At 39.2% G+C, this 72089-nt stretch overlaps 2 protein-coding genes across 2 annotated transcripts; both read right to left on the minus strand.

Moving 5' to 3' along the window:
• Positions 1 to 30513: 30513 nt before the first annotated feature.
• LOC311502608 (ubiquitin-associated and SH3 domain-containing protein B-like) lies at positions 30514 to 50614 on the minus strand. Its single transcript, XM_084564919.1, has 14 exons — positions 49684 to 50614; positions 37378 to 37431; positions 36967 to 37153; positions 35594 to 35792; positions 34743 to 34912; positions 34436 to 34644; positions 34190 to 34322; positions 33658 to 33778; positions 33445 to 33567; positions 33198 to 33290; positions 32613 to 32757; positions 32413 to 32519; positions 31931 to 32040; positions 30514 to 31845 (listed from the first exon to the last, which is right to left on the minus strand). The coding sequence occupies exons 1-14, from the start codon at positions 49809 to 49811 to the stop codon at positions 31708 to 31710; spliced, it is 1917 nt and encodes a 638-aa protein (XP_084421045.1). The 5' UTR covers positions 49812 to 50614; the 3' UTR covers positions 30514 to 31707.
• A 763-nt stretch (positions 50615 to 51377) lies between these two features.
• On the minus strand, positions 51378 to 58687 carry f11r.1 (F11 receptor, tandem duplicate 1). Its single transcript, XM_084564455.1, has 9 exons — positions 57986 to 58687; positions 55176 to 55235; positions 54972 to 55088; positions 54493 to 54639; positions 54136 to 54338; positions 53941 to 54043; positions 53689 to 53800; positions 52606 to 52669; positions 51378 to 52468 (listed from the first exon to the last, which is right to left on the minus strand). Exons 1-9 carry the CDS (start codon positions 58035 to 58037, stop codon positions 52433 to 52435), a joined length of 894 nt encoding a protein of 297 aa, XP_084420581.1. The 5' UTR covers positions 58038 to 58687; the 3' UTR covers positions 51378 to 52432.
• Between the last annotated feature and the right edge of the window lie 13402 nt (positions 58688 to 72089).

Genomic DNA, 72089 nt, shown 5'->3' on the forward strand with positions numbered 1-72089 from the left:
TTTCCTGCAGCAGAAAAACTACAGATAAATTAAAACCCTGATGGCCACAATTACTGTCACTGTTAATAAACTTTGTACAAACTTTACATCGCACAGCGGTCTGTTCCAAACCTGACACTGCAAACTCCAACCATTTTCATATCAGTAATAGTTATTCCAGCTTATTGTGAACTGGCAAAACCCAGACGTACCGAAAAACTCCAATGAAACTGCAGCAGCCTACATCTCTGGCTGATGTATCACAAAAGCTGTATCACAAAAGTGACAATTCTGGTCCTCCAAACACTATAAAAACGGATCCTCCAGTGGACTGTTTAAAAACCATCTTTGTGAGGGTGTGGACATGGTATTGTGTTGGAGTGAAACTCAAGCTGTAGTGGTTAACATGAGGCTGTTAGTCTTACCTTTGTGCTAGAGCAGTGACCTTGGTGTTTTTTTTTTTCCTATTACAACCTCTAACAGTTTGGTAATTTCATGGCTCAGAGACATTATTTGTGTGGAAATGGATGGAGGAACTCCACTGGAAAGGAATCCTAACAAATAAGGTGCACTGACCATTTCCGCCGAATACGTGAAGCCTGTGCCTTTAGTTATTTAGACCAGTTTTCACATTGCGATCTACTTTCACGGCTTTAGTTGGCAAACATTCACACACACCCATTCCAAAGCTACTTGAAATCTACTACATGAAATGCTACTACCTTTACTTTACTTTCCCACTAATTCTTAATTGATTAAGCAGAACATAAATTGCAAAAATGACATAAACTAAAATATATGTATGCATGGAAATGTAATATACTGTACAGTTAGCAGCAGTATCTGCAAATACTGTGTGACTCATTGCATTCCACTGTGAAACAATGATATCATATCATTACTTAAATCTTAACTTCAAATGAAGCATCATCAGTCTTGCATCAGTTTCTTGGCTGCTGCACACTTATAACTCTACACCTTCAAGACAAGGTCATTATTTCATATGAGCAGGTGTCAACCATTCATTCATTCACCTCAACACAAAGAAGTACTCCACATTAAGGAGCAGAGTACGTACAGTCCCATACGAGATAAGAGAGCATGGGAATGTATCTTGATGAAAAGTCCAAAATGTTAAGATTTAAATGAATGCATGATTTCCTCGGTTTCTCTACAAAATCTGACTTCATATTTAATTCATCTCTCAACGTTTTTAAATGTGTAAATTCAATACAACACTGACATAGTGATGCAAAAGGTACTTAAAGGAAACCTTCAACATTCTGAAGATTTTCGAGGTCAAAGTGAAGATTTCCAAAAAGTTACACAAATGCTTTCAGAATTCTGTACTTCAAAACATTTTGCAAAACTTTGTAAAATATCATGAACAGATGCCATATACATAAAGAATATGAGCCTGTATCTTTAGGATACACCGTCTATCTTTGATTTGTCTGTAACTATTTTAAATGCTTTCTATCTATTGTTGTACACATGCTTAATATCCATCATACATATGGCGTATGTCCATGCACATTCTGTAGAATACAATAATACTGTATTTGATGACCGTAAAAATAACAACACACCAAAGCTAGTTATCAACAAGGAAAAGTCAGTATGGAGGCTTTACAGTGCGAGCGTGTCTCTTCAAAAACTAAGGATCAGAGATGGGCCTCCCCACTTTGGGGCCCCTTTCCTGTACATGCACACGGGTTGTTTAAGGACACAGTGAACCAGGCTACCCGATCTAGGGAAGGGGCCAGGCAGGGGGAACAGTGACAGGACGGCCAAGTGGAATAAACTCTCATGGAATCCTTAGAGCTCAAGCTGCTGGCTTAATGCTAGAGGGAGTAGAGAGGGCTGGAAGAAAGACAGGATTGGCTGATGTTAAAAGAGGAGGTGGAGCTCGTTCCAGTGGAGGAGAGGATAGATTTATGTACTCTGCCGGCAGTAAGGCAAAAAAAAAACAAAAAAAACAAAACAAAGGTGCCGATGAGTGCATGGTGAGCAAGTGTCTTCTAAAGTAAAGTTACAGCACAGATGAGAGGCACTAAAATAGTATCTGCTAGATCCGTGACAAAGTCTGGTATTTGTCAAACAACATTCAGAAAGATGAGTTCAGATTATCTAAAGTAAATAAATAAATAAAAATAAAAAACTCCAGATTATGATACAGAACAGAGCAGGTTTGGGTTGGTCCATAGAGTACAGCCCATCACACCTGCATTCTTGGGAGAAAAGGAGCTGCCATACAGACATTCTCCCACTGGCCCCTCCCGCCACTTCTCCATTTTCTCTCCCCTTGTTACCTTGTCTCCCTCTGTCCTGCGTTCCTCTCCTTATGTTCCTCCCCTTTCTGTGTGAGTCTGTCTGGGTCCTGCTGGAGAGGCTTTGTCTCTGAACACTGGAGCCCGGACTGGCCCACGGGGGCCCGATCCATGAATACCCACACTGTGAGAGCAGCTCTTTCACTTCACACCACTTTCTCTACTGGAATGCCTGAGCAGTGAGGTAAGAAACACATGCACGAGCTGTCATGTGCACACACACATCAGCAAACAGTAAAAGCACACACACACATTTTCTCACTTTCTCTGCCTTATGCACACGCTCACGCATCTACACATACACCATACTTTACACACAAACTGAGTGAGTCATGCAGTGATGAAAAGCCAGTGTTTTGTGAGTGAACCCTCTCACCCTGGACCAACATCCTGAGAGCCTTTCTCCTCCATCAGTCCCTGCCAAGCTCTCCCTCTAATTAAAGACCATTGGGTCCAATAGCACTGGCCCTGCTTCCCCCAGACCATGGCCCTTCCCCAGCTCATAGAGGTCCTGAGCAGAGCAGAGTCTATGTGGAATGTGAATGACTGTGGTGATTAACAACTTCTCAGGATTTCTAATTCCCCACTTAATGGTGTACTTGGCCGCAAGACTCATGCCAGCTTTACATAGGGGCTGGTCTAATAGACAGACTTCATCAGACAAGAGATAGTCTGCAAAAGCATCTTTTAAAGACATTTAAGTTGTTTTGTTTATTTGTTTTGCAATTTGCATCATTGCTGCAGAGAATTATCCCATTTTGTCCAGAAAAAACTATGAAAATAATCAATTTTGGCCAATTATATTTCTACCGTTAAATCCACGTCATGTTATTACTACATAAATATATTGACATGATGCCTGCACCTGAAAGAGGTGCTGTGTATGTAATACGTGATATTCAGCTGCACATTTTGTTAACTGTCAGCTCTGCCAGCTATCAAAACACAAGAAATATTTTTCTACAGTGCTGGTCATTCCAAACATTGTGCAGTTTGCTCCATTTGGCAGCAATTATTGCTGCAGGACCTGGACAAGCAAAGCTGCCAACTAGCCAAGCATGTGAGGGAGAGACCATTCCATCTGTGTGCAAAGTATGTTGTGACTGAATCTCAGTTGGTCTATTCAAGTACTATTTTGGGGGGCATAGTTGTGCCACAACTTGATTTACATTCAAAAGTCTCAGCGAACCATCCAGAAATCTTGTGCAACTGAGCAGTAAACATTAGGGGTGAGTACTAAACATAACAATTACAAAATATGGAGGTCAGCTGAAATTGAAGTCAAAACTGAAAACTTTTGTTGTTCCAAATACAATGTTGTGAAATGACATTATCCAAAAAAATGATAAAACAATCACGAGACAAAAATTCAGGATTATAGGTAAAAAGCTCAATCAGCAGTCATTTCTGAGGACTGCCTAAGTCAATGTAAAACCGCATTAAGCTGCAACCTTTCAAATGACCACTCAAACTTTCAAGAAGACTCAAATTTTTCTTAGGACACACAGAAGCTAAACTATCTATCATAAAATATCTGAATGGCTAAATAAAGGCTGATCCATTTCTGATCATGACGACTGTTCAACGTGTCTGTTTATGTTAAAGGCTGAAGGTTGAATGAATGCAGTCTAAACCATCCTATCACAACAGACCCAAACTACCTCCACAAACATTATCCCATAAAATATCTGAATTAGACATTATTTAATGTATAAGAAAATATCAAATGTTGTGTTTTCTTACAGCAGATATATTAAACTGTCAGTTATATTTAAATCTGATCATAGTTACTGTACTTTATAATGCATGCTGTATATACACCTATCTCAATGATTCAATACTGGACTGGATTGTGTCTGTAACATGTGCTCAGTATTAAAAGAATCAGGAGATAATGATCAAGGGATCCCTTGTTTGAGTGTCTTTGCTGACAGACAGGGTTCTCAGCCTCTCACAGAAAGCCATGAAAAGTAAGTCTGCTCGTCACAGCAGGCTCCCTCCTCTTTGCCCAAATTTGGATCTGCAAACCCAGATCCTGGCTTTCAGAATGATGTGGCTGATGTCACAGACACTGCATCCTGGTAGCGTCTACAGCTTGTGGTCACGCCTTTCACCTCTAACAAGTTACTCTTTTTCATTTTGGACATCACCCACTGGAAGCTGCGTCACTGAGTCACTTTAATAAACAACTAGAAGACAACTCTGGTTTGGAAAATGCCAAACATTACACAGACATTACCAGACTGTTACACATGTCTGCTGTGGAGAACGAATAAAACAGCCCATGATCTGAATCAGTGAGACAGTAGTAGGTCAGAAAGAACGCGTCAAAGTAAGATGGCAAACAAATAGTTATTAACATACTTAACAAGCCCTTCCCAGACAGTAACAATACATTTACTGCATGCAAAAAATACAAAAAAGATTTATATCTCATCTATCAATCTGTCATTAGCACATTCTAAATCATCCCTCAATATCTTTATCTAATAAACGTGAGTGCTACATGCCCTACAAGTCTGTCAAGTTACAATTATTCTACATCTATGCAGACTCCTATAATCTCTGTAGCGATGACTTTAAAGGAATTTAATGTGTGGTTTTGCAGAACATCATGATGTCACAGTGAGTTTTTTAAATATATCTATACCTATATTTGATCATCTAGGGCTGCAACAAATCATTATTTTTATTTATCTAATTTTTATTAGTTGATTAATCAACTATTTTCTGAGTAGTCCATTAATCTTTTGGTTCCTCTTCCTCTATTAAACCTTTGTTCAAACATAATTATGACATATTTTAGTATGACATCTTTGAATGAAGAAAAAACTTATACCTAATGATACTATTCAGCAAAATTTCCAATTTATTCAGTGTAAACCTAATTAGTAAATGTGTTGTTGACTATATTCTGTATCAGTAGCATACGTAGTGTTGAGTATGACTTAACTGTAATGTGAAATACAGTGTTATTTATCTACTAAAGGTTTCTTATATGCACTTAGAGCATAACATTAATGAAACTCTACACGGTTTAATTTTATATGTCCAAGATGTACATAAATAAATTGCTTACAAAGACACTGAAAAGCGATGTTGCCATACTAGCTATTAAAATGTGCTCTACAGAGTCTTTGTTGAGTTCTCGTCTGAAACCCCACAGATGAGGTCATAAAGCTGGTGAATCTCAGTTGAGGTGCCATAAATATTGTGAAGCGTCAACATATTTGACACAAATTGGCATATTTATGTATTCAGCATCATGGAGTACTTGCAGCCCTAATGTAATCACAACTTCATTTCAGCCTGTTAGACTTCTAGTAAAATCTTGTCCTACTTAGAGCATGATTTGTTGTGACCTCACTTGTTTTTTGACTTTTGGCCACCAAAAATAAATCTTTTCATGAGCCCAAGTCAAGGTTTGTGCCAAATATGAAGACAAATGACTGATGAACCTGAAAATGTTACCACCACTGAAGGATAAAAAGAAAAATAATCAACTGTTAAAACATAAATTATACTTTAATTCATTGGGATTCATGTTCACCATATGCACTGTATACTGGTTAGCTGGACATTTTGAGGATAGGAAACACATTTGACCTAAGGTGCTATTTAGCCAAGGACAAGAGTCCTCATCTCTTGCATTAGGGAAACATGATATACAGTAACATAAATCTATGTGGAATCTGTGCAGTTTACATATCAGTTGCATGCTCACAGTCATTCCTGTCAGGCTTCTGGAAGTGGTCAAATCGTTTTCTGAGCAGTTTTTATTTTTTGAGCTCATCATCCATGACAGCCGTAATTCTTGGCTGTCTGACAGATTTTCCTCTCCGTTTCACTTCAACAGTAAAGACATCAGGAGAAGCTACGAACTCCCTTTCATTCATTATAAATTTATTTCAGGGGAGCAAAACACATGACACCTGCGGGTCAAACTGTGAAAAACCAAACACTTTCAAGGCTGACTGACTGTGACACTAGCTAGCTTAGCAACATTAAGGCTACAACAACACTCACCTTTTCAAACATAATTGCCAGTAAAAATGTTTTCTTATAACAAGCTATTACTGTAATACAAATTCACCGTATTCTACTGTAATCAGCTTCCATTAGATACACATATTCATAGCTAACCCTACTAAAGGACCACTGTAGTGTAACTGGACTCTTCTTCAACTGTAGGTCAGTAGTTCAGAGGAATGACTCAACACTGTTTGTGTCTCTTAACAGAACAACTGTGTTTGTTATAAAAGCAATAAACCAGACAAATTCAATGGGTGTGTCTTTTCCAATACCACTGGAGACATGATTCAGAACAATGGAAAGACATTATGATCAAGCAAAAGTCCACAAATCAAGTAAATCAAGTGTGTGTGTGTGTGTGTGTATGCATACAGCACAAGGGTGTGTAGACACCACTGTGGTTTCCTGCACCATTGTGTCTGTGTTAGTCTGATGACTCAGTTGCACTTTCACGTGACCACATGAAATGAACTGGTCATTCAGCCACATTTCCAGCCCCCAAAATCAGCCTGAATCACTTCCTCCGCACACACACATACGTATTACAATCAGGAATAATCCATCTTTTTAATACAGAGCTTGTGCGGTAGTGAGGGTGTGAGGCGAGAATCCACCCAAGTTCACACTGTCCTGGATCCTATCCAGCCTTTCCAGTCGACATAGACACACCAATGCACAAACAAAAAAAACAAAAAAAACAACACATATTACTTAGGAGTCACGAACAATAGTTGTGAGGCTGGGTGGGACACAGGGAGGGAACACGTCCAGACAGAGAGTAGAGCTACTATGGTTGCAGCTCCAACAGAATTCAACACCAACCTGCATGGTGACACAGATTCTGGACAAAGAATGTGAAATACTTTAACAAAACCAAGAACTATCTTAATTTCTTTACCACTTCCTCAGTACTGACGTGTTTTCATAAACTACTCGATGATTCAAAGTCATTACATAAAAAAAAAAAAAAAATAAATAAATCCCAAATTTAAGCAACATTGTAACTCAGATCATCATGACAACATAAATCCTATATGACACAGCATTATGACATTCTTTTGATGTCTCTCCTCGGTTCAATTTCAGCTGAGTTGCTGCTAGTATCTGTAACTATTTTAATGACTGAAAGAGGGAAGTGAAACATAATGGCAGCTGAATATGGTTACAGTATCTGGTAGTGACCTTCCTGTTTAACTGTGGTGAAAGGGAGTGTGTGGTTGGTTTTCTTCTTTGTCTCTCTCGGGTACTCATGAGTTGAGGTAATGAGATGAGAATTCTTTTTATGTCAGTAAAAAAAAAAAAGAAAAAAGAAAGAATCTCAGTTATGTGGTCTCCATGCCAGCAGGAATTTGAACGATACATTACAGCATCACGATGCGCATTTCAAAAGCTGAAGGTTATTATAACCAGCTAATACATGAAACAAATATGGAGGGGGATTGTAGATTGTTACACCTCTGACCATAAAAAAGTATGTTATTATTACTGTTATGAAACACTTGTTTTTGTAAGTTTAGGGGGGATTTAACATTAAGATTTAAGATTACACAAGATATCAAAACTTATTTGAATTATATTGGAGTTCTCTACAGAACGAACAATTTGGTTGGTCCCTGTTTTAAACATAAATGAAGTGACAGAATTTGAGTTATTAGATTTAATTACACGTTATATTTTTCTACTATGTTCTACCACGAATGATGATTTTCCCTGGTTCTGAAGAAAATTACACATAAACTCACTGAGCAGGTTGATTATTATTTAATTTATTAGAGTAGCTTCTTTTGTTCTGAACAGAAAAGGCAATTTTGCAGCAATGTGGCCTTATTTTTTGACATCCAGCAAGTAGAAACATTAAAAGTGCTAGACATCATCATCATGGATTGTTGACAGAGCTCTAAAAGGGAGCACGTATCTGCCAAGTCAGAACAATAACATGAAATGCTCAGACTGTTTCATCAAGCCTAGTAGTCAATGAGGAAGTAACAACCATTGTTTGTTTGTTATTTTTAAATTACATTGCCCAGTTAAAAAAATCATTAAAAATATTCCTTGACCTGCATCCTGATCCAGGACCATACCAAAAACCTATTAGATTAGATTGGATTAGATAGATACTTTATTTATCCCGTGGGAAAGTCAGTGTCCAGTAGCTTCATCACATGGAAACAGATACAAAGATATTTAAGTTATATAATAATATGAACATATAATGCTATGTAAAAAATATACAGTCTTGGCAGCAATGACCAAAGTCCAGTTGTTTCCTCACAGGGAGGTGTTGTATAGTCTTATTGCTTACCATGATGTTTGTGGTAGTACTGTATTGTACTATCGTCACTGTAATTTAAAATCTTAAAAATTCTTTATTTTCTCATTTATGCGCATATTCGTCAAAAAACTCTAGAATGTAATCATTAGTTCAGATTACATTGCATATTTCTTAATACTGAATGCTTGTTTATGAGCATTACATTTATAAAAATATGTCTGCCCACAGCCCAACATCACAGAGAATACTGTCACTCGTTGGGAACAAAGCAACAAAGGGAATGGTGAGACGTACAATGAAGTGCACACTAATACAGAGGTGCTCTGATATCTGGCATGTGTCTGCAGCCGTTAAGACAGCACTGCCACGCAGTGTCAGACGAGGCAACTGGCTTTCAGTCTGTTGTGAATGACTTGATGGAAACTAAAAGTCACGAGCGATAACCTAGTTGGACTCTGGAGGCTGAGTTTGGAGTGCAGTACAGTATCAACAACAAAGTGAGGATATAATGTGTACCTAGTGGGATATAAGGATGTTTATGGCTCTATTGTGTGAGCAGGACAAGATGTACCCCGTTCACAAGGCCCAGACAGAACTCCATACTTCTTCTCTTCAACAAAATGCACAGATTGCTGCTACACTGACCTTGTATCAATGAATGACTGTCATTTTTATTTATTATGCGAGACAATTATATGATTGTGTTTTAGATAAAGGTGAGTTGAGGGGCAATCCAGGCTGAAATTCAAAGAATAAAACGAATGAGTGAAGGATAAAATGACTGCTATTCAGATAGAGACCAAACAGCCCCTCTTGTATTTGTCTCCCTTTGTCTATTCTCAGCAGTAAAGAGAAGAATATGTAATTTAAAGGCAACAGGGTCAGACATCCCATAGACCACTATTGTCACGTGTGATCAGAAGGTAATTGTGAGGTCTTGATGACTAAACGTACAAAATCAGTTTGCAGTTTTGGAAGAACTATACAGAACAAATAGTGAGAACACTTGCAGATATCACGTCAATGTGGCATTAATCATTAATAATGACAAGTAATAATATCATCATGAGTAAAAGACAATCAAGTTTGAACAAATTCTCACTGTATTTACAGCTCTTTATATTCTATTGCTGCGGCATTCTGTGATTGGTTGAATACATGTGTCAAGTCATGGTAATGCGGCTAGGATAAGCAGTAGTATTGGCTGTTCAACTCCAACCCAGCCCCACCCCAGGCAACCACCCACCTCCCCAACCCAAGGCGCATATGAGTAGGAGAGCAGATGAGTGCATCAGATGGGGCTGCACTCCTAGAGAGGTGAAAAGGCACGCTGTACCACCTTAGGTAACAGAGCACCTGTGTGGGGACAGTGGAGCAACTGAATGTTTTCCACTACTCTTGACATGTCTTCATTCACAGACGGACAAATGCAGTGGAGTACTAATGGACCTGTGCCACGTTTTTGCGGAGTTGCATTGACAGAGTGGTAAATTCAGATTTAACATGTAAATTCATCCCAAAAGTACTGCAGCATAAAAAGGTAAAACTAGGTCATATTGAGGATAGCAATTTAAAGAAAAAGTATTTCTCAAAGATGTTCATTTTGACTTACATCATCTATGGGATGTTCACAGACTCCAAGCTATACCAGTCCAAAATAGGACAAGAGACATGTTCATGTTAATCTATAATCCACTTTTTTCACTTAAATCAAAGTCAAGTTCTCTCTCAAGACTCATTCAGTCCTCTCTGACTGTACAGACTCAGTGACAAGCTCCAAGCTTACTTCAGGGCAGCACATCAAAGCTCAACAGTATTAGCAAAGCTGGTTGGCACCGCACACAGACAGCACAATGACACTGCAGTAAAAAAAAAAAAAAAAGATTTAGGTCATGTCAGTGCTGTGAGTCACTTCATGTGGTGTCCTGCCGTACACCACTAGCATAAATAGCAGCAAATATCACACAGACAAAACAAAAACATACAGACTCTCATTCTGTTTTCAGTACTGGTAATGATGCTGCATTGTTACGGAGTATTTGACAATAAAGAATACTGAATCTTGAATCACACGATGCAGTACTCATGCATCGTGATGAAGTGGCCAACCACAATCTATCCCTTTGTCACATCATGCCAAACCTGACAGATAATGAGAGTGGAGGACAGTGATATTGGTGTTCATGCTGCACCGTGTGCAGACAGCAGTGGGTGTGACTTCCACCTGCAGGCCAGCCCAAGAAGTGAGGCTTGGTTAAAATTCAACTTACCAGAGGGAACATGGTTGGTGCTCTCCATCCACTACTGAAGTTCATATCACCACCTGAGGAAGAGACAAAAAACAAATGAGTACATCTCAAGTAGCACATTAAAACACTGGCTACTCACGATGATGTCGATGATGATGCAATGATGCACGTTTTCTATTCAGGTACTCTACATACATGCAGCGCAATATTTTGATCAGAGCAAGAGTGGCTGTTTTGCAGATTGAGGTCAGGATTTGCCTCGGAGCATTATGTAACCTGGTATATGGGCCAGAATAATAGTATTACATATGAGATTGCGGTTCAAACGAGAGTCACAGTGGTAAAAGGCAGGCAGATGCAGAATGCAGCAGTGTCTGTGTTTTTAGGCAAAGGCTCTGTGCTCACAACAGAGAGACATGCCCCAGAGAGTTGTTTTTTTGTTTTTTTGCCTGGTTTCATTTCTCTTCTTCCTCATCAGTTTATGCTCTCCCCTCTTCTCACCCAAGCTCTGCTCTTCTGCTTCTTGCATTTTGTTTTCTAAAATTCCCTGATGTTGCCATAGCCACAGATTAATGCTTTCCCATTTAGTCTCACTGTGACAAACAGACAGACCGGAGGAGATCAAGAAAGACAGAAGACAGACCCGACAGACCAAGAAATAGATAGATAGATAGACAGATAGACAGATAGACAGGTAGATAGGTAGATAGATAGATAGATAGATAGATAGATAGATAGATAGATAGACTCTGTGGCAAGGATCTCATTAGGGTCTTGTCAATCTGTCATTGCCACTTTTGTTTTTTTTCTCTCTTGCTCTAGAAGGGTGGGATATCCGCATTGGTTGCTATGGCACCAGACAGCTCCTCGTTTCCTCAGACAACGGCTAGCTGTGATTGCGCGTCTGCATGCATGTGTGTTTGTGAGTGTGCTTCTGTGTGTGTACATCCACATGTTTAATTGTGTGCACAAGCAATGCATACATGTGCAAAGGGTCCTTGTGTTTAATGAGCTGCAGCAAAAAGATAAGTGTCTGGTTTGGCAAGCAATGATAAAATTCACTTGAGATTCATAATACATGACATGTGAGCAGCTGCAACTCAGTGTCAGGCTTTATTTTAAACAGGTCTTCTATCTGACGACTTCCTTGTTTTATTTACAAGATGTTTAATGGGACTATAGCTCGTCTGCAAGTGTCTGAGAAGTTGGTTATGGATTTCGGTGTCTCTGTCTGGCATTTCACTCTGTTTTTTTTTAGTAATTTTTTACATTTGCGGCGGACTACACAAACCCACATCGCAGAGCATCCATTCTTGTTGACCTGCTCTTTTTCTACAGTTTGCACTCCAGCAGATGGCAGTGTCTGCTTGACACTATACGAGGCCTCTCCCAAACTACAGCCACTGGATATTTATTTAAAACAATAAAAGAGTTTAATCTTTCACAAATGTGTTCTGACCAAGCTTTTATTTTACTAAAGACATTTAAAACTCCTGCTTGTATTTTCTATACACATTCAGGCTCAGTACATCAGGACATTCAGAGGTCACCATGAGGGAAATACTGATGGAGTAGTGAAGTGAACATATATGAACATATGTGAACTACATATGTATAGTATGAAAATATGAATAGGGAAGGGCTAAGTACATTAGACACTGAAACTGAAACGCCTGCAACTACAAGAACATGTTGCCAGCTCTGACAGCTAAGGTTGTAAAGAAAGGGAGCACTTGTGTGTATTTGCGTGTCTGTCGGTTCATATATGTGTACGTATATATGTATATGTGAAGAGGCTGTAGTGTTGAGTGAATGAGGTGTGTTTTTTTCCACCCTGAGGGGCCTCAGACTGGGGTAGGGCGAGGCGGAGCTCTGGGGAGGCGCAGCATGGGGCGGGCTGTTTTAGCTGAACTCAGTGCACTGTAACAGCACTTGGGGCGGGAGGTCACAGAGTCCAGCATTCCTCTAGAGCGCTGTCTGTTTACACGACTGCCGCTGTGCCTGGGGGAGGTGGCAGCTCTACATAACTACACCATAAGATAACACTCATTGCTTGCATTTATGTTCATCATCTACCAGGAAGATAAGAATCCTTATTCATTGTTTCAAATGTTGAAACGCATCAGGCTTTATACTTCATTTAACGCTGTTCATTCTGACTGTACATAAATCTTATCAGTCACTATGGTTCACAGCAGACTCAGCCTTTTGTTTGTTCAGCAACAGAGGCACAGTGATATACTGTATGCTTCCTCCTTTCCATTTTGTGTTTTACATGCACAGAGATCCTGAGGAAACGCGTCTGATATTACTGTATGAACTTAGCATGACCTAAACATACTGTAATGGCACCAGGAATGCACAGAGAGCACTTTGTATGCTGACCCATTATCAATATGTGTATCATTGACAAATACAATGAGACAAAAGTAACTTTAAAGCTAAAGTCAGTCTGATATTTTACATATTTTGGTAAAGATGCTATGCCATACTCAAAAAAAAACCCCACGCAGTTCAACACCTAAAAATACATACTGTCTAATCTGATATTATACTGGTTAGTGCACCATAGTGAATGCAAAAACATCTTCATTGTAGCAACTAAGAACAGCCAAAGTCAATGTCAAAAAACATCCCTGAGCAGGATCCAGTGGCCAGACCAAAACTGAGATTACCTGGGGTGGGTCAGACTAAAAAGGGCCAGTTCAACCTCCTCTCAAGTGGCCAGCCTTATCAAGTTATTAATGTGGGAACAGCTTGGACTTGGTTGGGCTGAGTTTCTGGTGGCCTCTCTGCTGGTCTAATCTGTGTTGAACTTTGACTGTAGCTCCTCTGTGTTGCTGCTTTCACATCCCACAGCCTAGAAGCCAGCTGGTCAGCTCCAGGGGAGCACAACAGAGATGGGGAGTGACACCCAAGCCCCAGAGAGACAGTGCACTGACTGTACTGTGGACTAAGAAGGGGGGCATGGCTGTCAAAGGCTCCATTGTTTGACAGGCCAGCATGGTTTCACGTGCAGCGCATGATTCTCACTGCGGGTCTGAACTATAGCCCAGTCTGATCTAAACTGTCCGGGAGGATGTAGCCATGGCCTCCCCTGGCAGGTTAAAGTGTAACTGTGTCCGTGTTTTCTCAGGAAAGTGTGTTTATCTAGAGGACCAACATGGAGGCCCTTTTGTTTAACTAAGTAGCAAGGCTCGCCCTAAAAGTAAAGCTCTCTGAAACACACAGGACACACAGGAACCAGGTGGCCCTTCTGTGTTCCATTTACTGCAAGTTAGGAACAATTTGAGTGACCGTGTGCGCTCAAATGTTTGTTTACATGTGTAGGGAAAGTCAGAATTCAGATACACCAACAATTAGGAATAAATCTGTAGGATGTACAGAGAAACACAAGCTGAGGTTTTTTCATCCAGCCCAAAGCAAACAGCATACGATGACAGTGCACACAATTCAGAGCCAGCTATCTCCTATGGAGAGCAAAGCAGCTGCAGCCAATTAAATGCAAATAGTGCAGCAGTGTTAAAAGGGAAATTCTGTTGTTTTTCAAACTACATCTTGTTCTCATAATTGTTGCCATTCTGACTGTGGGTCACAACAACTTTGCACTTAAAACCAAACAAACTAGAGGCTGTGGGTCCAGTGTACTTGCTGAAAAAAAATACTTTTTTACAAAATAATACAAACATCCGTACAGATCTTCATGCCAGTACATGCTACAGATGCTGAGAGTGAGTACCAGATCTGTAGGTGAACAGAATTGTCACTAAAACGCTGGGACGAGCGGGCCAAATGCTGTCACTCCAACTCATACAATAACAAACCTTTTCTGATATTTTAAGTATTTTTCTCCCTTAAATAATAAAAACAATAAATCCAAAAAGTCACTGTGAAAGTTTATTTTTTTTATTTTTATTTTTTTAGCTAAATGTGATTTAAATGCAACTTTCTAAACTGTAGTTAGTGCAGTTTACAACAAAAGCTGAGCTGACATTTTAACTTGTTGGTAAGGCCCCTATACAACCCCGGTGGGTTTGCAGTGGAGTGCACGAGTCTTTGGGTGGTTTGTGGACTTAATTGCCCTAATCAGGAATGGCTGAAGAGGACAGAAGATACCACTCTAAAACCAAGTTCACTATGGCTCACCTGTTGCCTGTTTACTGTTTTTATGGAATCTACTGAAAAAATGTTGCCACCCTTCAACTCAATCCTAACACTGGTTGCCAGTTGTTTGTGAAGTTATACTGTGACTGAAATTATACTTAACTATGTTATTTTACAATAGACTACATTTTACATGAGATAAGGATGTCCATATCAAGTTTTTTGCCCCACCGATCAGTTACCAATCTTTTAATATTGAGTACTGGCCAATCGGAGTCCTGATCTTAACTTAAATAAACAAATTTTTGACCCATGGCTTTTCTTATCTCACTTATATTCTCCCAGATCCCGTGCGACTGTGTTAACTACAAACAGACGTCCAACAGACAGTCAAAACCTGTGTTCTCCAGTGTGTGTTCTCAACTACAGAAATGGGCTGGTCATGCATCGCCATAAACTCTCTAACCCTCTCTTGTAATATTTTTTTCCTTGACGCTGTCTCAAGGAAACTTTTCTCTCCTTTTAAACGCAGGGTTCACTGTTGTTTCAGAGCAGCCTTTGTCTGAGTGGACTCTATATATTCCTTTTTGTATTTTTTTTTGTGTGTAGTGAATCAAGCTGGTAATAAAGAAAGGCAATCTTCTACTACAACCAACATCCACACTGTATGGTGCACAAATTTCTGTCCAACTCATCTAATTTTCCAGAAAAGAGTATTTCCACATAACAAACATGTTTAATCACATGATTTCAGTTCTTCGATTTTTGGCAGCTTTGACTCTAGCCAACAATCACTAAAACAGAAGTAGTAGTAGTAATAGTGGTAGTAGTAGTCTTTTCCTTCTTTACATTTGCTGCAGCTTTGACACTAGCTAACAACCATTAAAACAGAAGAGGAAGGAGATGTTTTGACGTTACAAGGATGTGGTTTTGGTTTATGGCAGACCTAAAATAAATAACATAACACATAGCTCGACCTTGGCTGAAGCCCAATCCTGATTAGATCCGATCATTTTGCCTGGGTCGGCCCCAATACCGGAACATCCCTAATCTGAGATTAGAAAAATAACAGTTTGTAACATTTGGATCCATAGTCCTCCAGAGACTCTTCTTTGACCATATGTTGTAAACATCCAGAAAGGTTAAAAACTCAACTTTTGTTGTAGGACTATATATATTGCTCCAGTTTTAGATGAGGGCAGTCAAACTCACTTTACTTAAACTTTTCACTTTCAACTTATTAAATAATCTTCAATTACTGTAAATATACTACTATGATTATGACTTTTACAAAACCAAAGACAAACTGTTTCTTTAATGCAGGATATGATTGCTCTGTATAAAATAACTAGTCTTTTCCCTATCAGGACACTCTATCATTCCAGTTCTAATGGTAACCTATGTTCACTTTTTTTCAAATGCTGTGAAATGTCCAACCTTAAACCAAAGTCAGTTTGAGGGTCGCATACTGAGGTCAGGCACAGTGTTTTACACTTGGCCTGAAAAAGGGCTGTTTGGGTGGTATCTATTCTACAGTAGTTACACAAGACTTCCAAATCAGTGAGGCCATTAATGAAGTAGGCACTGTCATTGTTCTCAGGTCTCGGGTTAATATAGAAACAGAAGGATGTATAGTAGTAGCTGCCACAAATAATTTAGGTGTGCAGTCAACACCCAACTCTGAAATTTTGTCATAATAGTGCAGGGCTCGTAATGTGCTGAAGACACAGCGCAAATGTGAGCTCATGCAGCTTTAAAATGCATTCAACTTGTTTAACTTATGTTGTTTTTCATTATTTGTATGCTATTACGTATATTAGTTTTTCTATGGCAAAGTTACCCCATGTTCTATATCAACATTGCATAAAATGATATTATATTTAAAAAAAACTAGGGAGGGAAAAAGTCACATACTGTGTAAATGAAACAGTTTGAATTTGGGCAGATCTTTGCCCGTCATACCACCAGTCTCCTTTCAGTCTGTCCAATAAAGCAAAACTGAAAAAAGCAGCAAGGCTGTCTTTGCACAGTGTGTGTGTACACAGGTACAACCAGGCATTCACAAGAACTGGCAGAAAATTATTTGTGGAATTTTAGTATGATAATATAATCGTACTGCGTCCTATTTTTAGAAATTGCTGTAAATAAATCAGTGTTTCTAAGCAATTTGTATAACAGAATGTTGTCTTGTGTAATAAACTGTCATGTAACACAGTTGTCTGCATTCAGCATCAATTCTATAATATTACACAAGATTTTACAAGTTTTTGGAACGCTGTGTTTACATTGTAATAATACTGAAAAAAATAATGACTACTATGTCCTATATTCCAGGACATGGAGTTTGTGCTTGTGGTGATACCCAGAAGTCAACCTGTGACATCAAAGGCTGCCATTTGACCACCACAACACACAGAAAGACATGTTAACTCTTTTTACTGGCGGATTTGTATTTTGCTTGATTTAAGCAAATGTCAAACTATCAAGCAATCACTTTGAAAGCAGGCATTATCACTACAAACTTTTCAAGGTTAATGCATTTTTTTTAAATGTACATGTACAAAATGTACAAATAAATCGTCCACTCAGCAAGGATGTCTAACATGTTCAAAGAGAGATACAATGTATTTTCTCTGGACCAAGGGTCGGTATTTCCCCTAATAATGCTGATACTATGACTATACTATACTATATTTACTATGAAGAATAGATAGTAAGGAGGGTGTTGGGCATGGTGGGAGTAAGGGAGAAAAAGAAAAAGGAAAAATCTGATTTTAGAAACTGGAGCTCTGAAATTGAAGTTCATGACACAGTATTTAACTCCGGAGGAGAGTATTATTTTACAGTTACTTATGCCTGTCCCAAAAAGAGTTAATTAAGACACAAAATTACCATTAATTAGCCACAGTTTGGGACTCGGTGATCTTGCAAAGTTGTGGGGAGATGCATGCCCACATACAGGACAATGTTTTGGAGAAAGATGTTCACTCTGAGATTTTTACATAAAAACATCATGACACTTAACTGACAGTTAACTGAAGGCATTTTCATGAGAACAGTGGTTGTTTTGTGATCATACACAGTTTCAATCTGGTTTCCCCTTTTCTTTCTTTTTGAGAAAGCCAATCACACCACATTTTAACAATTATCAGTATTTGGTTTAGCTCAATCACTTTCAAGGATTTAATCCAGCCATCTTTTGATCTATGCTGGCAAACATTACTTGCAAATTTGATCTGAGTCAATGAACTGTATATACAATCACATATATCTGCTCTTTGAATATTGATGCCTAGGCTCAACTTTGTCCTCCATCTAAATGATTTTTCTTAGCGACATTACAGGGATTGTTTTCATTGTTATGCCATGACTCCCAGATATACAGATGTGTTAAGATGTGTTCATTGCAGGAATGCCTAATAAATACGGACAAATGAGTGTGTAAAAACATATAAACTTTAGAACTAATAATTTTGTATCTACAGTATACACTGATCAAGCATAACATTATTATAGGTCTCTCTTGTGTCTCAAAAACAGTTGTGACTCATCAGAGAATGGACATGGGCCTTCTGAGGGTGTCCTGTGGTGTCTGGCAACAGAATGTTGTTAGTGGGGGCCTTTGGGTCCTATGGGTTGAGGGGAGGGGCCTCTGTGGATCATCCCACAGATACTTGATCAGTTTGGGATCTAGTAAATTTGGAGGCCAGGTCAACACCTTGTGCTGTTCTTCATGTTTTTTTGAGTGATTCCTAAAGTGTTTTGTGTGTGTGCCTGTGTCAGGCTGCATCCTGCTGGGGATGGCTGCTGCCATCAAGGAGTGTCACTGCTATGAGGTGGTGGTGTCTGGTCTGGTCTAGGTGGGTGGTACATGTCTAAGTAACATCCACATGAATGTCAGGTCCAAAAGTTTCGCAGCAGAACATTGTACTGTCACAAGATGGTCAATGTTATGACTTCACCTGTCAGTGTTTTTCATGTTGCGGCTGATCGGTGTATATCAACTCTATCAGTTAGATAATAACCCACTCGTGATATTTCATAATTCTCTAATGCTTTCATTAAAATGTTTTAAGTCCAACTTTTTTCTTCGGTAACAGTGTTTAAGATTAATCTGCTTCACTGTTTCTTAGTTCAGTAAAAAAAATAAAACTGTCACTACAGAAAAATGTCTCTATAGTAAGGCCCATGCTTCTGAGTTTTTTCTACCAGCTCAATACATGATCAGCAGCTAACACAGATCCAGCACCATACTGCTTTTCCTTTCTTGCAGGTTGATCACACCAGCTGGAGTCCAGGACAGCAAAAAAATGTTAAGAGGTTCATCCAGAGGTGCCCTCAATGAACCGCTCCCGCTACTCTTAGGTCCACGCTACAGCTTTGTCACGTGTGTTACCTGAGGAGGATCAGGAAGGCAACATCTGGATATGTTCTGAGGGCTGTAATTTTAGAAGTTCCCCAACACCCTTAATCCCCTCACAGTATGTTGTTTATTTTGGTCTTGTTCTCTGGTCAATAGCCAGATTTCTTAGAAGCAGCCACCAGGTTACTGGGACTGACACACTGAGTATACTACATGTAGTATACTCGGAAAGATGGAAAGATAATAATGAATCAATAGGTATATTAGTCAAGGAATTGTATGCAGGCAAGACATTTTTCTTTGACAAAGGGCACAGATAATCAAAGATGTCCATACAAAACTGATTTCATCACAATTCATCTGCGTCAAAAATCAAAAGCAAAAGATGCGTCAAAGCATCATTTAACTATGCTTGTAGTGGCAAATTTTCAACTTTGTTACACAACTGTGAGCTGCAGAATGACAGATGGACAGAAGCAGGAAGTAAACAAACAGATTTCTAGTCCAAAAGTCACTCATCTTTTGTTCTGTTAAAACGTTTATCGAATAAAGTGAACATATTGAATGCATTATTACAGAGTGAAGAGGTAGTACTATATTACTTAATCAGTGAGTCAAATTATTAGATTGACTTTGCTAAGGTTTTTGTACCCAGCTAAGGTTCTCTAATGCAAAAACAACTGAACTTTTAAGTCCAAATTTGGCCATACACAGGTTAACAGGTAGCAGCTCAGGGCAGTTAAGAGCCACGTGCTGAAATCAGACAAAGGGTTAGAGAGCTGAACCAGCCGTCATGACAAAAGCAGAAACACACAGAAAAGGAAGAGAAGGGGAAGAAGGAGACAGACAGAAAATAAGATGAGAAGGTGTCAAAAGGGCACAACACGAAGAGAAAAAGGGAACCAGCGTGGTTATATTTTACAGACGACAGCAAGCGTGTTGTCTGGCAGGCACACCAGGAGTTAGTTTATTAGAGCGGTTTCTTTTATGAGGGGCTGTCCTATCTAAAAAAATGGTTCAGACCAATCAACTCTGCTCACTGTCTTGACACAAGAATAGGGCTGCTTAAAATTCACACAGACTCCTTCCTCCTATAACCAATCCATATGTAACCACAGAGCATTTCACTGCCTTATTGTATTTATTATTGTGTCCATGCAATGCTGTATGTCTGTACATATGTCATCTTTTGTATTTTACTACTTTCTGTCTTCTGTGTTGGTGAGCCGAAGACTCAGTGGATAATAAAGTCTCATTCTATTCCATTCTATTCTATTCTATACGTATTAATTCCTAAATATAGCCATGCAATATATTCCAGAGATAGGATAGTCCTGTGAAGATGTCACCTGTATGTGGGCTGTCCGTTAGCCAGCAGGTCTGAATGTAAGAATGACTACATAATGAACACCCAGTCAACACGAATGACTTTCTAACATGTTCATGAGGCTATAAGCTCTCAGTCAAGATTGTAGTAGCATCTATTCCATGTGATGATTATTCTTAAGGTCTTTTGTTCATATTATATTGAAACTCACATTTATACTGACACAATAAGGACGGGCATTTATATAATGGACAGTGACATCATAATAATAGAGTTATATTGACAAAAAAAGTATTAAATTGTGTGGCTTTAATGGCAGAGGTGGACAATTTGGATAATGGGACTGGTCCCTCTCGCTCAGGCTGAAGAGTTTAATTAAAACACCACAACAAAATGTTGGACGATACATTGCATTACAATGCAGTTCTGTGGGAAATACCTTATTACATTAGCAGATGCTACAAGCTGGGAAAAGGCAGAAAGTCAATGAAATGCCATCAAGAAATATAATGTCCACAATAACTGCAAACAATCACATATCTGACATAATACTAGTGCAAATAATCACAACAAGAAGCATACCCTCACAAATATTTGCTCTTCTATGTGTACTCAGTGCACTATTAGGGAAAGCTAAACCAACACTTAGCTTCTAATGTTCAAGCAGTTCTTGGTATAAATATGAACTTTTTCAAATACAAACATCAGGCCAAAAAGTGTTAAAATAAATATGAGAGCATGTGTATTTGGGCCGAACTTCATCACATGGACCTTGAAGCTCATCATGAAAGCAGCATTAATGCTAAAACATTTTGTCCTAGAAGAACAAGGATATTATTATTAAGAGATATTTATATGCAATGAGCCAAGCAGAGCTTGCTCTGACACTAATGCCTTGGTCTCCAGTTTGTTTAGGGATTACTCTAAACCGTTTAGTGAAATGATGTGTGATCACTGCACTGATACTGCCTTTTCAGCCCTAAGCCTCATGCCAATTACTGCAGAAAAACAGGTTTTCTGTCACATCCTATTCGCCTACTGCGTGACCTTAACTCTGGCTTTTGACAGTGACCGCAGTCCTTTAATTCTCCAAGCCCTAAACTGATACTACCTCATAATACAAATATCTTCAATGAATACAGCAATAATTTTCTAGCTCTAGCTCAGAATACATAACAAACAGCTTTTACAATAATGAAAAATCCAAATAACTAAAGTCTCATTGTAAATGTAATCGGCCTCTGCTCTTACCTAAATAATAAAAGAACAGATCCATACAGACATCACGTAACGAGTCAGCCTCAGCCACTGACCATGGCAGTGTGACCTTCAAGCCCGGCTGTTATTATTTTCTGTAGAGGTCAGCAACTAAGAATGTTAAGCATGCAGAACCCAAAACATGCCTTTCTTTTCCCAACAATCTCCACAGCATTTTTGTTAATATTTTTTACTGGTACTTGACTGCTCTCATCTTTGAATGTTTTAAAGCATTCCCAAAGGTAGCTGTGTCGTCCTGTATGTACAGTCTTGGCTTTCCCATTCCTGTCCCAGGCTTTTAACTTTCCTACATTTGCAGGATACAGCATCAAAGGTATTAATGGGATGTTATAGTGACATTGGTCAGTATTTCCAAGAGCAGTAATCACTGGAGAGACCTGAGAAAAAATAGGAGAGCTATTTTAATCTGTTTCCCTGCAGGATATCCTGGGACTGCATGTAGATTTTCAAACAGAATAACTCACAACAGATACTAACTGCAGTGTGCTTCAACTCATGGGCGTTTGGTTTGTGAAACTATGTACATTTTGAAACTAAGGACTGCAGTCAGACACAATTCGCAATTTACCTCTTTTAATTATAACAACTATAAACAACTACTTCAGCAGGTCTACTGGTAGTGCATGTAAACTGTAATGGCTCTCAGATAGTTAATAACAAGCTTTGTATTTCTAAAGTGTATGAATGTCATGTAGATGCTGTAACGAAATAAATGAATATGACGTTCATCTGCATTTACCAAATATTAATATGGAACATTGTGATGAATACTAATGTTGTTCTGTGTCTACTGGAAGTGCAAAAAAGCAACTGATAGCTAATATGTTCCCACTTCAGACCAGTAATACATCAGAGTTGTGTCTCTCTCAGCTTCGTTCGTTCGTTCGTTAGCTCTTACTCCTCTGTTGTAACTGAGACCCAGATGAGGACCAGAGTGGGATCTAACTAATTTAAAATCAAACTGTATTAGGTAAAATTTTGTACTACTGATTTGCTTTAATTATAGAATATTTACAATTGCATTTTTTAAGGCAAGAAGAATTACAAACTATAGGGTATCTAAAGAGCATGTATTGTATTTGTTTTGAAATGCAACAGCTTGCTGAATTGTGACAAAATCATGCTGCTGCCAGTAGTTGGTGTTCTGTCTCTCCCTCTTTCAATCCTCATTTTTGTTATGGATGTAATCATCCTAAAGTCAGTTCTGTCCTGACTGATCTGATTGAATCTGATTTCTGTACAGAAATACAAGAAGAGCCCATCAGCATCATGGGCTCCTAACACTTTTAATTAGAGCCACTCTCTTTATTCATTACCACTAGCGACCAAATTTGCCCTTGTCTGTCAACACGCATTTAAGCTGCCAATAACGTTTAACATGTTAGCAGACTAACTATTAAGCACCAAACCACTATTCTGAAAAGCCCAATGCATCTAAGTATGCATCATGACCTTAGGGCTCTTGGCAATGCTCATTCATAGCTGAATAGCACACACTTGAACAGCAGCTCAAGCCACAAACAATGAAAAACAACACGAAACAACAACTTTAAAGAATGGAAACACAATGAAGGGCTACTACAACAAAAGTTATGTCAATATCAAATATCGTATATTTACTTTAAATGTATGTGCACAGACAGCAAGTATGTCTTTAAAAAGCACATTTGGCCACAATGTTGGAAATGAAATGTAGCATCAAGCTCAATAAGTAGTTTACGGTGTTATTTGCGTGAGAATACAACAGAGTACTAGTTGTCAGGTCATCTGCTATCATTTGAACTGGTAGGGCTAAATCCAGCCTGTTGTGGACTTAAGACATCACACTGTCTGTTGTTTCCTCTGTGTGTGTGTGTGTGTGTGTGTGTGTGTGCTTATTTCCGAACATGTGAGATGTCTGAACAAATGAAGTAAAAACAACACATACCCTGAGAGAAGCAGAGCAGCTGAGCTACTCCGAAGATGAACCACAGACCAGGCAACACATCATAAAATTCAGCAAACACAAGACACGCCCCCACACATGTGTGTGCGCACACACATACACTAAGAGATCAATAACCGCTCATAGCTAACGTAAAGAAAAACCGTATCAGGGCTACAGAACTGTACCGTTAACAATTATGACAGAACTTGTACAAAAAGGTAAAAACTTTGAGACCGATTGTGGTGGAAACTTCAGTAACTTCAGCTCAGTGTAACTTACCCCTTTCCACACAAGTCTGCTTGTTGTCAGTACTTCATTCCAGCTAGGCAAGTTTGTTCCTCAGACTTCTTTCGTCTCAAGATGGAGGCAGAAACTTCCAAACTCACAACTCCTTTGCTGTGATTTGTTATTGTGAGTTTTCCATCCAGTTCTGCTTCTCTCCTGCTCACTGCTGCACGAGCTGCAAACCTGACAACATTGATAAACAACCAGCTAGAATGAGAGAGACCAGTGAGTGCTGAAACACACAGGTGCATGCGGACTCCCAGCGAATACAAACAGAGAAAGGCATAGACAGCTCAGAGAGCACAGTTTGAAACGGCTGCTTTGCCAGTGGTTCCCCTTGTGTGGGACTCCAACCTCACTCCACCTACCTCCTCCTCCCTGCACCTCCCCTCCCTCTCTCCAAAACAGCTCCAAGACACAAGAGAAAGGGACTCAGAAGTTGCGGTTTCTTCCAACTTTTCCTATGAATATCTACACAACAAGAACCAAAGGTTTTTTGTTTGTATTTTCACAGAACAACTGAGTTGAAGCAAAGCAACACAGACGCTTTACTTTTCATTCATACTGTAAAGAAAGAATAGCACCAGCATGGTTGACACAATGATCAGAAACATTGGTAGGAACTGAGTTATTATTTGTAACCGTTCTATATGATAAAAACTTAAAACAAGTCCTTCAACTTTTCCATATCTTTGTTGAAGACAGCCTGAAAGGGACATTAAAGCATTAGTGCCTTGAATGTTTGCTTTTGTTGCACAAAACCTTTTTCATCATTTCCCGTTTAGAAGAAACCTATATTTTATTCTCTTTTTGACTATTCCAGAATGAAACATATACAAAGTTGAATCATCACAGATATACACTTAAACGAAAAGTACAGTCAATGCAAACAAATGTCATTGAGCATGGCAATGTTTGTATATGAAGCACTAGTAAACAGGGACTGTATCTTAAAGAATGCCTTACACAAATTCACCTTCCTGAAGTTTTTTCAAAAACATTGAATATCGGAACTGTGCATTAGTGGTTAGTATTGTAATAGCTCAGCAAAGCCAACAAGAATGCCATTATGATGTTGAAATGTCAGTTTTGTAAAAAGAGGCATGAAGAGGGTTTTTCGAAACATCAGTCAATACCTCCCTTGGGCAAATGCTGGATTTAAACAGCTCCTGCTAGCTCTCACTTGCCTAATTTATGAGAGGTCCAGAGTCACTGTAAGTGTAACATATTGCAGTTTTAATACACATGCTTTTCGTTGCTATGTAAATGTCATCTTGTTGTCATTACCTGGGAAATATCAACAGGATCCATCCACTTTGCAGGAAACACTCTGAAAAAATTAATGTTCAGGGGTATTTTGTTTTATTATTAACTGTATGGTGTGGAGCTAAACTCCACATAGCTCTTCTTCATCAGATAGCATAGTGATCACATGATATGTATGCCAATTGAAAAGTGGCTGATACTTGTATCTCAATTTGTGAGTACAGATTGGTAAATTTTTGCCTTGGTACATTTACAACATCTAACTATACAATTTGCAAATTATGTTGGTGTAATCAATACATTTGCTAACAGGCGACAACACAAACGTGCCAATTGTACGTCTACACATAAACTGAATAATATAATCATATCAGTGTAATAAGGTTTACACAACCTCTGGTAAAATCCTTGTTATAGAATTAATATAGAAAGGTCATGAAAACTCTATTGGTGATGTCTTTTTTTATGTATATATAAATGAGACTGAGGTGCATTTCAGCTTTACCCTTGGGCAGTGTCCACTTTTCAGTTTAATTTCTCTATTTGATTTTTCTTATGAAAACCTTCAGTGGTTTATTGCAGGTAATTTGTCTGAAAATATTACATGTACACATATTGCTGTTTATATAAATCGAAGCTAAACTGAAGTGTTTTAAAACATACAAAACATCTGCCATTTGTTTGTCCCTACTATGGTTGAATATATTTAACTCAAAAGTCCATCGAAAAATTCAAAGACAAATAACAAAACAGTTTTGTTTAGTCAAGACTCATTGAGAGACACTATGTTAGAGATGGTATCTCTGTCCACGTACCTGACAGGCTGACATCTTAATTCCTGCTGTACAGTATATTCACTTCACCCTGGTCTTGTACTCTGAAGGCATTTCAGCCAATCTTGATAATATGCAGTGGCCTCGCTAACTCGTGACAGCTGTGTCCAACCTTATTTTTGGTTAGAAGGCCTAGCTCTGTTGTTCAAAGGCAAATGGCTAAATCAGTAATTATAAAACCACTTCTTTGGATTAGTATTAAAAGTCCATTTTAAATGAATAAGAAACTAACTCATAAATAAACACAGGTAGTGTAACAGTAATCCAATGCTACTTTGTGAAATTGAAATGATTCTATTTATTTTCCAAAGCTGCCTCACTTGAGGGACACGCTTATTGTCATGTTACTTTAAGGCAATGGAACTTTTTGAAAATCTGCCATCTGCCTAGTCTTCACTGCATCTTTGACTTAGCCATCCATGACACTGAATCAAGTGAATAACAGCAGATTCATTTAATGACAGGATAATAATTTTTGCAGTAGACTGGATTGTTTATTTTTGAAGACTTTGAAGATTGAAGATTTTTGAATTTTGAATGCAGACAAATTGTTATTTATCAGGTATATCTTTTTAAATATCAAAAATGAAGTATTATTAGTATTATGTATTATTACTAGATATATCAGCAATTTTGGTTAACTGCATTCCTACATGAGATGGCGTAAGTTGAAATACACTACAGGAGTTGCAGACCTAAACACAGACATAAGGAGATTGAAATGGACAGAAACATGACCCCAAATGAATGCTAATGTTGCTCTGTGTTGGCTAGATGTGTAAATAGGCAACTGTTTGCTATGATGATCACCCTATCAACTTCATAATGATATGGCACTGTTTACAGCTTGTTGCACTGCCCCAAGTGGCCAAAAAATGAATGCAGATTTAACTAAAAATAAAAATTTGCTTATTTCCATTCACAGTGCTAGACACATTGGTCATCACTGGTTAATACACTTTCTTCTAGCACTGACACACCAACAAACCAGATTTAGAAAAAAAAAAAAAGAAGAAAAATCCTACATGTGGGGTATTCTCTGAAGTTGCAATACAATTGTGTTTTCTGAGTTTTCAAACATACTAAAGGTCCAAGACTCAGGTGACAAATAGGTGCATGAGGGAAGGGGAAAAATACTGTCTTTGTATAAGTTCATTGTTCAGTGTTGATGGTTGCAAGTACATTACTTTGTTCAGTCTTGGCTGTTTAATTTTAAGTGTTCCAATCAGTAGTTAAAAATAAATCTAACAATATTTATATATGTCTTTGGGCAAGTTTTTTCTCAAAAATATTATTCTATAATTACCAATACCTACTCTCCATCTACTTACTGTATGTAATATACTATTAATCTACAATCACAGAATGGTCTGCTATAAAAATCATCACTGGTAGCACTGAAGAACAGACAATTTTGAAACGAAGACCAGTCTTAACTGTGCAGACAAGTACTTAACACCTACCTACTATCTTCAGAGATGCTGGTCAGCACGGCCATTGCCTTCAAACCCCTACAGAGAAATGCATAGACAAAGTGAAAACCATCATGAGCAGCAGTAACCACCAAGTAAGCACCAATGAAACTTCATTTTCTCTGTGCTGCAAAACGATATGTGAAATAAACGTGAAATAAAGATATGTTTTCATTTCAACTGTTTTTACAAAACACAGTTTAGCTCTTTTCTGGTGATTTTAGCTTCATAAATATGCTACTATGTGATGATGTTCAAGCAAGCCACACAATCCATACATTCTTATTTTTTCCTTGTTTGGTTACAGTAAAAACTAATAGTTTCTAAAGGTCTTAATACTACACTAAAAAGCCTTATCCTATTGAAATATACAACCATCAAAGTCCTCATTTTAAATTCAAATCACTGATAATGTCCAGTTATTCCTCTTTAATTTAGTGCACAGGACCCAAAATGTAAATCAATGAAAAACGCCCCAAAGCCCCAATACACAGTTCAGAGTTCCTTGAAGAAAAATACATCAAGTAGAGTAATATTTCTAATTTATATGTTGGACAGGTCATTAAGAAATTGCTGGGTCACAGTTTGGATGAGCCAGTTGGTGGTTACGCAGGACTGCGACTGAGACTGGTCAATAGCACCATCTAGTGTTTGTTAGTCACATTGTGCATTTATGTGAGAAAGACATTTCAGAATCCTTCCATTTAAATTTAAAATTTAGCCTTAAATTCTTGTGTTTATACTACTTATACATATTCATGTATAGTTACAATGGTATGGTATGGCATATAACGTTTCTGAAGGATTTACTCTGTGTATAAACATCTAAGTCACAAAATGTCCTATTGACAATGTTAGTTTTTCAATGCAATGTATCATACAGTATTTCAGTATAAAGTCAGCGATATGCTGCTGCCTTTCTAAGCTGGAAGCATTATATGCATAATGTGTTATAAAATGTAAGGATGTATTAAATTATTAAAGTACTGTATTTACAGTTATTTCTAACGTTTATGTCCACGCGTTTGTAGAGGACTGTCAGGGGTCAGGACAGGATGAAGAAGAACAACAGGATGATCATTTACATACAAGTGTTCAAACAAAGCTATAATCATTACCCATTAGAAAGATAAATAGTATTTGTTAGCATGTGAGGTGTTATTTCCAAGGCTCAATTCTGAAAATAAATTCAAAATACAATTAGACATTTTACAGTTATGCAGTATTTATGGTTGTATTTGACTGTATACTGGAACTGAAGGGGTGAAAATGTTTCAGAACTCATCCAAGTAGCTTCTTAAGTTCTAAGGGCTGGTGGGGAGTCACGGTTTAAATAAGAACATCTGTGAGTAACTCATCAGAAACTCATATGAGTCATAAGCGTCTGTTAATAATAATAATAATAATAATAATACATTTTATTTATAAGTGCCTTTCAAGACTCACAAGGACACTGTACAAAAACATAAAGACATAAAACAAGTCAGAATATATATATATATATATGTATATATATAAAAGAAATAAAAAATTAAAAAAAACAGTTAATGACCAGATACTTACCTGTCTGGGAGGAGACTGTCCTCTTTGTCTCCCATTACCTGCCAAGAAAATCCACATATCCAGTTGTTTTTGTTTTGTTTTGTTTATTTTTGTTTTTAGATATTTTCCCTAGCTTCCTGTAAAATGTTGTATGCAATTACCACTCCGTGTTAGCTAGAAATGCAGCTCTATATAGCCGTCATGCTAACAGTTAGCTTGTCAAGTCCCGCCTTGTTATGTTGTAAATTAAATAAAAACTATAGTGGGAGCCTACAGGTGCTGTGTATGAGGATTAGTGGAAATATTAGAGCGGAGAAAACCTATTTTACCGATATATTTTACATTTCTTATCCAAACAACGTCAAACTTAGCAGTGCACATCTTCGTGCCCGTAGCGAGACACCTGCCCAGTTTCAAATCAATCGGGCCAACGGTTCGCGAGATATGCGTGCCACAGACACAGAGACAGACAGACGCTTCTTGATTTATAGATAGATTATAGCCCTGCAGGGGACCATTCTCATAGGAAAATGTAGAAACCCGTATAATTATTTAGCATTCAAACTCGTCATTGTGATAATTCAAAAACACAGAAAACATACAGTTGGCTTGTGTGGGTACCGCAGAGCAAATGGCCACATTTAAAAAGTGAAAACTGGCGAATAAATAGTCATTTTTCCGATGTCCGCCAATGTTAGCACAGTTGCTAATATTAGCTGACCGTTGTACGTCATGCTAACAACACCTGTGGTTTCCACTAATAAAATGTGTGGTTTCTTGTGGTTTAGCGTCATAAAAACACATAAAAGCACAAATGAAAAATGAAAATGCCTCACCTGAATTAGCTCACGCAATATACCTGCGATGTTAGCTAGTTACCGAAAGTCGGTCTCACTGGGGCTAGAGTTCAAAGAAAAAAAATGTGTCGAGATGCTAAAATACAGAGAGCTGACTAAATAAACCGGCTTGATGAAGTAAGATATATATAGGTTTAAATGTGACAGTACCATTACAGTACTAATAGATATTCTACCCTTTTGGCTAGCATAAGGCGCAATCCATTACATATGGCTGTACAGTCAATGGTTCCACTTTGTGAATGTCCTGATGCTGTTTTATGCTAGATCACTGGAACAGCGGAGTGGGACATACAACTAAGCCATTCTTAACCTCTAGTTTTCCTGCAGTGTCACAATATTTGCTGTGAAAAAAAAAGTCTAAGACACATCTATCGTATTTAAATATTTAATGTAAGGTGTGTTTTCTGTTAAGACAGTCAAAACTCATAGTTGTTATATATTTAATGGGGGGAAATGGTGGCATCAACAGCACACTAACACTTCAAGTTAGACGGGGATTTGTGCAGTTCATTGTCCACTCTTGTTTATTTTATTTAAAGACAAATAAAAACCTCACTGTTATCTGTTCTGAACAGAACCCAGAATTAAAAGCAACCTTCCCCCTAACATGAAGAAGTGGCTAATGATTTTACAGAACACATATAGTCTGATATATAAAGGCCTTTATATGTCCACAACCTTGCTTTATTAATTTTGTGTCAACAGATTTTCAGAGTCATACAGCAAATAATTGGTATAAGCAGTAAGCACTTATTATCTGATGTAACCAAAATAAACCCATTATTTGAAAAGCATTGTGGTTATCAGGCTTACAGGGTGTCAAGGTATGGTCAAGACAAACAAGCAAAAGTTTTAATTGAAGCGCCTGAACAGAATTAGCAACGCAACCGCCTTCTGTGTATCATATGAATTTCCTTCTTGGCTGCCTCCACATTGGTCAGGTAGAATGGGGCTTACAGGGAAAAAAATAAGTGATTCTTGTGGGCACATAAATGCTAAAAGAAGAAAATGATATGACATTTGCAGGAATAAAACAGGTATACTTAACTACCCACCTCGGCACCAGAAACAATGAAGATCAGTTCTCCCCTATCTGATTGTCAACATTTCTTTTGTGCTTATTCACAGGAGGGTTGTAGCTACACATTAAATAATCATTTCTGACACATGGAAAGATATTTCTGTGGTGCAAGTCTTTCTCAACTTATTCTCGTCACAGTGTGTGAGAAGGCAGTGGGACACATAGTCTTCATCATCGCCCTCACTCTCAGCCCGAGGAGGAGCCAGAGAACAACCTTCTCACGGCATAAAACCTGATTGACTGAGAGAAACAAACCGCGGCCCAAACTGTTGCTCATTTTTTCTGTGATCTCCACGCAAACTGTACTTTCCCATTCCTGAGCAGTAAATACATTTCCCTCAATATATATAAATTTTTTTACCATGTCTTTGACGGAAGCCAGACTTTTTATTCCTTCGTTTTTTGTTTTTGGTAGTTGGGCTGGATTTATAGAATTGTAGGTTAAAAAATAAATAATATTTCAGCAGTTCAGGCTGCCAAAAGATTGAGAGTCAAACAGCATATCCTTCAGTCTTGCATTAGCATTTCCCTCCAGTTGAAACTGTGATTTGGCCCATGTGTCAGAGGCAGGATGGGTGGGTCGACCAGCTGCCACACCCCGGTCTCTCCCATTTCTTCGCAAGCACAAAAACCCAAGTAAGGAATCTGTAAGAGGAGACAGATGTGCATGTGTGATGAGAATGACGCAACAGAAATGAACGGAGCGCTTAAACCGAAGCAGCACACTGACCTTTCTGACAACTTGGACAAAGTCCTTGGAGTTTTGAGGGTTGAGGCCTTGTATTTGGCGAGTGCAAGCCTCCAGGGAGGAAGCATGGGCCACAATCAGGACCGTGTTTCCTGTGTGAAAGAGGTAGAGAACATAGCACCACATTCCACAGATACCATTACTGTTTATGGACTCAGCAGTCGATAATATACAGCGGCCACGTTCTTTAACACAAGCTTTTTTATGCAGGGACTGAGACAAAATCTAAAAATAAAGTGCTTGTTAAAAACTTCAGCTTTTTAAAATCCTGTCACCCAGCTCAGTTTCAAAGATGTATAGAGTTTAGAAAGTGAGCCTATGTGACACACATCCCACTGTTTAATCTGATTTTATCAGCTCATGTTCACTACTGCGGCCATCTAATAATAAACTTAGGAAAATGAATGTTGGCATTGTCTGATGCTTTGTAAATCTGAAATCACACATTTATATTTATACTTTACCCAGATTTTTGCACTCTGTCAAGATCTCCCGGGTCACTTGGAAGCTCCTGCTGATGTAGGTGTCATAGGACTCTGACACTGCCAACTTACTTATGGGAATATGAGGTCTAGGAACAAAATGATTGATACATGATGCAACCGCCATTTGTAGTTTCACAAATAAGTGCGCAAATATGCTATACTGTAGCGTTGCTTTGTACTTGTATGTTGTGTCCACACTCAGGTTAGCAGCAGCCAGATCAGCTGGAGGAATCCAGGTGGGTAAACATGTGCCTGAAACCCACTTGGTCCATTCAAACAACCCAGGCTCCACGCGGATTTTTGTCTTTCCCTCCTGCTGGAGACCTGTTACGGAATCCAACAGGGATAGAAGCCGTCTGAGAAGAAGTATGTCTTAGAAATAATTGTTTTTTTTAATGTCTACAGAAAATCTATCGATGTAATAAGAGTAATTATGTTGTTCCCATGTGGTCTAACTCAGCAACATGACATGCTTTGACTAGAGAATATTTCCTAAAAAAGTATGATGTAAATAGATGGGAAGAAGATAAATCTCCCCATTTTCTAATAATTTTTTCTGATGTCTCTAAGAACCACAGACGTTGTTATAATTTATTTAGGCTTTATAAGTAGATTTATATAAGTAGACAAGTCTGGATAAAAAGCAACAGTTTTAAACTTAAGGCCCAGTATTATAATCTAGCAGTAACAATTGTATCTGTACATATATCAGCTGAAGAACCTGATCCATTATTAGAGTATTGACGAGGAAGATGAAGTCCTACCCTGCAGAATGTGCTGAGCAGTCTGGACACAGCGCAGCGAAGGAGAGCAGTAAACAAAGTCTATTTTCGTGTGGCTTTCTAACAAGGCTTCACCTGAAAAGAGCCAAAACAGCATTATTCCACTGGCAGGCAATTTGTTCCTAATTTTAAGTATTTAACAATACTTAAAATCCAGATCTTAAGTAATTTATGGTAAGTTTTCACTGATAAATGACATCACAACAAACTATATTGAAAATGTACCAACCTACGAGTTTGGCCTGGGTGGAGCCAAACACAGTAATTGGACAATCTTTATCATAGTCCCGGTGACCTCCACTCCTAGCAGGTAGGCTGGATGGCATGTTGAGATTAGAGCGAATGTATCTGCCTAAGGGAGACAAATGAGAGGGAAATACTAAAGTCAAAAGTCTCTCACGTAGACATACTGGCAAAAACGTAATCTTGCTTGCATGCCAACCTTTGGAGTCAAAGCACTGAGTGACCCAGTGTTTGCCAAACACCACATCCATCCTCTCTCCATGGCGACACACAAACAGCCTCATCCTGGACAGCGAGGCCTGACTAGTTGGCCTTGACACCTAAGATTAAGATTCAAGTTTTTAGTCATTAATATCCAAACACATCAAAGAAAGACAACTGGACTTGTAGAGTTTCTTGAAGATGTTTCACCACTCATCCGAGTAGCTTCTTCACTTCTAAAGGACTGGTGGGGGGGTTAAGGTTTAAATAGGAACATTTGTGGGTGTAACTTATCCAAAACTTGCTTGACTAGTGTCTGTTAACGACCAGATACAATAGATGTTGCTATTTAAACCTCAACTTCCCGCCATTCCTTTAGAACTGGAGAAGCTACTTGGATGAGTGGTGAAACGACCTTCACAGATACAGTATATTGTCATTAATGCACTCTTATTGGGATACAGTGATGTTTGAGGTGTGCTTTTCTCTAAGCATGCAACCACTTATTTTTTTTTTTTATTGCACTGTACCTGCATAAGAGGACAGAGGCCAGTGAGGCTAGGAGGATCCCCAAGACTGTCATTTATCTGGCCATCAAACAATAACCCACACACACTGCTGCCAGAGTTAGATGGAGAGGCACAGTTGAGAAAGGAATGAGACCTGGTGGTCAGACAAACACAAAGACTTTGTTCATTAATTGGGCTTCAAATACAACACGGTTTATCCACATTGATGACATGTGTTTGGACTGAATACCATGCCCCCTTCCTTACCCATGGACGACCCATGTGTCAGACTCATCAGCACGGCTGACGTAGTTCTCAGGCAGCAGGCCGGACAGCCCCGAACCCAGTGAAGTGCCGTACAACCAGCCCTCACTGGCAGTGCTCTGCTCCACTGGAGACATGAAGATGAAGTCTCCTTGCAGCAGCTCGAGCTCATCATCATTCTGAGGCGCATATGGGTACATGACTTGCAGTGTCTATACAGAGGGAAGACAGTTAGCCATTAGGAAAGTGGCAATCTGAGTGGCATTTGAGGGGGCTTGTTAAAAGGAAGCACATATTTCAAAGGGTGTACCTCATGATTAGCAAACCGAATATCCCTGGAGAAGAGCACAGCCAGCCAGTCGCAGCCTGAGGACACATCCAGGTTTTTGGACAACTTCTCCAAAACTGGAAGGTGACTGGCTTGGAACTGGTATGCCAAAGTGACATGAAGTTGTTTCTTATGGGGCTCAACATTAGCGTCTGGACAGAGGAAAAAAACAGAAATGTATATGTGTTTAAACCCTCAATGAGGCACTGATGTAAACCATTTACATTCTTTAATATTTCCACACTGACAGAAAATCTGGTGTCATATGGTGATACTTATTGACTTATTCCTCAAAATACAACTTAGTCTACAACTGTATACATAAATATATTGGTAATTATATTAAACACTTAAATGAGAGCATCGTAAAAGGAGAGTATGGCATATGAAGAAATAAGCTCATTCACATTCCTGCTTAGAGGATGAAAAGAAGAGTGATATTATCACATTTGAACTCTGAATGTGAAGTTAAAGACAGGACATGGCTAGCTTAGCATTAAGACCAGATGAAGGGGAAACAGCTAGCAAATGTGCTAGCTGTTTCCCCAAAAAGGTTAAAAAAAACACCCACCACCATTTGTAATTTGTAATAAATTATATGATAATTTTATCATATAATTTATTTTCACTAAACACAAAAAGGCCTGGGAACCACATGGTGACAACAAGACTTGAGTCTTAAGTCTTGCCTAACCACCTCCTGAATGTAGCTTGGACAGATGAGATCCAGCCAGAAAGTGAATCAGCATCATCTCTGATATCAGACACCGTGTCTACAAGACGGTGTTCCTGTATAAGGTGCTTTTCACCAGAGGCACAAAGCGGACTCAAACCTGCTTTGGATGCTGCTTCAGTGGCAAAATCAGCAGCGAAACTCTTCAGAACCTCCGCCATCTGCTCCTCCACAAAGAGGCCTATGAAGGTGGAGGAGATGTAGAGCTCCAGTGGGAGGGGCATGGGTATGCGACCCTTCCACTTGGTCACGGTGGTCTGGAGAGCGTCCGACAGAGCCTCCACCTTCCCATCGGCACACTGAGCACAGTGGAAACAACGAAGCAGACAAACTCAACATCAGTCATTTCATCAGTTATGCATACACAAGCATATGTGAAAAAAGATTTAAAGTGCAACGGTTTTAGGCACTATAGATGCAAGATTAAAAAATATTTTCAGAAATAAGAAGAACAATATGCCCTCCACATCATGGAGTCAGACTATGATTACATAAAGAGGCTCCAAAGAAGAACTGTAGCAAGTTCTCCATAATCCTTGGAACAACCTACCAGCCAAGTGTCAATGTAAGTTCTCACACCAAATATTGATTTGGTTAAGTTTATTTTTTTCTTTATTTCACTGTGGTTTACTGTATAACCATGCAGTACTTCAGCTTAAAAGAAACAGGCAAGAGCAACAATAGTCATTGGGATTCATTCTCTGGCAACCCTGAAGCACATCCATTGATGTTAATGTTGTTGTAGGTTTCTTAGTCATGCATGCCGCGTGGCCTGTACATAAAGACGGACAAACCCTCTGTGACACAGGATTCCTGAGGAGCAGGTTTGGTGGCACCAGCTGTCGCTATTTTGGTATCCGAGTCTGACTAACTCGGTTAATCCGAAACTTGGCAAACAGGTAGACACTTGATACAACTTAAACAAGTTAGTTACATATTGTAAAAACTCGTCCCTGTACTAGTGTCACAAATGCGTAATCTATCCACAGAGACCAAAACTGTTTTTGTACCAGGCCGTTAACACGTGTATTTCTGCTGTAAGGCTGGGCATTTTAAAACAGGGTTTATGAAGATGGACTAGCTTTGGGTGCCAGCCTCAAGTGGTTGCGTTGGCTTAATTTTGCAGCCTCAGAGGTTGCCTTTTGATCTGCACCAAACTTCACAGCAACCCATCCAATAGCTTTATTTCAGTCTGGCAGAATGGAATGCCACCCTGAGTCTCCTGTGGCTGAAAACACGACAAAACAAACCCAGCAACAAAAAGTGGGGGAACACATTCAAAACTTAAGACATCAAATACTAAACACAGACAGACTGCTCAAATAAAGAGGAACTAAGTCACAAGTTGAAACTAAGAAGCAGGGATTTGAAGACCGCAGACACTGTGGGGGGGGGGGGGAGAGAGACCAAATGTGCTGTGTCTGCAAAGATGATTCAGTCACTTTTACTGACAATATAAAGAACGAGACTAACCATGAAGAACTGGCAGAGGGTGATGTGGGGGAAGATGTTGTGCGCCTTATTCTTGCCACATGAGAGGCGGGACTGCTTCCAGAAGTGCGAGAGCTGCTGGAGCAGCGGTCCACTGGGTCGCAGATATAACACATACTCTCTAGGCAGGGGGTCATCCAGGAAGGGATCATCCACATGGGAGAAGAGCCTGGAGCAACCAAGGCAATGCAAAGAGAGTGTTAAGTGGGAGATCAGAAGCAAAGTAAAGAGATGATGTCCAGCAGAGGGCAGCACTGTGGTAACAGCACAGTGACACATCAATGTAATATGGAGTTCTGTCAGTAGAGGTTTACCATTACAACACTTGTTTGGTTTCCAGTTAAGCATTAATCACCATCAGAGAGAAAGTACATATGTGTGTGGTGCTCTCACCAGTCACATGCTGCCTGGACGTTTTTGCCTCCCGTCGAAACCAGAGCTTTCAGACTGCAAAGAGGATAAGAAGAAGAGATCAAAGCTCAGTCACAAAATCAATATATTCTCTTCCGTATTCATTAGTAGGAGACTGCTGTGCTTCCATGTGACAGTGAACAAAGTACAAACATCCAGAGAGGGTAAAATGACAGGAAGCACATAATAATCCACAACAGAAGTTCATTACTTTTACCAGAGGATCATGCAACCGAGGCGACACTGACGCAAACCAACCACAGTTTTTTGACATCTTGTCCTATTGTCAATTAAATGTGCATGTCACATGCTCAGAGATACATTCAGCAAGTTTGCAGCAGCCAAATGTCACGTTATTAAGTGCCTCTATCTATAACAGAATAACGCCTTGCGTTTTAATGTAATGGAAAAAAAAGCAGAGTCCGTGTCGTGCCACAAGATTTATCTGTGCTATTTCATAATCTCCTAACTTCTTAAGACTTTTCTTCTGAAACAAGAGAGCGCTGATTGCATGATTACTCTTGAGTGCTTCAAATCTAATTAGTGTCTTTTTATAAAACCTCTGGCAGCGCAGGCTGCCTCTGAGGGGACTCGCTGACTCAAGGAGCTTTCTGCAGCTTTAAAAGGACTAACACAGTCTGGATGTGACTGTAATTCTGAGTTTACATTCGTGTATTCCCACATGAACGGAGGGGAGATGAAACTACGTGTGTGTGTAACTCAAGTCATTTGTTTCTCTTAACTTCTCTATTTTCTATATATAAACAACTAGGTCACTCCAGGAACATCTCAGGTTTATTTTGAGTATATTTTAGAAAAAAAAAACTGTTTCTGGTGAAGTAAGTGACGTTGGCTCATTTCGTTAACAAGCAACAGGAAGTGCATGGAGTAACCTTAACATTGTTTCTGCAGCATTTAACCTTTAAACTAAAAGCTATGCTATTCCATCACATTCTAGCTTAAGCTCTTTGTGCATTATGTGAAAATAAAGACCCACGTTTATTTCACCCATTCGCTGCATGAGAACAGTTAAAAAAATAAATAAATCCATAAAAATGCTTTTTCTAAAGGATGTCCTAAAAGACACCACCGCTTGCCACTGCTCTGAATGGCCATTCTAAGGACGAGAAAGCAACACCAACTGAGCAAGTGTTGTTTTCTGCGCCATTGCAGAGTCGTCCTTTGACTTAATATACAGCGTGATGTGGACATGTCGCGGCGTCTCTGTGTGCGATGGCAGTGTTCATTGTGCCGCTGTAGCATTCAAATTCAATGAGCTATTTTTAAATTTGGCCCACTGAGAGGATCCTAGATGAGGCGAAGTCCCCAAACCCCGGGGCAGCGCGCCCATACGCAGAATGGGTACATGATGGGAACGCCAGGCCTACAGGATCGTAACAGATGGCTCTCACAGATCTACTACGGCACGCACACAGACACCCACACTAACCCAAATAAAATATCAGCAACAAAGCTTAAAACTTAGGTTCAAATCTCCTTTCAAATCTCCCTCACCAGAAGCCTACAACAGCTAAAGATTACACATTTTACCTAAATGATCCTTTTTATTCCTACAGTAAGAACTATCCCTCCGTGTAGGCGGCTTAAGACAGAGACTCATTTGTTGGCTACAGTCGTCTTATTCAAAGATTCCACCTGGTGCTGTGTGGAGGAGGAAAGAAGGGGATTTTCTCTCAGAAGGCATGATGGGATTACATGCAGATGTGACCGAGACGTCACAAAATCCCTCACTGGATTGCTTGCTTCTTATTCCTGTGGCATTTTATGAGAGTGAACCCTTGTGGCATGAAATAATGGAAAAGGTCGCAATCACACACACACACATCATGGTGCTTGAATTAATTCAGTGCTCTAGGCGGGGAGCTGAAACCATGTCTAAAATGAAAGATTCTTTAGGATTTGGATAACAATAAAAATGTTTGACAACAACACAGTTCCTGAACTTCCAGTATTATTTTGTCCAATGCCCTGGAGTGTATCTGTGAACATTTAGCATCAGCAAATGCAGACAGGAGGCTTATAAGACTGAACGCAAAATTAAAAAATATTTTCAGCAATAAGAAGAACCATAGTCTTTCAGCTGAACCCTGCCCTCCACATCATGGAGTCAGTCTGTGATTACATAAATAGGCAGAGGACATGGAATCAGATCCAGAGAAGAACTGTAGCAAGTTCTCCATAATGCGTGTCAAGTTAAAAATGTAAGTGTAACTCTGAGAACTGGTTTTCAAGGCAAACCGTTTTCACACCAAATATTAATGTGACAGCAGAGAGACAGAGAATGTGCATCTTACTGTCTTATTTAGAGGCCCATGTAGAACTGCAAACTCTACTGATGTGCAATTGTTCAGCTGTTATTCTGCCTTTTCGAGATATATTTTTGCACAAGCACAATTAATAACTTGCTACAAACCATGAGATTGTTTCAGGTTACATGCTCTCCATTTAGACATTGAACCAGATAGTGTGCATGCTTTGCTACCTTGTTACAAGCCTGATTAACTGTGAACTTTATTTTGGGCCTGTCCTTGCAGCGTCAGACTTAATAACTTGCACTCGTTATATTCACACTAGTTTCCAAGCGAGCAAAAATATTCACAGTGAAACTTCCACTGATGGAAGTCTTCCTTGGAAATGTAACAACAGTGTCAGAGATGTTCTCACCGTAAGGAACGGTGAAGAGCTATTGCAGGACTACTCTAAAACTAACAAGACTAACAAAACTTTAAAAGAATTAAGAATTTATTCCTTTACTGGGAGTTTGATATAGAAGCTAGTATATGCACACTTTCTAATGCTCACTCATTACAAGTGGCTACTGCACATATTGAAATTCACTTACGTTTTTTTCTTTTTAATTCACGTTTCAAGTTATTCAGATTTTTATTTTATTTATTTATTTATTTTAGTATCAACATCTATTTCTTCAACATTTTTATTCTTGCTAACCTACACTTCTGGGCGAGACAGCAGGAAGACGTGTGGCCCGGCTCTGACTGAAGTGCTGACCACAAGGAAGTCGTGATATACAGCCAGGCGTAGCATTAAGGTGTTAAATATGCTTTTCTTTCAAGCTTAAATTACCACATGCACCATCTTGCTTGTGAGATCCAATCTTGTTGCATAATGCAGCTGCAGTCGACCCCCTCTTAGAGTACTAAATAAGCATGTGTATAATGTATATAGTGGTTATTATGGATAATGAAAAAATAAAGTGTTTGTTTTAAAGCCTTTTTTCTCTAGACTTTTCAAACTGGAACCAAAGACAGTTTGGAATTTAGAATTAAAAGAATGTATTTAAATGATTAATCAGCAAATTAATGGACACATTAGCTCTCCATTGATTTAACTGATCAAATTGATTTTTACTTTTACTTGAATTTGGTACTTGCAGCTTGCTCCTTTTGGTCTTTTTTAAATTATTATTCCTTGGAACTTCTCCAACATCGGCATCACCGCAATTGCTACACTTTGGAGGCCATTTTTGGCTGAATATATGCACATTTCTACTCGACACCTGCGACAGCACCTCCTACCCCACAGCTCTCTGTGCAACATCTGCCGTTTCATCCGTTCATTGTTTTTTTTAAACATATCTTTAACAGAGTTTGTTTTTGTTGAACTAAATATTCATGTCTCAAATGTGTTTCCCATCTGTTCCAGCATAGCTGTAACAGTCATGGACGAATGGCCCTCAATAACTGTTCCTAACCTCTTTGCAAGAACTGAGAAAGTTATTTATAAACTGCATTTCCTGTTCACAGGGACACAAAGATAAAAAAGATTAGAGAGAGGAAGGGAGATAACTCACAAATGCAAGTGACAGTGACCGTTATTAGATGAGAGCTTTTACTTCATTCGCACATGTAACACCGCTGCAGGCGATATTGGAAACAGGAACTGAACACACTTGCCATATGTGGGTGAAATGAAAGGCTGTTTCCACATTTAACCCTACTACAGATAAAGTGTTCTGGCAGGCTTTTGCATGTTTAAACATCAGTGGGTTTTGGTTTTGCATATATGTAAACATTCTCTGGATTGCTTACTAAAGCCCACTTTACCGGGAAAGTTATTGCAACTAAACTCAGCTACATACATGCCATTCATGGCTACACATCTGGATATAAAAAGGAAATCATGTATTAAAAGTAGCAATTATCTTGAACAAGAGACAACAAAATTGTCTCTCTGTCTCAACACACACAGACATGGACATACGCTACAGCGCTTACAGATAGATGCTCCCCATGGCCCCTCCCTGACTCAATTCAACATTTCCTGTTTACAAGCCAACAGCGAACTCACATATCTAACCACTTATAACACCAAGAGCGCCAAGAGGACTGCTGCTGCTGCTGATCACCAGACTGCACCCTAAGGAGAGCCCCCCATCAGCAGATAGAAATGTGCTCCCCTTCAGCCAAACACCAGACTCTCCATCAAACTTTTCACTTAGTGACTGACTGCCGATGTCTGGGGTAACCCCACTTACGTCTGACTGATAATACCACTTTCACTTTAGCTTCCAGATCTGTTAAAGCCATAATGTTAAACACACAACGCTCATGCTGACTTCAAATGGAACTCTAAGCTTGTGATTACGACATGGTAGTCATGCTTGGTGTTGGTGGTAACATTGGCTGTAAATCATGACAACACCAGTGCTAGGCAACTGTTGGCATCTTGAAGAAGCAGAGGTTAAAAGCTTTGCAAGCAAGCAAGTAAATATAAAAGCATGATTATCAAAATAATATAACATAACATATTGGGAAATTGTTAAGAAACTCTATCCAACTAAATTAAAATATGATTTACCATCCACCTGTGCCATCCCTACTGTGACAAGTCAAAATGTCTGCTGTGAAAACGGCTAGCTTATTAGTTAGCTTAGAATAAAAACTGTAAGCTAAGCTAACATGTCTGCCTCTAAAACTCAAATATAGCAAGTAGATAGTTTAAGATTACAACATCAGAAGTTATGCACACCAAGTGCTTGCGTTCAAATGGTATCATCGACCGTATGAGAGAAAAGACCGCTGCTAGGGAACTGTTGGCTGCTAGGGAACTATTGGCACCTAGAAGCACACAGAGGCTAACAGCTAGCAAGCTAATGACCAAGTAACTTAATGTTGCCAAGATGTGTTTGTGTTACACTGAGCTAACTTGCAGCTAGCAGCTAGCTTCATATGTAGATAGCAGAAATTAGTGTGGTATCAATCGAAACATTTTGTTCAGGGTCAGATACTTTTCTAACAAGGCCAGCTCTTGGTGTTGCGTACTTTTAAAGCTATTCTTTCAAGCTCACAAGGCAATGTTTCACTGGCACTAACAGACCTAGCAGTGTACAGATGGGTGTAGTTAACTACTACTCTTCTACAAACTTCCTTATTTCTGAACAAGAGATATTGAAGTTTACAAGGACAGACAGAACAAGTTAGAGGCTGGCACCAGTATCTGGACAGAGTGAGCCTTTTTGTAAGCAAATGATGGTACTAACTGTATTCACTTGTGCCAATTGTGCTTATTAGTTTAAATAAAAGATCAAAAAAGCTTTAATCAAACCTACAATAAAGTGTGCCGTTTTAACATGAGTGTTATTTGTAGCGCTCTATGACGTCAGTGAAACAAGCAAAAGTGCACAGAGCAAATGTTTCACTAAGAATTTATGAGGCACAGTGCCAAAACTGTGATGCATCACACAGCAGTCCTTAAAAGTCCCAGGAAGTGTCATACAAAGGAGACAGCTTGAGAATTATGGCCGTTGCTGCTGCTGACTTAAAACAACACCTAAATAAAGACATCCTCTGCCCAACTACGGCCAGAAAATCAATTACCAGATCACACAGACCAGCTGAAAAGTGATCTGTGATGAGGTCAAGGAAGTGCAAACGCTCAGCTCAAAGGTTTTAGGCATTTATATTTGTCCAATCGGTAACAGGGCTATAGTGAAGGATGTAGCAGGCCTGTAACTCATTCAATGTACCAAACCTTTTTACAATGTGAAAGTAACGTAACGTGTGAGTCTCCTGCTTTAACTGCCCTCAGAAAACCATCTCTGTAAAGGTCACGAGCCACTTCCGGAAATGGGCGACTTCCTCTTGGCAGGCTTGAATACAAACTTAGAGTTTGTTCTTCCAAGCTGTGCATGCAGGCAGGGACATGTCACATGTCACATGCATAAGCTATATTTTGTCATTTATTATGCAAAGCTCCCAGTAAACAAAAGCAGTTCCCCGTGATGCCGTTTTACATGTCACACAACAGTAAATTTGTGCATGTAGCTGTTATGGAGGAAATGTGAAACTGATATGGTTATGAGAACAGAGTCCTGCAGTTGCTGACTTCCTCTTAAACACACAAAAGGTTTCACAGACATACAGTGCGCAAAGACAAATCACATGAAATTACTGTACACGAACCTTTATGAACTAGATGCATTCCAGCTCAATAACCACATTGGTTTTGATGTCCGTGTTTGAGAAGAACAATGGAACAATAAAGAACAGACATGACAGGGTCTAAAGACAATTTAATCTGTGTTGTATATAAAGAATTCAAAACAAAAGCTATAATTCAGAGTTGATCAGTGTTTTATTAGCTGGAGTTCACAACCTATATATGTTCACACAATCTTAAACTCTGAAATAACATTTTGCATGACGACTGAACTGAATGCAGTTAACTCCACACTAAATTTCAGATTCTCTGCAAATACTCTGCATGGAACAGCAGATTTGTCCAATTTACTGAGTAAAACTGCCAAATGTCTGATGAATCCTGCATCATAAATGTGAGGATTTTCATTGTTTTATGTAACTGGAAACTGCAAAAGTTAAGAGCTGTTGGTTGGCTCAAATAAACTGAAGTACAACATGTAAACAATTCATTTCTGTTGGATCCACATGCTCCTCAGAAAGTGTCATTCCCTAAGTTGGGAAGTTGCTTTTCTGACTTGTGTGTGTTCATGTGATTTGAGTTGGAATGTGTCAACAGCATGGACATTACAAACAAGATATATTTTTTGCTCGAAGCATTTGAGCAACACGCTGTTTTAAAATCTAGCAAAGGAAATGGATTCAATGTCATGTTAATATGTTGTCAAAAGTATACTGTTAGGCACTTGTGATAGATGATGCCTTTTAAGAAGTAATCAACCTCTCAGGTGCAAAAATATTCTACTCATACTCTCAATGATCTCATTTTGTCATTGTGTCTTTACTTTTCCAACATTAGTTATTTGGTCATTAGCTTGCTAGCTGTTAGCCTCTGTGGCTTCTAGGTGTCAATAGTTCCCTAGCAGCGGTGTTCTCACTCTTACGGTCGATGATACCATTTGAATGCAAGCACTATGTGCACATAACTTCTGATGTTGTCACCTTAAGCTACAACAAAAAGTTCAATTTGAAGACAGCATTAGCTAGTTCCAGCGCCCATCTCCCTATAAAACTATCTACCTACTACACTTGAGTTTCAGAGGCAGACATGTTAGCTTAGCTTACAGTTTTTATGCTGAGCTAACTAACAGACCTTTCACACAGCAGACATTTTGACTTGTCACAGTTTCTCAATAATTTATAATAAACATTTGAGGTCTTGTGAATAGAACCGGCTTTCTGATCAAGACGGGGAAGTTGAACTGTCCTCTAGTTGTTTAGTGCCTCTTTACATCTTGTACCAGACAATGTAAGTAAAATGCTTTTTCTGCAGTCATTGCTCTGGTACATTTTTCTCACCTACTTCCTGTTCCTTTGCTCACCACTGCAACTGTAAACAAAGCAAAACTGCACGAGATTATTTACATGAATCCAAATCCTGCATTGCATCATATATTAAATGTGTTAACATTTCTGCCATGGTTTCTAAACAGCTGCTATTATGGTAGGTTGGTGTTTCACGCATGGTTGACGCAAAGAAGCCACAGACATGCCATTTTTTGCATTATGAAGTTTTGTCATGACTCAATTTGTAGAAAATCAAGGAGTTAATTCAACTTTTCACTTCCTTAAAATATCAACAACGGCACCTTGTTCTGCCACAAATTCAGGCTCCAGCGCTAAGTGTCACTTCCACTTCCACAAGGTGTGTGATTCCAGTATGCTCAGTTATTTTGGCAACAAGCAAGACATTTAAAACTACACACCGTCATTTCTAATTTTGCATGAAGCTAGATGCAGGTTTCAAAGCACTCCAACACTCACTGAAAAACAAGGAAGCAAGGAACTATTTGGGACTGGTAACAGGCCCCACAAGTCATTATAAGTTAATATTAAACCAGAGCGATAATGGGGGAGTTCTTTATTAAGAAACACTGGACCAGATTATTAAACAGGAGAAAGGGTGCAGGTATGGAAGGGATAAGAAACCAAGATAACAAATCACAACAGTACCTGGGGCTGACATCACAGCGGGTATCTCACAACAGGACAAGGCTCAGTGGAGCTTAAAAGAAGGTGCTAGGATACACTGGAAAAAGAGAGTTTTATTAAGACACTTATATTGTGTCCTCAGTGTTTTATTGTGGCTATCTTGACAGCAATCTTGAGTTTGTGTTCCACTACCAGAAAAAAACAATTAAATATCCTCTCTCTTTTCCAACTAAATATTATTTCTAATGACTCTGGTTATTCTTAACTTACTGGTTGGATCATATAATGGAGGACAGAGGAAGGCAAACATTTTCAAAGCAACTCAAAAACTAACCACATATGATCTAACTTTGCTCTTACTCAATTTGCCTGCAACTGTCAAAAACCACAGAAACACTTTGCTTTAGAGTAAAGAGCAACAAAGTAGAGAGATAATACGACAAATCCCAGCACTGTCACGGTCTTACTCTGATCAGTTTCCAGTCCTGCCTCTGACCATCAGATGCGATCGGTGCAGGAACAGAGAGCCCAGTCCATCCAGCTGCTATCTGATTATTCTCGTCGATACCCGGATGATTCAGCAGAAAATCACCCAAATTAAAACAGAAGGGCCATTTCTCTGCTTGTTCGCATGTGTGTACATGATTCACGCTCCCTACTGCCTGAAAACCCACACTGAGGCCCTTGTTCCCTGAAGCCATGACTGATAGCTGATTTGCCTATTATTCCTTCTTCCTCTCCCACCAAAATCCAGGAAGAGGCAAAGCCCGTGAATTTATTTTGATATTTTACTGCAATATGTCTGTGTTGGTGGCCAGAATAGCTTGTGAATAGCCTAACGAGATATTTGCAACTGTGCTGAGGGGTAGCACTAAATGTCTGTCTGAACATCTTGATCACGGACTGTGATTAAAATCCAAATTTTTAACAGTTTTATTCAGGGGAAACTTGATATGACAAATATGTCAGCTATCAGTCATTAGGAGTCATGTTCCTCCTCAAATTTTCTCTCCTGTAAGCTCTGCCACAGTCAGTAACACACAAACGATGACACATTTCAAGCTGCACAAATGATATGAAATGGGGCATATACTTCCTGTTTCATAAATGGCCGCTGTCTCTGGGGCTGTGGAGGTCATCAGAATTTTTTCTGCCCATTTTACTTCTTTACACCCTAGCACTTAAAGGGGAACTACTATTTTTTACAACCTGGACCTTATTTCTGTCGTAAAATACGGTCGTTTACTCACCCATATAACTTTTGTGTAATTCATATTCCTTCGGGAGATATTTAGATCTGCGTATATCCATGTAGTGGGAGTGACTGGGGCACCGAAACGCAGCCTCTAAATAACGCATTATCTGCCGCGAAACTCGTTCATTTCACCAATATTTTGTTATCGTACCCTAGTGCTATTCCCCGTTGAGTCTGGAGCTACAGACCCTGGATGATGTCTTCTGACCTGGATGATGTCATCTCTGAGTGCCGCGCACACCCGCTGCGGTCGGCTTATTTACCTGTAATTTGCTACTGCTAGTTTTTTGCAACATGGCTGAATATTTTTCCGACTCTGAGGTTGTGGACGAACCATAGCAGGGCTACTGGAAGAGAGAACAGCCATATGTTTTGGGGGTTTTTTCGCCAAGGCAGTAATTTACGTGCAGGTCATGAGTCCGTGCCGAATTTTGTTTGTCACATTTTAATGCCAGAAAACTGCATAATAACACCAACATTTAGAACCACTGACTACTTAAGTAAAGGGCTGCAGGCCAGATTACCAACATGGCTATTTAAAACTTTGTAACCCATGGTAAAAAAAAATGAAGATGAAGAAGCAAAGCCAGAGGTTCAGTATCACCATCCACAACAAGCAGCACTGTGTTAGACCGCTCTTGTTTGGGTGTAGCTCACCAGCCAGGAGCAACACTTATAAGATGTATCCAGTGATTTAATGATGCAACTCTATGGTGGCGCTCTGGCCCATTGGAAAAGCAAAAAACGTTGGCGAGATGAACCAACTCCAAACAGGCACTAGCCCAGAACTAGCCCCCATTCTGTGCCGGTGGAGAGGGCCTATCGTTCATCATATGTCCCTAGGAGATGTGCACAAAACACCTGGCTGCCTCCCGTGCTTTTCACACGTGCATGTTTGCATTTCACAACTCTTTTTATCTCCTGTCATAGCCATTGTGTCCACATCAGCGCAGACAGGCTTGAGGGTAGTGACGCTAAATTATTCTGCTTCATTATAAATGTATAGCCTTGATGAAATCAAAGTGTATTAGTGTGTCATCAATAATACATGTGAGTCTGCAAATATAACCAAGCCCAGTCATGCATTTTGTCTGCAGTGGTTCATTAGCCAGAAGCAGAGAGAGAGAGCTGCAGTCTGAAACAATCAAAGCCTGGACGACCTTAGCCAGTTTTGCAAAGGATAAAACAGCTTAATTTTGGAGATACTGTATCTGTCTGGCTAGAAGAAGAAAGACCGTTCCACATTTGTAGTCAGCTAAGATAAGTATCAGCGGTCACTGCTAAATTTCCATTCCCTTGTTTAACAAGTACAGAAACAAGTAATAGATCTGGAAGGTAATTACTGTGTTCTAAGAGTTTTGCCTCCGCAGACAAATGTGAACTACTTCAGATTTCTTTTGATACCTGGGAGGCAATCTTTAGGCACATACAGAAAGGCTTTTTGTTGGAGACGGTTGAAATCATCTGGGTTAATATATGACGTGGGAGTATCTGACGGCCTGAACAATAAGAAGGCTCATTCTGATTATAGATTCCGTGATTAGGTTGGGTTCGTACAGTGGGAGGAGGCTGAGACATTAAAACGTAGCTGTGCAGAACTATTTAGAGATTTTTGTGGTGTGAGCCCTCTCAACTGTGTTCAGGTGTTCAAGCCGATGCTGCTGGTGCAATCTAACTCTAAAGATAAACACACTGCCCTTGCCGACACGTTGAGCTACCAGGATTAAAAATGGGTTTCTTGAAGTAAACTTCTTTTTGTTGAGAATGTTTTCCCATTCACAGACAAGGCCGCACATTTCTCGGGTTTGTGGTTTTAGAGAATGCTGCTGTAGATTTGCGAGCTCAAAAACTGAATTCAAAATCTCCATTTCCTTAATTAATTTCTTCATGTATACTTCACAAACATTACCAATATGTTCAGCAATTAATCACCGTTACATCTGAGGCCACCAACACTAGCAGGCAGACTAGACATTTTTTATTAGAATGACATAATCTACGAGCCAGTACTGCTTGTTTCCTGGCAACTTCTTTGCTTAAGGATGAATGAAAAGAAGTACTGTCAAGACAGAACCAGGATGAGGTTTTCATTGAAAAACCCAGCGAGGGATGGTGTGTGAATCGCATGAATCAGTTAAGACTGAGCATCTCCAGTGTTTTAGTGGAAACACAAAGACACACGATGCACACAATTCTGACGGTTCATTTTGCTGATTGCACGCATTTTGAATGCAGTATTTTAATTTTATCCTTACAAGGATTTTAATATTTCCTCCACTTATGTATTATCATAGAAGAAGAAAAATAAAACATCCATGTAACAACTATTGGAATGAATGTAAGTTTACTTCTAGTGTGTTAAAATAAAATAAAAAAGACTTAACTCTAAGTCTAGATAATGACCCAAAAATCTAAATGAAACCCTGCTGTAGAACAAGCAATGCTGTCAGTTTAAAGGGGTCATCCGAAGGGACCCCGGAGGCTATGACATGAGTTAACATCATGCACAGCAGAGCAGACAGCTGCAGAGATGCTTCTGGTCTGATCAGCTGCTGATGAAACTGCAACAACGACACTGGAAACTTTGAGAGGTCGAGTTTTGAACGGTGCGTGTGTGTCGGGACAGTGCAGATGTATACTCACGCCCTGGTCTTGGGGAAGCCCATAGACAGCAGCACGTCCAGAGTGGACCCATGTTTGATGGTTGACGGCCGGCTCTGGCGCTGCCTCCGAGGGGTCACTTTGGCATAAAGGTCCTCTTTAGCTGCCATAACTCAATGCTCCATAGGTATGCCAGGTCCACGGCTCTTCTGCTGTGTTTTCATTTGATAAAAATAAGAAGAAAAGCAGAAGGATGGAAGCGACAGGCTGTTTAAACCGGGGTGGCTTGAGTTAAGCGGAAGCGCGCAGAAATCACGAAACGCAGCGAGGAAACGAGCATGTTTTTGGTTTGTCTGAATGCTGTGAGCTGGATCAAGCTGCCTCCTGACGGCTCGCACATGAAGTCAAAACCATCAGCAGGGGGCTCAGCCATGGGAAGTCACTTCTGCTCTCTCAATCGCGCCCCCGATTCAGAGTCTCCGGCCGAGGCGAACATATCTGACCCCTGCTCGCCTCTCGCATCCGGTCCGCTCAGTGAAAAAATAAATAAATAAATAAAACAGATGCGACCATAAAAGCTTTCTTTCCAAACGATGTCGTATTTATGAATGGATCCTGAGTGAGCGAATGTTCAGCCTGTAAAAGGTAGCGGCTCCAACAGCGCGGCCCCTTTAGTTAAAGGGACAGTACACATTTTGACAGCGGAAGGGGAAACTGTGCGGTTTTACACGAAATACGGGTGACACTAAGGGAACAGGCACTCCTCTCAGGCGAGGCGTGTTGTTTTAATGCGTGTGCTATTAAAGTAATCAGATTACTGGACGCAGTGTTAGGAAAACTGTCGAGGGAGGGTCGGACGGTGGAAAAAGTTGGTCACACTTCCTGTCTGCGAAGGGTGTCGACACTTCCCGCATGCGCAGTACTGGACAACCAGAGCAGCACGCGACAGCGTCAGTTGCCACAGCAACCAGCGGAATCTATCCCAAATATACTGTTATTTATTTATCTAATGTAAAAAAAAATATTTTACCGTTTAAAAAAAGACTGCAGGCAAGGAGTTCTCCATTTTATTTGTTGTCCCCTTTAAAGTTTTTAATGTAAAACGTATTTACTTAATATTTGTTGATGTAACTAAACAATTGTTAATATCTTGTTCTTGTATATGCATACGACAAGCTCATTTGTTTTATCAATCTATAACAAAATTAAATATCAAGTAGCTGACAGTAAACTTGAAGTCATACATTTCTCTACACTATCTTTGTGTACTCAAGATGCTGTTGTGCTTTTGTTTTTTGTGATGCTGGTCGTTTGTCTACTGGTAGAGGTACTGATCATATAGTTGTGTTTCACATTTATGTGATTGTGTTATGGAAATCGCAGAAATAGTCTCTTGTTAGAAAAAGACATTAGTTAAAACTTCCAAACGTCCAGTAATGAGAAGAGTACGCTGTTGATTTCAAAGTTCTTTTCTCTGTAAGGTTCCGGGTTCTAATCCATGGGCCGACTGGGCCTTTCTGTGTGGAGTTTGCATGTTCTCCCTGTGTCTGCATGGGTTCTCTCCGGGTACTCCAGCTTCCTCCCACCGTCCAAAGACATGCTTGCTAGGTTGACTGGTGATTCTAAATTAGCCGTAGGTACTGGTGACCTGTCCAGGATGTACCCCGCCTCTTGCCCAATGACAGCTGGGATAGGCTCTTATCAGTGAAAAGCAAATTACTGCCTTGATGCAAATGTAGAACTCATTTAACAACTTTTTATTATTATATTTACAGCAAAGTTACATTCATCAGCTCTAAAATGCATACAAAGGAAAACATAATGAAAAAAAAATGTTTCATTTAAATATTGAACTGGTAGTCAATATGAAGTCATGATATGCATGTTCTGACTTTATCAAACCATTTTCAGCACATGAATTGAGTATTTGTGCATATTAAGGAAAACAAATTAACCAAAACCAATGCCTTTTACTGACTAGAGGTAAATGACATAAGAAAAATTAAGACCATCATGTCATGGGGCACTTGTGAGTAATCAAACATTATGTTGACATGACAGTAAACATGTAAAAACTTTAATGACTCACACTCATATCCAATTCATTAAGATGTGCAGCATGACAGCTGACATCTTCTTCTGGAAGTTAATTTCTCAGACAACACCAGCAGATTCATATTTGTTAAAAATTAAACGATTCAAAGGAATGAACACCTAAAATATCAATGTTATTCAGACAGCCTCCACAACTGGGCCCAAAGAGTAAACTCAAAGTTTCTAGCTAATATCAGGAAGCTCATGGTCAAACGCTCTTAACCAACAAACTGATCTAAATTACAAATGTAAAAACAGTTAAGTTATTTACAAGAATGAGACACACTTTAATAGAAAAAGAATCTTGTACATTACAATAATCTTGCTGTTAAAACAAAACAAAACAGGAAACACCTCTCAGTGACACTCAGCTATGATACTCAACTGAACACTGATGACAACTGTTTATATGCAGATAGATGATTTAACAGAAAAACTTTTAGGAGAAATGGGAAATGAAAAGCACACACAAACAATACACGTCAATCGTATGCAAAAGAAACATTTGAAGGTAAAATTGGTCAAAAGTAATCTCATTTTACAACTAGGATAACTAGACCTCCTTTGTACAATGTAAAAAGGAGGTCTAGTTATCCAACATGCATGTATAGCGCTATTAAAACTGCTACTTAAAAAAATCACACGCCGAGATACATTAAGAAGCAAAGAGGTCGGTGTTGTGACTCTTGCTTGCAGACTATACCACAAACGATGACTTCTGTTTGAAATCCCCCTGTGAAACAAAAATCAAACATCATCATCTGGACCTTTATCTTGTGCTTCTACACCCAAAACAGTCCTTAACAAACCGATGCAAATATCTCTCAGAAGAGCAATGCTTAAAGCTGAAAAAGACAGCATTATACTTACATCGTCATCGTCACCACCGCCATACAGTGAAGGGGGCTGGTAGACCACATTAGGCTTTGATTTGCTGCAGAATACAAAAATACATATTGAGGAAACACAGAGATTACAGACTATATTAACCTAACCTGCATTTCATCACGCAAACTGTGTCAAGTTAAATTTAACTAGATGGTAAGAAAAGAAAAGCGTCTCACCTTTCACTTTTCTCTGTAATGGGAAGAAAGAAAACAACATCGGTAAGATAAAGTGCATATTACATATATACAACAGAGGATACAGACAAGTATTTTTTTAGCATAGATAAACATATATTCATAAACATACATTACAGCCAACATCCAGAGCTGAAAAATTAGGCTAATTGCCAAAAACTGCAGTTCCACTGAATGGCCACTTAGGGCAGTGTGAAAAGCGAATAAATACTTGAACACCTCCACATTAAAATGCCCAACAGCAGCAATAAACATGTTTATAGGTTTCTATAGCTAATTTCCACATTCATGACAACTGCACAGAGGTGAACTCAGATGTTTAAATTATATAAAGGCTTTAAGTTACTAGCTGAGTGCCAATATGTTAAGAGCCAGAACCATCACACCTCGCTTCATAACCGCTCTTCAGGAACCCAATGGGCAAAAATCACGAATCAGCATGTCATTTCGTGCTACAAACATATTCCTGGTTTCTACCACTGTCACAATTTTGTCCCAGGCTGTCTTTGATCACAACCTTACAACAGACACGTTTGAACACGGCACGATGTGAGGCCATGGTTCTGGTGCCACAGACATGTCAAGATGTCACCATTCTTTCATGACTCTTTCATGCGTGTCTGTCCAAATATTTCACAGTTTATACCCAGTTTTAAAAAGAGAAAATCATCTGAAGTTTCTGACTTTATCAAACCATGTCCAGTCACCAGTCACCACTATGACTGGATTACATGCAGCTTCAGATTACTCTTTTCATCAATTCATTCTAGAATTTTAATTTCACTCAACAAGCCAACCATTCACTGATCAATAACAGCATACTGATGAGCACAATATACTCTATCATTTTAAAATAAGAATAATTTAACACTCACTGGGCAGATATCCTTTCTTGTGGGCAAACCAAATGCCAAATCCCAGTAAGGCAAGAAGCAGCAGAACTATTATTACTGCTGCAACAATTCCTCCAGTGTTTAGGTCACCTTAAAGAAAATACAGACAAACAATATGTTAACACATAAACAAGTACATTTTACTTCCCTATTTTCTGTCTGACAGGTAAAAAATTATAACTCAGACTAAAACATGTGATTATCATGAAATTAAAGCAAAGAGAACTTACGAACTTCCATTCTCAGAGCTTTGCAGCGCTGAGGAGGACCTGCATCATTGGTCGCCTCACAGTAGTATGCACCCGTGTCCATCTTGGTTGCAGAAGGAAACTCCTGTAGCCAGGCAGAGAATACTTTGATGTTATAGGCACGTGAACCACAACTGTGACAGTATAAATAAAGCAAAGTAAAGAGCTGCAGCTGACCAGGTTGCCATTGTTTGGGTTGAGCCTGTAGGTGGCATTTTTGAAGGCAACATTCGTGCTTGGGTTGGCGGGCAGAAGGGTGTCATCTTTGTACCACTTATATGTGGGAGGAGGTGAAGCGTCGGGATCATGGCAGGACAGGAGGGCTCCATGGCCTGTTGTCACTGAATTAGGAACTCTACACAGCGGTGGAGAAGGAGCAACTGCGGGACATAACTGAGGTTTAATTTTTTTATCTGTACTACTAATATATAGTATATATATATATATATATATATATATATATATACTATATATATAGCCTCCATTACTTAAAATGACTTTAAATGTGAGATTGTGCTTAAATAGGATTCTTACCCAGAACAGTCAGCTTCACGGCGACTTCCCCAAATTGGCTATTAGTGCTCGACACCTCACAGTCATACGTTCCACTGTCCTTGCGAGTCACCGTGGAAAATCTCAGATTACTGCCACCGTACAATGTCACACGTTTAGAATACGTCTCTGTGGAAAAGATGCAGCATGAAAGCATTCATCTCTGACTTTGTTCATTTGTAACAGAAAATGTTCAGTTTTATAACAGACCGACATGAACAAATGCAACCAATTTTTTGGGACTGCTTGTAGTTAATACGCATGCATCAACTAAATTTGTCTGTCCGAAGCATTAAGAAAATATGAAGATAATTCATGAAGAATTTAAAAACATAGTGGGCTATACTGTGCATGGGCAATGGACAAATACTTAGTGGGATCATTTAAATCAAATGATTTTAAGTAGATTAAAGACTAAAAAATAAAAACAAAACACAACAAAGAAACGTCAATCTACTTACCAGTTGGTTTCCCATCAAAAACCACATATGTCTGTGAGCCTTTCAGATCCCTAAATTTCCACTCAACCCTGGCGTTTGAACCAAAGTCAGCTGAATATGAGCATGTCAGGTCAACCCCTGAAAAAACAGAAATAACAGTTTACACAAGTAGCTCTTGGCTTAACCTCTATATTAAAATTCTTTTTTAATGTTTCAAGGACTCACCTTCATTCTCTTTCACCCGCACATTATTATTTGAGGTGGTGACTGTAAACCCGCTTGCAGCTGTAAAAAGGAAAATAAATTTGAGGTGAATTAATTGACAGACACTGGTCACCAAAATTTTAAAAGTTTAAAGGACCCTCATTTCTTCTGAGTACACATATGTTCAGCCTGGATTATTAAGTGATCGTACAGCTTCGTCTATTGCAGCGAAGTAGACGGAGTCAGTGTTGTAGCCTCTATGCTCTGGTTAACATTGTAAACTAAACCAAAAAAGGATAACACAAATGATAAAATGTCAAACGTAAAAGACAGATGAGTATTTCACAAGTGGAAAAACTGAAAAACTCAATCAGGAAGTCATGCAGTCCTGATGTGAAATTGAATCGTTGACATCTGAGCAGCTGGTTTCTTTGTGTGATGTTTAGGGGTTTTCTCTTCACACATATCTAAGATGCTTTGATAACTGGAGTTATTCACACTCTTTACAGACACAGAAGATCGGTTTAGGTCAAAAGATGACTCATGGGGGAAAAGGTGGTAATGAGGGCTCTGAATGAAGTGTGAAGTCAAATCTGAATACTTTCAGCACGTTGTTCAAACAAACACCTGAAACTATAACTCAAACGAGAGATTAGTCAGCAATTTCTTTGACTTCAACAACATTGAAAATAATATTCTAATATTGAGAACTGAATATAAAAACACAAAAGCAGTCATTTGAGAATTTCAATTTGTCAAAAGGTATTTTTTGACATTTTATATACTAAATAAAAAAATAATATGGAAAATAATTTTCAGACCAATGATAATGAAAATAATTGTTAGCCGTCTGTCTGAAATTATGTATACAACACAGTGGGCTACATTACTGTAAGGCCTCTGTATTAGCAGCAAGTAGTTCACAAACCAACATTCTTTTTAGGATCACAAACAAAGCACTGAGGACTGAAGTACAGCCTTAGTCAAACACTCCGAGCATGCTCACAAGCATTCAGGGTGGGGTTTTTTAAAAAAAAAAAAAAAAAAAAAAAAAAAAAGTGTTTCATTCCTGTCTGCTGAGCCAGTAAGCTTCCGGTGAAACCGTCAGCTGTCTGGCTGAAAGTGGGTCTTTTCAGGCTCAGCTGAGCTACTAATAAATGTATTAATGCAGGCAGTCACAGGCCTATCTGTCTCACCATATGTCCAGCTATTGCTGCACTTTACATTAAACAACTTCCATTCTTTTTAGAGTCTGGACTTGTTTGACTACTACGACTACTACTACTACTACTACTAATACTACCTTCATCTGTCAGTCCTGCATAACACAAAGAAGCTTCACCAACAGTGAACTATACCAGGAGTCAGTTAATCATTTACTGTGTGCAAGTCATTCATTGTACAAGCCCCCAGTTTACTTCAAAATGACAACATAGATATAGCAACTTTAAAATAATGTGCAAGCTATATTATGTATACCATAATTCAAAGCTACATGAGGCATTGTTACTGTAGAGACTTTAATTATGGGCTTCCTTGAAGCCTGAGGCAATCTCCAATAGTCAGTCTCAGCTGAGATAACACAGCATAGTCACGGTTTTGGCTTGTTGGAGAGATAAGGAATCACCGTAAAATGAAACCACCCCAAGACTTCCTTGTTTGCAAAGAGTTTCGGTGTACTGATAGTAAATAGCCTTTTAAGTCCTGGGAAAAATGCAGTCTAGAGAGCTAGCAGAAACTCACATGTGACAAGATTTTAAGTGTGCTGTCTGTAAGGAGCTGCACAGAGTCGTGTGCATAAACCACACTGTGCTGCAGGTGCACTGATGAGCAATACAGCATCACCGCAACTAATGTGAAGCTACTCACTACATACAGCAGCAGGTAGTACTTAACTTTACTACTATATGTGACTATTTATAAATAAAAATAAAGTTGAGGTAGATGCGTGACAAGCAGCTCACAAAGCTGCATACAGTATAACCACAAACCATGTCAATTATGAAAAAACAGATTTCAGCCTGAAACTTAGAATGAAATTATTGTAATACTAAGGTCTGCCGATACATCCAACACGGAAAAGAAACAACGTGGAAATTTGATTACATTTAAATTAGAAGGGAATGTTGACTCATACGAAAGGGTTTTTATAAATATGAACCAACGTCAAAGTGTCTGTGAAGTATGTTTAAATTTGTCTGGTTGGGCCTTTTCTATATTGTCGTCGCTGTTGTGCTTTTTTTAACTAAAATATTAAGCAATAGGCTACGTCATATTGGAGTAATGCTTATTTTCACATGAACTTCTATTTTTGTTTTCCCATTTAGATCATGACAAAAACTTAAAAACAAACTCATAACCAACCTTTGGCCGACAACAGTACATAATGACACTGCTCCATTCCATTATAGGACACAGCCGACGCAGGCAATCAACTCAGAACTCAAACCATGCAATGTGAACACAAACTCTTAAGGAAACCTGTGTGTTCAATATTGTGGCCTCAATGAACCCTTTTAAGACTGCTCCATCCGCAGTGCTGTACCTGCCCATAATTTATAAAAAAGGTAGACCGTGGCCTACATTCAAAAATATCCTGAAACTTTACGATCCTGTTTTATGATCACAAAATTCAATTTCCGTCTAGCAGAGCAGGTCAAACTTCCCTGAGCAGGCCCGAGACACATTTGGGGATGATTCACAACTAAATAAATGTTACTTTTCAAATGCCAAGTATCGGTTGTCACTGTATTTCCGTAAAGCAGTTCAAACAATAAGGACTTTTAATATTTAAATATCCCGAATGAAATAAATATGAAACAACCACTCACCTGTAGCTGCCCATAAAAGCAGTAGCACCGAAGCGAAGCCGCTGCCTCTCATGTCTGCTCTTTGTTGGTCGCGCACGTAGACCCTCTTTCACAGTCGACTCCCGTAAAACAAGCAAAAAAAACTCACAAAAACTCTTCCTCGCGTCGAATGAACAACTAAGTTCGACTTCTGTGCTCTTCTTTAATTCCGCGTATCGAGGAGTTTGTCCGCAGTAAACCGTCGGCTCACCTGTGGAGTCCGCCCTACAGGTGACAACAACCAACTGTAATAAGATCCTCGCGGGGGATGACGTCAGAGTGAAAAAACAGGTTGGACCGGAACAACCGGAAGACAGAGACCAGAGAAGTTGGATGCCAGACTGTTTACCAGCTACTTACACAGTCAGCACCGCTGTCTGCTGTTTCGGTGTTGTGTGACACAGAATTTAATAATTGTGTAACACATACACTGTCTTTCACTTTCCTCTTCAAAGTTGCCATGATAGTCTTCATGGTCTGCAGTTATCCTTTCCTACCTGAATGCATCATTCCCCAACCATTCCTCAAACTGTCATGTAACCTCATCAGCTCTATCTTGTATTTGTATCATCAGATTCAGATTCTACATGTACGCTTTAGTCAGATGTATGCATCTGTGACAGATCTATGACAGATATCATGGTTTCTTCCTGTTAAAAGGGAGTTTTTCCTCGCAACTGTCACCTTCATGCTTGCCAGATGTTGAAAAGCATCTTGAGACGTAATGTTAGTGATGCTATACAAATCAAATCGAATTGAAAAACATTCAATATTTTCTAAAAACGATGAGCCATAAATGATGACTGAATAAACTGTGATGCAATAGTACTATTATGGATGGATACTCATTACATTGTTCATCTAATTATGCGACTAAAATGTTTTACTTTAGAAAGTTTTCCGAAAGTTGTGACAAATAACCTAATGTTACCTTATCTAACCCAAATGATCTAATATCAGCTTAATCCAGCCATACCACTAGAAACCAAACTAAAAATAAAAAAATTATATTGATTCAAATTCCAGTTATTCATCAATAGCAATTATAATTTTGTATGTACAATGTTTATCCCCTAACTGTTAATAGGACGTATGAACTGTGAACTAATGTGAAATCTAATTCACGTAAGAGCTGCAGCTGAAATATACACAGATCAGTCATAACATAATGACCAACTGTTCAAGTGAGTAACTGATTATCTTGTCATAATGGCACATTTCAGTTGGTAAGCAGCAAAATAACATTTTGTCCTCAGTAATAATAAGCAGGAAACATAGGCAAGTGGAAGGACTTTGGCTGAATTTTGATAACTTATCATCTGGGTCATACTATCTCTCAAACTGCTGCTCTTATGGGGTTATGGGGTTTTACATCATATGGATTGTGAATTAAATGGCTGTATGCAGGTGCATCCCTTTTCTTGGGAACAAATGGCACCAGGATGCAAGAAACGCCCCCTTGTCGTTGTCATGGGGTGTGCTTGGTTCTGCAACAATGTTCAGGTGGTGGTACATATCAAAGTAACATCCACGTAAATGCCAGGACAAGGTTTCCCAGAAGAACATGACATCATCAGGTTGATGGTTGTAATGTTGTGTCTGATTGCTGTAACTACTGTTACGGATCATATTTATGTGTAAAACATAAAGCAGCTGTTTATTTTTTAAATTCGTGAATCAAACTTAAAATGAATGAAGCTTTGAATAACAGAGGTATTTGGGCAGGTCACGTTATTGGCATTACTAGTTTCATACCCTACTCTATCCAGCTGCATACTACTCAGTTTTCTGCAACAGACCATCCCTCAAATGCCCTCCCCTCCATCTTCTTGTGAGTATCTCTGGCCTGGAGTTGTGTGTTTCTGACCTGTGGAGCTCCATAGTACATCTGTTGTCGTGGTCTCATCAACCTGCCCAGTCTTCATGGCCTCCTGCAGTTATCCACTCCTACCTGAATGAACAATTCTCCAACCCGCCTATGATTCCTCTTATATTCTCACACTGTCATGTAACATCATCAGCTATATGCTGTATTTGTATCATCAGATTCTACATGTACGCTTTAGTCAGATGTATGTATCTATGGCAGATGTGTGTTTATCTCGTTCCTCCTGTCCTCTCTCTTCTCTTTTTTCTGTCTCTACCCAGCCAGCCTTAGGCAGATGGGTTCCTTCCATATGAGCTGGGTTCTGCTCAAGGTTTCTTCCTGTTTCCTTGCCTCCATCGCCTTCAGGCTTGCTCTGGCGGTTTCAGGGTAGGTTTCAGACCGGATGTTGTAAAGCGTCTTGAGACAGTTTGTATTGTTATTGACACTATATAAATAAATTGAATTGAAACTGAATGTTATTAATGTTAATGCACATTATTGCACCTTATTAATCCTTCCTATGTATATAATACATTTTCTGCCATCTCTGTATCTTGTACATTTGTTCATTTGTTTGATTATTCTGTAAATTATTTGCTTATACTATTTTTATTTTATATTACTAGATTTCACATGATTTTACTTATATTTTATTTAAATTTTATTTTAATCGTATTTTATTTTGTTTTTATTTTTACTTGTGGTTCTCAAGAGTGCTTTTTATGTGCAACTGAGCTACTGTGACCAAGCAATTTCCCTTGTGGATGATTAAAGTCTATCTAAGTCTAACCCTAAGTCTAATTTAGACACACAGCAGATGGGGTGCTGGTGGAAAGTTTAACATTTCATACACTGCCTGGCCAAAAAAAAGTCGCCACCTGGATTTAACTAAGCAAATAGGTACGAGCCTCGTATCGAATGATTACTGCATGGGTGATTATCTTTCAGATGGTAACAAGTTCTTTAACCCCAACTGATGCAATGAGTAGCTTCTCATTTCTTAAACCACCATGTCAAAAGACACATCCTGTGGTTGTGGAAAAGATGTTAGTCTGTTTGAGAAAGGTCAAATCATTGGCATGCATCAAGCAGAGAAAACATCTAAGGAGATTGCAGAAACTACTAAAAGTGGGTTGAGAACTGTCCTACGCATTATTAAAAGCTGGAAGGATAGTGGGGAACCATTGAATCAGGGTAAGAAGAGAGGCAGATGAAGTGATGCAATGCCAGGATTCATGGGGCTCAAATTGTGAAAGAGTGGTTCAGGGAGCATGAGACATCATTTTCACACATGGATTGGCCACCACAGAGTCCAGACCTTAAGCCCATTGAATCTTTGGGATGTGCTGGAGAAGGCTTTGAGCAGTGGTCAGACTCTCCCATCATCAATACAAGATCTTGGTGAAAAATGAATGCAACACTGGATGGAAATAAATCTGGTGACAGTGCTGAAGCTTATTGAAACAATGCCACAGCGAATGTGTGCTGTGTGTGACTTTTTTTTTCTTTTTTTGGTGGCAACTTTGTTTTTGGCCAGGCAGTGTGTTATAAGTTCAGTTAACTAGCTTAACTACTTTCTGTTTTGCCACACTCAACTAAAAATATGCTAACACACTTCTGCATTATTATCAACCACGCCCTACTGCCTTCTTTGTCAGGGGTGTGATTCAGTCGTTTGCACATATCTCTGAATGGAATAGCACCATAAGATTATGTGTTACACAAATGCTCTGGCAGATGCATGACTAGGCAACATGGTGAACCCAGCTTGTGTGTACAACATGGAGCCTCAAATGCGACCATTTACCTTACACTGTGTACTTATCTACTGCTGCTCTGATCACTCTTCAGCTCATAATACACAATATTGTCTCTGTGCATCTTTGAACTCTGTTTGAGATCATATGATTTAGTATGTGTACATTCTCATTACCTAGATCTTACTGGTTTATTGTGTTTATGACTTCTTGTGGAATAACTGCTGTGTTATGTGTGCAAATTTTTAAATCTCCATTGCTACATGGTTTTTGTGTTTATGTCTCAATTCTCATTTATTATATTATTATTTATATTATTGAACACAAATGCACATTAGCTTGCCTGTATCCCAGATACTGTCCAGTTTTAACAAGACATTCTGCAGTTAAACTTTGGTATTTCCTTGTAGCTATAATCACCAATGACATCTGTATCTTTTTTTTTTTTTGTATGACACTTTCAAATATTATCCAGTTTGACTCAGTCCTACCATCTACAGGTGATAATCAGTGCCTGCAGTATCATAATTTGCAAAACATGCATGTGAGAAACCATGCATAAAACATGAAACACAGTGACTGAGCAACCTCCTTTTTTGTTTGTGTTGTTTCAGTTCATTTTATTGTCATTATACAGTACATGATAAAGCAGTGCTTTTTAGTGCATTTATATGTTTGTGCTTTTGCTACATACCACCTACTCAACTACAGACATAAGTAAAAATCCTTGACATTACCAGAGAAAACATTGCATCCTTAAAAAGCTTGTTCAGTGTAAATGTATAAATATAATTGTTACTGTAGATATGAGTATACTCAGTAAGCCTCGGCGGAACATGGGTCATGTATCTCAGGCACAAGTGAAATCAAAATAAAGGCTGAGTTTGTGTTTTGGTTTTCTTTGTAACAACAGTCGAGGGAGCCATCGTCACCTCGGAAAAAAGGATAAAATAGACCTTATTGCTCATGCACGCATCAGTGGTCAGTCAAAAAACAGCTTTACAGTTTAGATTAAAACCCCTCTGCTGCTGTCTCTGCTGCCCTATCCATTTCTTATTGACAAACACTACACAACAGTCTTCCATTAGTGGACCTGTGTGGCACAGGGTCGTCTCTGTTTGCCCTCACTGTTCGGAAGCCAAGAAGAGACACAGGGGACGGATTTGAGCCAGGCAAAATAGATTGCTTTCCTTAAAGAGTGATGAAACTCAGCAATAATTCACATTGCAGAGAGCAACGTTGCATAACTTTGAGCTGGAAAGATCTTAGCCGGTAGATAGCGGAGCAAAAGCGGCTTTCCCCCTCATAATTTCCGTCCTCACAGATAGATCTTCTTATCTTGCTAACAAGACTGAAGGCAGAAGCATAATATCTTTAATCTTTAAATGATTGAAAGTAGATATGAAATATTATAGAATATAGACTCTTTAATTTTCGGACTAAGTCACATTCATGCTTTTTACTCATCAAACTGTTAGTTAGGCAAGTTCTAACAGAAACGTACTGTTCACTTAAATATGTGAGAGTACTGCAGAGTATAAAGTATTCGCAGCAGTATGTGTGGTTAGTATTTCGTGCATAATGCAGAGTACGCAGGCCTATGTAATACCAAATATATACTGTACGTACGTTCAGTTCAGCTCATTGCACTTTGTGCATACACAGCACTTCAGGAGAGTCCAGTGTCAGTCACCAGATTATGGATGTCAACATATGCATCAGTTTGGCGCCTTCTTCACAGCTAGTGAATTTCCAGCAGCATGGGAAGAGCCATCAAGGTCAACAGTGGGCCACTGCAGCTTTGTAATAGGACACTCCAGGCCGAGCAGGGGAGGAGGACCTCTGCATTAAGAACAATCATGAGAATTTTGTTTGGCTTGCTCAAGTTTCCTTTTTACATGCAAAATAACAGGATGTGGGAACAAGGAGCTTACTTCTTTCAACTACGGAAGTTTTGGACGCTGTGACTGAGTTGGATCTGATGTTGCAGGTGAAGTTGGCCGTGATAGTGGGCAGGTTTCTAAACACCATGCGGCAGTTGTTGCCTGGAAAGATGCGGACTTTGACGCGGTTCTTGAAGGGGGCGTGCTGCTCCTCCTCCGGGTCAGTAGTGTCAAGGAGTCTTGCACCTTGTGTGTACTTGCAAAAGACTTCTGATGACTCAGCGGGAAGCGAATATTTGCAGTCCATCCTGAGGTGGTCCTCGCCTAGAGCGCAGTAGAACAACCGGATCACCTTCTGAGTCGACGCAAAGCCTGTGGGTGGTATAACACAAGAGGTGATCTGGTGGTCATTAAAAATACTGTTTGCCAGTGTCAGAAAGTCACTCTGGTGAGAAGACATGCTATTGACAATGTGTGGTTTGTCTTACCAAAAAGTAACACTGTGGTAAGGATAAACATTCTCCCAAGATTCCTGAAGAAATAAATGATATAACAGATTTGAGTAAACTGATGTAAAACAAGCCGATTGCCTACTTATGTTATGTGTTCATTGAGGTTCCAAACAACTAAAGCTGAACACTTCTGCAGCTCGTATGCAATCCCACAGAAAAGTCACTGGACCATAATCCTGAACAACTGATCACAATACAGCCTCTCCGTTTACGCTGCAAATAGATGAACTGCAAACTTCACTGGTGGGCTGCCAACACTGACGCATTTCTGTGCTTTACCTCTCCGGGGAATGCAGACCATTCAACTATTTGCATGATATAACGCATGCAGTAAAGACAGCAATGTTTTGTTTGCTTGATGCAAACCTGCTCTTCATTCAGTTATTTGCTTTAGTGCAGCACTAAACCTAAGATTTCATCCAGAATAACAGAATGACAGAGAGCCGTTCAGGTCAATATTTTAGCTCACATTCAACATATAATAGCAGATGAATCACTCTCACCTTCTCTGATGCATTTTGAGTCTTCCTCAGTGCTCTGCAGTGTGATGCCGGGGGTAGATACAGTAGAGGTCGGTTTATAGAAGTAACAGAGGAGAGAGGGAGGGGGACAGAAAGAGAGAGGAGGGGGGAGAAAATGCTGCTCCAGTGGACTTAGGGGACACTTCACAGTACAGTATGAGGTTTTGTATTGATTTCTAGCCTCTGTTTTACCAGAGGACAAAGGATCACATGTCAATACACACACACGACTCCGAAAGATCCAGGCTGATGGATGAGAAATAAAAAGAAATACTGCTGTGAGGGTTTGATCGGCTGAAACACCTCAGCAGCCCATCTACATAGCCACTTTCCTTGAAATATGTGTCAGCAGTTTCTCTGCTACTTTTACCAAAATTACTTATACATGCAGCGTTAAATACACACTCTAATTCCTCTAATTTATTCAAGGTCTATTGGAGATCCATATTGTACTCGTTTGCATCTGACTTGAAGACACACAATAGTGGGGAGACATAAACAAGTATTCTGCTAATATTTGTGCCATCAATAAAATGAATATGAAGCATGTGGGAGGATAAATCTGAAAAGGCACCAACACTGCCGTTCATAAAACCACGCCACTGCTAACCAGGGCAAAAAAGAAAAGTGCTGTAACATTAATTGGTACAAGTTTAACTGAGCCATCCACTGAGCTATTAACTGAGTATTGAAACATTCCAACTAAAATTCTGTGAAGAATTCCTAGTGGGAAACTGATGCCACACAGGCACAACACTTCCACAAAGCACCTTTTGCCCATGCAGAAATTGAAGTTTTGAAGAATTTTCATTGTTTTCATTAACTTCTCATGAATCCCCTAATAGTAATATTATTCACCCTGCACAAGTGAATAACTGTGTATAAGTGCTTATTTGAATATTAATAGCTATGGTTTTAGACAATCCTACAACATTGTTTTATGCTGCTTAAAAAATGAAGAACCATTAGAATGCCATCTTGTCAAATCCTTTGAGACAGACCCACATTATCCTCTGTATCCTCTGTATCCTCTTCGCTCTGCTCATCCATTTTGTCAAGGTCCTTCCTGGACAGCTGCTGAACAACTGCCACGCTGAAGCAGTCTCCCGGGACACTGACAGAAGCGTTGCAGAGGTCTCGGAAAGGCACAAAGCACAGCGCACACCGAGAGGACAGATGCTCCTTTACCACGTGTTTCATATAATGTGTCACAATATGACTTAGTTCCCTCCGTTTTGAACATAAAAAGCGAGATTGCAGCAATTTAGAAAAAAAGAGTCATTTGAGGTTGTGAAGCAGAGATCCCTGACGCTCCTCTGCTGGATGCTGCTGCTGATACACTGCAGATGAAACACAAAACGTTACCTGTTCTTCTCCAGCCATGTACATTATTATACTGGGAGTGTTTTGTTACAAAGAGAATTTATGTCCACCGGTGTTCAATGTCCACCACCCTCTACACGACCCCTTTCAGTGGCAGGCTGATGTCTCTGTCCTGTCCCACTGACAGGCTGTCCCTCAGGACATACATCTCTACAACACCTCAATGTGAGGACACAACTGGACTGTGGTTGATCTGCTACTACTATATAACACTTTTATATGGGATTATATTTTAAACACAATGTATATATCTTACAAATTACAAATCTCAAATACCTCAAATATTTTATACATTTGATATCTTGTATAGTTTCATTCATATACTGTCTTTAAACTGATTTATTGTACACAATATTATACTTTTTATATTACCGCATATCTTTGTATCCATATTTATTGCATTATATGTAAATATATTCTAGTATAATCTATATCTCTGTATATATTTTATCTAATTTCTGTCTATCCATATCTATATATGTTTGTGGTCTAAAACGTTACTTCACTTGATGTGGCATGCTAATTTAGCAGGTGTTGGATCAGATTTGGCCAGCAACTGAAGACGTGTACTTAATATCTGACTAAAATGGATTTAAAAGAATTTTTAGATTGGTTGAAATAATTTTTTTGCCCTGTATTGCTAATTGTGAAAACAGATGCTTTTACAGACTTTTACAGCCACTGTCTGCAGAGTTTGTTGTCCACAATGTGTAATGGTCCACAGACGCTACAGTGCAGAGCGGTAAGAATTAACTACTATGACTGATCAAGATCAAGTATACCAACACACTCATATTGGAAAGTAGTTTGAATTGTTTCATTTAAAAAAAAAAAAAAAACTATTCTTATTTTGTGCCTGCAACAGTTTATGCACTGGAGTACTCTTCGTGTTCAAATGCATTTTAAATGTATAATACTGGTTCCACAACAATTCAGTAATACAATGTATTATAATGGTGCAATACTGACATTATGTATTCAGGAATTTTGATAAGCAATGCTTTAAATATTCTAAGTATGTATGTTTGTATGTCTTGCTGTTCTTAAGCTTCTTCTACCACTGGTTAGTGGCTGAAGAACTGAACTACCTGAAACTCCAACCATCATTCTCCACATTGTACATCCTAATTAATCATACATTTAGGTAAAGTAAAAGAAAGTACGCCAGTGAAGACTTTCTATTTTCCACTGTAGTCGATATTATGGTAATTTTATTTTAGTAAACATTTCAACTCTCTATTTTATGTTCCACCATCCTCTGGTTCTGGTTTAAATAAGCTACAGTTTGCAGAATTTGCACATGTGCAATTTCTAACCTGCATCAAAGAAAGTGTTACAAACTTCTCTGCAACAAAAACTTTCAAATGAACCTCTAATGAGCTACACCTCCCCAAAACATGTTTGGAATTAAACTTTATTGTCCTGGGCTTAGAGCCCAAAGATGTTCTGAATGCCTCAGCATGCATTCAGCACATTTTGCCCACATCTTTCCTTTCTACAGCAAACATTGACTAGTGGTAGTGGTGGTGCTTCCAGTGTTTGTCCTGCAGAGGGAACTCTTGTTTTACGCCACCGTTAACAGTCCAACCCTCAAAAACAAGAACCTGTATAGTGGTGATGAGCAGTAAATGAAAAATGCACCCCCTGCAGCCTCAAAATACAGCGAACAAGATAAAGTTCCAGTTCACACACACACGTTTTTTTCTTTTCTTTATTTTTTACCACAGTGTTGAATTACACGTGGAGGTTAATGAGCGTTGAACAGCCACCACTTTACGTTTCGTTTACATTTTACTGATTCTCTATAGAAACGAGTCCATCTCAGTAGTCTGTATAATATTTTTGGAGAACATCTGGAGAACATCTGTGTGTTTAAGTGAGGGCGTACTGTGTCATCGGTCAAACAATCAGCCCTGCTCTGTTGTTGATCCTGCAGATGCTGATGCTGCTCTGCACTGCATACCATACCAGCAGAGACTGACACGGGACAGGGACTAAACATCAGGTAAGACGGACTATCTGATTCCTAGAGAAAGTAAAGGCGGTTTGGACATGTCATGAAATGTCATATCGGATCCAGATGTGTTAGATGCAAGGGTGCAGGGCTGTCATTTTTTTTCTCCTGCAGTGAGGAGAAAACGTGCGCGCATACAGAGAGGGGAGCTCGGCAGTTTGGTGCAGTGCAATGAGTCTGAATGGGCGTAGTCATATCTGCATTTGGGCTGCAGACAGAGCCGCACATGCGGGCCCGCTATTACTGCGCTATTGGATGCTATGAGGGTTTTGCAGGTTATTACAGGTTGCATGTATGTGCCTACAGACTGAGACATCTCGGGCTTTAATTCACTCACGGTGGTCCGGTAGGCTACTGCTTGTTTAACTTTCTCATGCTGTGTCCCGTGTTGAACTTTGCCAGGGAATACTGAAGGTTATTGATCTGATCGGACAGACACCTACAGACATGGAGCTGCACCTGTTCGTCACCACCTGTCTCCTCTTTGGCAAAATAATGATGACGCATCAGACCCACAGTATGTGTTTCTCTTTTTATTTGTTCTCTTGTCAGTGTTTGTCTTCCTTAAAATGGGCTGTGATTTGAGACTATTGTATCCCATTCATTTCAAGTGGAATGGAATGTGGAATGTAACAAAGACAAAATGTTGATTATTATATCAGAGATATGCAGTACTGCTAAAAATAAACCTAGCAACTATAATAAAAAACGTCTTGTCTACAGCAGACACTGCAAGATGTCATTAACCAGTTTCACCACAGGGGTCACCAAAGTCCCATTTAGAATTATGTCATCAACTATACACCGATCAGCCACAACATTAAAACCACTGACGGGAGAAGTTAATAACATTGACCATCTTGTGACAATCCAATGTTTTGCTGGGAAACTTTTGGACCTGGCATTCATGTGGATGTTACTTAGACATGTAACACCCACCTAGATCAGACCAGGTAGCCCCACCCCATAGCAATGACACTCCTTGATGGCAGCAGCCATCCCAAGCAGGATGCAGCCTGACACAGGCACACACACACGCTTTAGGGACAACTCAAAAAACATGAAGAACAGCACAAGGTGTTGACCCGGCCTCCAAATTCACTAGATTCCAAACTGATCAAGTATCTGTGGGATGATCCACAGAGGCCCCTCAATCCATAGGACCCAAACATTCTGTTGCCAGACACCACAGGACACCCTCAGAAGGCCCATGTCCATTTACTGATGAGTCACAACTGTTTTGGAGGCACAAGGGAGACTAATACACAGTAATAAGAAGGTGGTCATAATGTTATGCCTGATCGGTGTAGAGGCACACACTGCTCACTCACAAAAAAGATTCAATTACAACTTAAGTTATACAATATTATTATTATTATTATTATTATTATTATTATTATTATTATTATTAGTAGTAGTAGTAATAGTAGTAATATAACTTTTGTGTCACTGAATTATATGTTATTAATTTGAGCTGTAATGGATTTATAATGTTAATAATAAACACACAAATAATACCAATAATAATACTTTTTTATAGAATGAGAAATTTACATTTTTGACACACAATTTCTGACTACGGTTCCTGTCTTTAGTCAAAAATTGCCCCATCTAAGAAGTTAACTTGCTTAGCAACCTACCCAGATTAGCCAATTAGCTAATTAGTCCTAATTGCTCGTGCAACTACTATACCAATTTTACTCTATATAATAAAAATAAATAAAAATAATAAACCACATGTTTATGTGAAGAAACAGACATAGCATAAAACAACATCTCCTTTATTTATTTGGTCTAATAAGGCAGGGCATGCTACCTACCTAGCTAATAAACTAGCTGGACTAGCTAGCTCAGGCACAGAGAGAGGAGCTTTTTGCTAACAGCAGTAGCTGACATTAGTTAATTCAGGGTTTTCAGGGATTCGTACAATGTGAGTAAAAACACTCATCACTGTAAGCAAACAGACAAACAGTATGTCTCTGCCAATTAGAACTAGCAGTAGACGACGTGTAGTAGCATAAACACCCCAATACGTGTTTTAGACAGTGTCTTTCAACAAGAAAACACAGAAACCAAAAAGCCAGTATATATTGACTCCTACCTTACATCCTCTTATAAATTGCAGAGTTTTATCCCAATTATTTTCATTTTTTTTATTTCAATATCACAGTGAAGTAGTAAACTGATAGTTTCGTGTATTCTGAATGTAACGTTTTGTTTTCATGTCTTTCAGTGAGCTCAGTATCTACGTTTCTGTTCGCTCCTCGTGGGCCTCAGATGTTTCCATGTCTAACTTACCTGGAGCGAAACGTCAGGGTGGACTGTGAGTTCCCTCCCACATATCAGATCCCCGGCCCCTACTGTGAGTATCGGCAGGACAGCAGGCTCGTGGGCAGCACCTACCCCAATGCTGTCATCTACGTGTCGACAGAGGACCGCAGGCGGAGCAACGTCAGCCTGGTCTCTCCCAATCTGTGCCGCCTCACCTGGGCCCCTATGGCTGATGAGAAGCCTTACACCTACACCTGCAGGGTTTATCAGGGCAACAGCTGGAAGGAGAACAGCATGGCGGTTCATCACAGTGAGTAGAGATTACTTGTTAGCTGGGTTTGTTTCACCGACAGACACATAATCTAAACACATCTTTCTTCACTGCAGGGATTCTTCCTATCTGCTCTGCAATCAGTGTTATGTTCAAGTCAGCGCCATGGTTTTTGTCGCTGGTGATGTCACTTCCTGTAGCTGTGGGTCTTCTGAGTCCTTGAACTCTACCTCTTCACAGGGTAACAACCTAATGGACCTTTACATGATCATTGACTTACTTTGGTTTGATGGTTGTCAGTTGGCTCAATGTTATTTTAATTCATTTCTAGCAGAGAATCCATGAAAAAGACTGAAAAAAAAATCAACCTCTTGTTGGAATATTCTTTAAAAACAAGAGCTTCTATGTACCACCACTGTACCTTGAACACCATTGTTTCACAGTGCTTTTAAACGGGGAAAGAGGAGTCATTTGATGACAAGATCAAATGACAAAAACAATAACAGATTAGTTTCTGTCTTCATCAGGTCTCTCTTGTAAATAAGATTCAATAGAAGCCATCTGTATACAAACATTTTGTTAAGGAAAGAAATATTAATTTAGTTTTTTTTGTATTTTTTCACAAAAAAAGATGCTTCTTATAGATTTATATTACATCTTATTGTTAATATAAATTATCGCATACACTTAAAACAACAATATTACATTACAACTGGAGATCTCAACACTAATGGTCTTTCAACATAATGATATGGCAAAAATGGAGAATTCTGTCATTTGATTTATTGTTCTGCAGCTTCATTTTTGCTCAACTATACATACAATATGTAAGCTAGAGATGTATTCAGGTGGAAGTTGTGGCTTTTGAATAATAGTAATAAGTAACTGCTCAGACACTGCCTTTTCTGCTTGCATTGGGCCTCTCTGATACCTCCTGTACCTTTAAATAGTATCCAGTTGAACTCTCATGTGGCGTTCAGCTGGTTATGACAAATGAGCTCAAGTAAAACCTCTCGTGAAGACTTTTGGAGCTACGTCATTGTGCTACGTTTCAGCTTTTGCTTTGATGCTCATCTGCCCCACAGCCTAAAAAAGACATGGAGGAGCTCGACTGTTCTGAATGTTCACAAAGTCTGATGGCAAATAACTCTGAAGCAGATGGGTAGATATTACCAAGTCATGATGGAAGCGCAATGTCCTGCAAAGCAGTTGCTCACTGTACCAATCAAAGTGTGTTTAAATGAGGAATTGCTTACAAATTTACATGTTACTGAGCACAGTATGTGTGTAGTATAACTAATTAATGCAGCACTTCTATTTTAACATTTATTTTTAAAGTGTACCCACTCTCTCCAAATACACATTCTAGCCTTTGTTCGTGCAGCTCACTTCCATCTCGATGATTTCAAATGTCACATTTCTGTCAATGATGGCATGCACTGTCTATTTTTTATTCACTTTGCCTTCATTATCTAATGCTGCATAGCATTATTTGCAAAATAGTACTGTATGTAAATGTTATGATGACGTCTTAATATTTATTTTCAAAAAGCTTATTTTAGTCTACCACTTAAGGTGTGCTAAATGCTACAACAACATAAATAAAA

The sequence above is a fragment of the Chelon labrosus genome (assembly GCF_963514085.1).
Source record: "Chelon labrosus genome assembly, chromosome: 17".
NCBI lineage: Eukaryota > Metazoa > Chordata > Actinopteri > Mugiliformes > Mugilidae > Chelon > Chelon labrosus.

Excerpts from the sequence above, each read along its gene's own strand:
- f11r.1 (XM_084564455.1), bottom strand. The coding sequence starts at position 58,037 with ATGAGAGGCAGCGGCTTCGCTTCGGTGCTACTGCTTTTATGGGCAGCT. Across the intron at positions 55,236-57,985 it reads GCTTTTATGGGCAGCTACAG|CTGCAAGCGGGTTTACAGTC; the intron begins GTGAGTGGTTGT and ends TCCTTTTTACAG. Across the intron at positions 52,670-53,688 it reads AAAGGATATCTGCCCAGTGA|CAAATCAAAGCCTAATGTGG; the intron begins GTGTTAAATTAT and ends TGTATTCTGCAG.
- LOC311502608 (XM_084564919.1), bottom strand. The coding sequence starts at position 49,811 with ATGGCAGCTAAAGAGGACCTTTATGCCAAAGTGACCCCTCGGAGGCAG. Across the intron at positions 37,432-49,683 it reads GGCTTCCCCAAGACCAGGGC|TCTGAAAGCTCTGGTTTCGA; the intron begins GTGAGTATACAT and ends TCCTCTTTGCAG. Across the intron at positions 32,520-32,612 it reads AGTGTGGACACAACATACAA|ACCTCATATTCCCATAAGTA; the intron begins GTACAAAGCAAC and ends TTTTGTTCCTAG.